The sequence below is a fragment of the Tachysurus vachellii genome, chromosome 10 (genome assembly GCF_030014155.1).
Source record: "Tachysurus vachellii isolate PV-2020 chromosome 10, HZAU_Pvac_v1, whole genome shotgun sequence".
Classification (NCBI taxonomy): Eukaryota; Metazoa; Chordata; class Actinopteri; order Siluriformes; family Bagridae; genus Tachysurus; species Tachysurus vachellii.
The window spans coordinates 18,605,752-18,672,650 of record NC_083469.1 but is presented as its reverse complement, the minus strand read 5'-3'; the positions used below and the strand labels follow the sequence as shown (position 1 = coordinate 18,672,650).

The following is a 66,899-nucleotide window of genomic DNA, read 5'->3' as shown; positions in this document are numbered from 1 at the left end:
AACAGTGGGTGTCTGAATAAAAGGTACATGTGTAAGTGGGCATTGACAAGTATAGACATTTATTTAGAATTGCTAAGTTCCTAGAATGCACAGACATAAAAATGAAAACAGAACCAAACAATCACATGTTAATAAAAAACTGTATGTCATGAGCTTCACAAAGATAAACTTTGTATCTTAAGTCAGTGTGCAAAGATACATAACTTTGTGTAATCACATCAGTCAGATGTGTCTATTTTTTTTAGCATACTTCATTACATCTGAAATTGGATTTATGTTGGAGGAAACCAAACAATGCTTCAACTCACGTCTGCTGCCAATGTGGGAGATCTATAATGGTATGGGCAGCCATCTCTTGGAAGTCATTAGGTCCAGTGAATGCTTTTCAGAGTTGTATAGGAGCCAACAAATACGAGGCCATTTTCCAGGACCATATGCACCCTATGGTGCAAACACTCTTCCCTGATGATGTACTGCAGTAAATATTTAAAGCTTGATTAGCAGCAGGATGAAGTCAGCCTTCTTCTATGGGCCCCAGTTATAAATTAATACTTGTTTCAACATAATTTTTGATGAGATGTTCTGGAGCACAGACTGCAAAGCAGATATCCACCACCTTCATCACTCACAGTACTGGAATACTTTCGTCTAAAACTACAGTCTAACATCCCAATACAAACTATTTAGGTTTATGTGACAGCATTCCAAGAAGGATTAAAGCTATTCTGGAAGCAAAGGCTGACCCTGATTAAGGATAAGGTTCTTACTATTAATATACAGATGTGGGGTCTCATTTATAAAACTGTGCATAGGATCCCTACTAAAAGTTTACGTACGCCCAAAAGCCAAAAATGGCGTACACCAAAAAATATTTCGATTTATAAAACCGTGTGTACACACTCCTCTAAGCAATATTCCCTTTATAAATCACAGATCACCCGCAGATGTGCGTACGTGAACCAGCCTCATATCCCGCCCTGTACACGCCCATTTTTAACCATAAATAGTCAATGCAAATCACTGCGTGGGCACGAGAGTGGACCTCGTTATAATGAGTTTGCTCTGCGGGTTTAAAAATGGGGTGAGGAGCCAGCGTCTCAGGGGTAGCCACTGTCGCCTGCAGGTTATAATTATATTAAAAGCAACATTGTTATAATTATATTAAAAAAAAAATTGTTACAGTTTCTACTTTTTATGTTTCAAGATAAAGGAATCATGTGTTGAACCAGGCCAGCGTGCCACAATGTTTGTGAGGGTCATGTTGGAGTCACATATGATTTGCACATTAATAGAATGCACATGCTTTCTATTAACATAAGCAAATTCATTTTCAGATGGTGCCCTTATAGCAGCATGAGCGCAGTCAATTGTGCCGATTACATTTGGGAAACCAGACATTGCAGCAAATTGCATTTTAATTTCGGCCTGTTCTCGCACAGTGTAGGGGAACCTGAAGTATCGACTACCCATATTAAGTATACCATTCTTAGCGACAGATATTATGGCACTCAGGGATGGCTGTGATATACCAGACCTACAGGGTGAGATGATAGATTCCAATAGAATTATTTCATATACAAAAAGGTCTTAGAGACAAAGTGGAGGATTACTTATAGTTTTTTTATATAAATAATTTACCGGTGGGGGCATGGTGGCTTAGTGGTTAGCACATTCGCCTCACACCTCCAGGGTCGGGGTTCGATTCCAGCCTCCGCCTTGTGTGTGTGGAGTTTGCATGTTCTCCCCGTGCCTCGGGGGTTTCCTCCGGGTACTCCGATTTCCTCCCCCGGTCCAAAGACATGCATGGTAGGTTGACTGGCATCTCTGGAAAATTGTCCACTTCCGTCCAGGGTGTATCCTGCCTTGATGCCCAATGACGCCTGAGAAAGGCACAGGCTCCCCGTGACCCAAGGTAGTTCAGATAAGCGGTAGAAAATGAATGAATGAATGAATGAATGAAATAATTTACCTGTCTGGAAACTTTCCCGCTGGAAACATCCGGTTGCCAAGAACCCCAGAGTGGTGAGGACTTGTATTTGGACTGGGATAGCATGGTTCTGGCGTGTTGCCCTCTCTAATACTGGACCCAATTCAGCACATAGATCCAAGAGCACAGCTCTAGGGAATCTAATTCGGCTAATTAGCCAGTCATCATCATGGCCAGGAAATCATCATGGTCCCTGAAAACTCGTTCTCTCCTTATTCTCTCCTCGTTCTCCCATTGGCGTAATCCTCAACAGTGCCATCATGAAGCATTACATACCCAGGTCACTGGAGGATTTATATGTTTCTAGCAATTAGACTGATCGTTAACACCTAAAAATCACAGAATTAATTTGTGGGCGAAAATTTAAGACGAAAATGTTATAGTGAACACATGCTTCTTCATGACGGTTTTGTAATGAACACCGTAATAGTTAGAACTGATGATGAGTAGCGATTGTGCTTCATGACTGTATTTGCAGACTTTGAAATTTTATGATATATGTACATTAAGGAAAATATTTCGTTTTTACACTGTGTTCTGCAGTTCTCTAATAAAAGGGTATTTCATGCTATTCTGTATCACATGTAGTCGCGCCATCTCCTCCTGCACTCCCGTTGTGGACAATGTGACTGTAAGGCAGCGCTGATTATTAGTATTATTATTTTTTTAAATACATTTTGAATTACGTTTGGATTTTACTAGATGTATGTAGCCTAAAACAATCGGCACAAACAACACTGTTGGATTTAATCTCATTAATCACAATTTCATGATAATGTGAATATAACGTATGAAATGGAGTGAAAATTAAATGTCATTACTTCTTATAATCGTTCTTCTCACATTTATTTTCTACAATCTAACTTCAGTTCACGACCTCACCATCTGTGTCGCCAATTCCCATTGTCTCCAGAATTTGCGTACGCACAGCTCAAAGTTTGCTTAAAGGTGCGCACATTCTCCCGTCAAGTTTGTTTCTTATAGATCACAACCTTTGCGTGGGAACTGGCGTACATACGTTTCCAGCCCCGTTTTGTGCGTACGCACGCTTTATAAATGAGAAACGTGGACATGCGCGTCTCGGAGAGAAGAGTGCAGCGAGGACTTCCAGCATTCTGGGGCAGTCTATCGAAAGGGGGTCAAATGTTCGGCGCAGGAAATACAAAACCTGTAGAGGGCAGTCGTGTTTCATGTAGGCTGAAGAGTCGACAATGTGTTATTTTCTTTTGCCGGTTACATAAACAGTCACATATTATTCATCCAAATCCGACTCAAACGCGCATCATGTGTCATTTTTTTCTGTGCACTTAGAAGAGATGTGATGTATAACTGAGTCGTGCGACTATCTCCGCTGTCACGGCTGGCTTTTTGGTACCGCTCGATGCATCTTTGGATTTCCTCATGCAACGTGCGGTGTGTTACGGAAAAACTGCTTCTGTTGGTTTGTTGATGGTAAAAACAAATGAGATCTTGGTGCCAACTTTGGGGTTATTAGCGATAGTTTATCAGTATTGCAGCAAAAGGTTTGTTTTGTATTTCCAAATCGCTTTTAAATCTGAATAAAGAGTGTTATTTGGTGTAATTAGTGGTTTGTTTTTTATATATTATGGTGTAGAGAGGATATGGCAAACAGCTCATCCTGAATGAAATCCCTCATCAGGGCCGTGCACAGACATTTTGAGGGGCAGTGGCCTAAACCAAAAAAAGGGGCACTAAGGGGGTGGTTGCTTGTTAACGCAAATTATCCAGTTATTACAAAATGTACAATTAAAAGAGAAGATAGCACACGCTCAAATACATTTTAGACTTTATTGTAGATGTTTTGATAGAACATAATTACACAGCATTGCTAATGCTTTTAATCCATGTTTGCAGTGTTGAACTGCCTTTAGCAGCCTCCCTTCGCTCTTTCTCTCTCTGTCTCTGTCTTCTTTTTTGAGAATGCATTGTTTTTTTTTTTTGCGGGGGGTGGGGTGTCTACAAAGTGTGCTAACAACAGAAAATGTAGTTGTTTGTATTAGATCTGATCGAGAGTACAATAATTTGATTAGACAAACAGCTAATTCTAAGAACGTGAATATGTTGTACAAGTTGTTAGCACTAGTAGAAGACCAAGAGCAAAACATTCAACCACTGTCTTGCATAGCCTACCTGTTAATGCGACAGCTTTCGTGAACCCATGAACTTTCGTGTCGTGTTCAGTCCTAGTTTCAAGAGAGCGCCGCAGACACATACTGTGAGTGATGCTGCGCTTGCGTCGTGCAAATCGAGCTGAAAAACCTGGAGCGGATTGCCGGAATCAGCGGAATGCTTTGAGCGGAGGGGAACAGGGGCACCTCAGTCGATGAGGGCAGAGGGGCAGTGGCTCTGGCCACCCGGCCACCCCCCTGTGCACGGCCCTGTCCCTCATTCCATATCTAAAGCATTTTGAGCGCAATATAAATGTATCTTATCGTTATTCTTATTATATATGAATAATAAGCTCACTAATTGTCCGTAGTGTGTGATTGCGTGAGTGAATGAGAGTGTGTGTGTGTGTGTGTGCCCTGCGATGGGTTGGCACTCCGTCCAGGGTGTATCCTGCCTTGATGCCCGATGACGCCTGAGATAGGCACAGGCTCCCCGTGACCCGAGGTACTTCGGATAAGCGGTAGAAGATGAATGAATGAATGAATGAATAATAAGCTCACTCACTCACTCACTCACTCATTTTCTACCGCTTATCCGATGAATAATAAGCTAATTTATTTAATCTATTTAAGCTACATTTAAACAAAAAAATTGTTTAAAAAATGTTTTTATAATTTTTTTGTTTAAATGTAGCTTAAATAAATTGATTGCGACCACTTACCTGAAAAAAATTGAGTAAATTGAATGAATCATTTTTTCAGTGTGTGTTGTAAGATCTGTAAAGTGTTATCAGTCAATAAATATCTGTTATAGTTTTCTATATCGTGTTTAAGTCATTATTTATATATTTTATAAAATACAATGTTAAACACATGATTTTTAGTCTGATTATTTTCATTGAGCATATCGCAATATAGAGGTTGTTCTTATGTAGTTATGTACTAATTTAGCATTTTTTGTCTGATTATTTGCCATTGAGGCTCGTGTCCATGTGTGCACGTGTAAAATAAAATATGAATTATTAAAAAATAAAATATGCATTATTGATGTCTCCCCACAGTCTTTATTTTAGCTGCTTCATAACATTTAGCCTTGATAGACCACTGACACAACCCCCAATACTAATCGATCTCCTCTCAGGGATTCAAAAGAAAACTGTTTTTTCCTGTTTTCACCATGTTGTGGGGTGACTGCAGTTACTTTGTTTAAATGCTATTTACCTGCTAACTTAAAGGGTATTTCAGATGAATGTTTACAACTTATAAAAGATGGGTTGATATTGCATAACTTAATTTGACATATGTTGATATAACCAACTTAAATTTACAGCAATAAATGGAAAGTTTTACGTAATCAACAAATGGTTAATACAAAGCACAAGCTTTTTCCTGGCATGTAATCTAATCTAATAGGCTACCAAAATACAACAATAACACAATTAAAAAGCTTTTATTTGTTGAAAATGGTCATACAAGTAGACAGACTATTAAAGCATTAAAAATACTGTACAGCTACATTCCAGTATGTCCACCATGACTCTTCACTACAACTGGAAGAACTTTAAACAATCTGTTGATGTACTTGTTGCATGCCTTTTCTGTAAGTACCTCAAACCAGAATTTGTCTATGGCAGCAATTAACTCAGATTTTGAGTTTGGTTTTGCTTCTTTCCGAATATAATCTTTCAAAGCATGCCACACCATCTCAATGGGATTCATATCCGGGGATTCTGGTGAAGTCCTTACCCAGTTAATACCCTCTGCGGCAATGACTCTGCTTGCAGCAGTGTGCTTCAGATCATTGTCTTGGAAAAAACGGTGGTGGACTCCGAAGGTTTCCCGAATATATGGGGAAGCAGTTTCTTTAATAATAGCTTCTTCGAAGAAAGTACGATCCATAATCCCATCAAAGATTGCGATAGGTCCTGGTCCAAATCTGGATATTGCTCCCCAAACATGAACTTTTAGAGGATTCTTTGGCTTTGGTTTAAACACACGTCTTCCTGTATTACGAAATGACATGGAGGCAAAGCGATCCAAGGCCACAGTTGTTTCATCCGTAAATAATTACATCGTTAAATGTCTCATTCTCTGCAATCCATTTTTGCGCTTGCTCAAGTCGCTTCTCTTTATTTTTATCTCTGATCATGTGACAGTGATAAATTTTACCATACCTCCACCCAAGTCTTTGCCTGACCCTGCGGATTGAGCGCTCACTGATGTCCACTGCTTTGTCACGCCATAGGTGTTTTTTCACAGATCTTGCCGCCATTTCATCGTTTTCGCTAGTTATGGTCTTTATGGCTGCGACAATGTCCCTAAAAACATGAAAGCAAAACATGAAATACATATTCGACAACGGACACAACAAGCATGTGTCATAGTAGAGTTAGTGATAGCACGGAGAGGTAACTTACTGAGTAATTTTGCGAGGTTTGCGTTTGTTGGTTGTTCGTTCTTTGTAATGTCTTCTGATGGTGCCCAGTGTTGTGTATACACCGACAGAATTCAGATGGCGGTGTATTTCCCGAGTTGATTTTCCAGCAGATCTCATCACCCTGATGTCTTTGGAATGAAGCTTGCTTATCTTGGTCATTTTGTGGTCACAGTGTTAGTAGGGGCGTGGAATAAGTGAGAATGGAAAATGATTTGGCATTTAAGAGCCTTCTACCGCGGCATTCGGCAATTCGTGCCGCAGCGTACCGCAGCTTTCTGCACTTCTGATCGGGGGGACTATCTTAGCAATCACCTTAATGTGTTTCGCTTCACAGAATATCCACCAGGTGGCGCATAAGAACACTGTTTCTCTTAAACACTCAAAGGTTTTTTAAGATTGTATAATATGTTTATATTATTAATTTACAGTTAAAAATTTTAGATTTTTTTATTTTACTTCACATTACATCAGAATTGTGAGAAAACATCCACAATAAAATATAATTATAAAGACGTATGAAACACCGTTGGCTATGGGATTTTTTAAATGAACCTTTGTTCTTCTTCTTATTATTATTATATGTTGCCTACATTTACTCAAATAATAGCAATGTAAAATATAAAGGAAATCACAGTTCAAGTTAGGCATAACATAACATAAGTGACATTAAGAGATTTTATTAAGTTACTTTAATCATTTATTTTAGAGATATTTATAGAAATATCTCTAAAAGCATTTATTTTAGAGATATTTATCTTATATCATTTTTACAGTGGTACATTACGATCTTACTTTTTTTTAATTACGGCTGCAAATCAACATTATCCGCGTGAAACATTATAAACGTGATGATCATCTGCCGACTCAACTGTTTCATAACGTCCTCTACAGAGAGTCTGCTTTATTTACGGCTAAACGTTTTTGTTCTGTACTTTTTTACCCGCATATATTTCTACATATTTTCGACCAAAAAAACACGCACGATATAATGTAAGTTGTTATGGGTAGCAGATAAGCTTTTTCTGAAATGATGAAAAAAAAATCTAAATGACTAAAAAATGATCTCTCCAGCTTAATTTAGACTAGATCATGATTCATTTGTTTTCATACTTACACGTTAATTTATCTACTTATATATTATTGAAAATGCCCTATATTAATATGTATTTATTATTATTCAAAAAATATATATTTAGCTGTAATATAATGTAGTTTGTGTTCATTTTTTCTCATAAGGGAAAAGACACGTATCTGTTTTCTACCTGCGACCCAAATTTTAAAACCACTGTATGACAGCTGTTTATGATAATCAAAAAACAAACAGTATATCTGTTGTATTAATTTGTCATATTTTCATTTTTGTTTCTTTGTTCTGATTATATCACTGACTGTTTAAAATATTTACCAAAAGGGCATTTGTTTTGAAAAAGAGAAAAAAGGTACAAAGATGATTTATTTGCATGTGTCTATTTAACTCGATCAATTACATTTTTTGTAATTTTTAAATATAAGTATTTTCATAAAATTAGTTTTTACATTTTTTTCTGAATGATTCACAAATTACAATGTCATAAAACATTTATTTTATTAACCCTTTCCAACCGTTTACCATTCACCATTTGTTTCAACGTTGTATCATACAAGTTAAAAAAGATTACAGCATTTTAAAAAAGAGGAAGTGTTAGCCAGTGTTAAAGGAGGAAAGGATCATTTTTAATAACATATTTGCTTTTTGGTAGTATATGTTTGATTTAGTACACAAGTTAATTTTGAGGAGGAAACTAGCAAAATTAGTTCAGCTTTTTGAATGTGAGGAATTGTGACAGAAATACTTCTATTAGAACCAAAAACAGCTAGAAACAAGTGTTGTGATTAGATAATAACATCATCACCCATAATAACTCATATAAAGCAGTAAAAGACTTTAGTATGGTTATTGATATCTCTAATTTGTTGCTCAGGTAGATAATGTGTCTTTCTTTCAGAAATTCTGCCAAGATAATTCATATAACGTCACTACAAGATGCAGAAAAACTAGTTCACACTGTTGTCACCTCTAGGTTGGGCTATTTTAATACCTTGTTGTCTGGATGTTCCAGTAGGTACACAAATGAGCTCTAGTTAGGCCACAATGCAACAGTTCTTATTAGAATCATAGTCAGATTTGACTTCTAACTTATCCAGACTATTTGTTTTTATCTATAATAAACAAGATGATAGCAAAGCTTTTTCTTATAAAGTCTTACAATTATGGAACATCCTTTCAATTATTTTGAATTAAACAGTCTCAGTGTTTAAGTTTAGGCTGTTTAGTCAAGCCTTTTGTTAATAGTTTTCTTTTTGGCTTGCTTAATAGGGACCAACCTAAATGTACATGTGAATATCTGTAAATCTGCTTTGTGATAATATCCACAAAATACAAAAAATTGTTCAAATGATGATATTCAGAGGGAGGCATGGTGGCTTAATGGTTAGCACGTTCGCCTCACACCTCCAGGGTCGGGGTTCGATTCCCACCTCCGCCTTGTGTGTGTGGAGTTTGCATGTTCTCCCCGTGCCTCGGGGGTTTCCTCCGGGTACTCCGGTTTCCTCCCCTGGTCCAAAGACATGCATGGTAGGTTGATTGGCATCTCTAAAAAAATTGTCCGTAGTGTGTGATTGCGTGAGTGAATGAGAGTGTATGTGTGCCCTGCGATGGGTTGGCACTTCCGTCCAGGGTGTATCCTGCCTTGATGCCAAATGACGCTTGAGATAGGCACAGGCTCCCCGTGACCCGAGAATAGTTCGGATAAGCAGTAGAAAATGAATGAATGAATGAATGAATGAATGATAATGAGTTGCACGCGAGTCCTGGATAGCTAGTAAACAATCATACTTTCATGTAGTTGTAAGCATAGTAAGCTTAAAGGGGATGTAGCCTAGTGGTTAAGGCATTGGACTACTGTTTGGAAGGTCATGAGTTCAAATCCCAGGTCCACCAAGCTGCCACTGCTGGGTCCCCGAGAAATGCCCTTAACCCTCAATTGCTCAGTTGTATAAATTGAAATAAAAATGTAAGTCACTCTGGATAAGGGTGCCTGCTAAACATCAGAAATGTAAAGTACAGACAAATTGTATGAATTCTGTGCTTGTTTGCTTTTCTTTCTTTATTTTCACCCGCTATGCTGGTCTTAGCTATTTGTTTTCAGCAGGGTAAACTAAGCTTGTTACTGGATTTAACACACAGGTCACATAGGGCCATGGTGTATTCCTGCTCTAGAAATCACATGATGCAGTTCTGTTTCTATCTATGCATATGTCTTTATAAAATATTACAGTTGATTTAGCCAAAAGATTTAAAAATAAATCATGATAGATTTGAATGAATTTAATATGAGTGATTGAAGGTGATAATGTTTAGAATGATGCCAGATTTTTACATTTTATTAAACATTCTGTAATCATTGTTACCTGTTCATACAAGCCAGATACACGCCTAATACCATCCTGGCTACTGATTCGTTCATTTGTAATGTTCAATTCCATCCCTCAATGTTAAAAAACAAAATCTGAAATCACAATTTGCCATTGTGCTACAGACCAATCAGTTGGCAAATCAAAATCTGAATGAAAAATGCTTAAAGAATACAGCCAACCAACTATGTGCATGCTAAATTTATTTTTAATATACAAACTACAGTCATTAAAAACCCTGATGAGTTTCTCATTCTCTTTCAGTGCAAAAGAAATGAAGCATGTTTATAGTTATTAAGCAGTGGAGAGAGTTCATCATAGAGTATTTAAAAAGAATTACATTGCATTGATAGATTTGTTGGTTTTAATAAAAAGTAATGTTAGTACTGTTTAATCTAGTCAACATGGTAACACTTTTCTCGCAGAGACAAGAGAAATGAATCGAATATCATGTATTGCATAAGAATTGAACCCCTCCCAGAACTTTACCACATTTTGTAGTGTTATACTGTACCCTGGGAAATAATAAAATTATATCCCATAAATACTTAAGGAATGCAGTTTCATTAACTTGCAGTTAATTAAGACACTTCATTAAGTCTTATTAAAGCACACTTATTAAAAAATGAGGAGACTAGCACCCTAACTATGACCTATTAGCTGTAGTGTTGTCTAAAAGGGATTTCATGCATTATTTTGGTATAAATGTGGGGTTATTTCGATCACAGTGCCATTGCTGTGTTTGGTAAATTCATGCTGTTTCTTTAATATACACAATGTCTCTTCAAAAGAAGAGTGAAAGCTGAGATCAGTTCAGGAAGTTCTGAGACAATCATTCTGTACATTCGCACTAAAATTCAATCACAGAGGAGTGGCTGCAATACTTATTGAGGCCAGAAGGTGGGGTCATATACCATGTCTGCTGTAACAGTTTCAACGTAAATTTGTCAGCTTTGGCATCACAAAATGCATTACATGGAAAAAAGTTATTCATGCTCATCACTTCAAGGTAATTTTGTGGGTTGAGTTTGCAGAATGTCCTCCTCATGGCTGATGAGACAGTAAGCATATTTTGTGTTTTAGCACATAGCAAACAATAGCTTAACATGCCCGCCTCACCTAATTATACATGGTATGCCTTCAAATGACTGCCACTCCTTCATTTCAATCTGGAATTTTCCCAATCCATTTCCACATACATAGTCAGTAGTTGTTTATATGACACGCCACTGCATTACACTCATGTCCTTTCCTCCAGTGGACACCAAGTGGCTGTCATCAAACAGGAAGTTAACATTGGTGACATGACTGCTGTGACCGCCATAGACATGACTAGGAGCCTGAGGAGAGAGAGTAAAAAAAAACAAGTAAGGTATATATTATTTTCTTTAACATGTATACAATTTACAAAAATGTTATAAAACACATTCTAATTGCTTACTCTGGATTGAGAGCAGGGGAAAGAGAAAAGGTGCACTTTTCCAAAATCATCCCCCGTGGCGAGAAGTCTCTTCTCATTGGAACTGCACACTGCATTAATATCTGTCCCATCAGAGCCATCTGGCCACAAACCTGAGGAACAGCACAAAACAAATCACCTATCCAAGAACTAATAATCAGCAAAGTAATCCATATTAATCCATAAAGTCATCCATATCAATCCATATTCAATTATGCAAAACAACATGAAACGGTACTGGCATTTTAATGATTTTAAAACTCATTTTAAAAACACATTAAGCACTTTTACTATTGTCTTCAATGAAACCTATTTCACGGATATTTGACCAACCGTATTATTACACATTACTGCCTGAATCTCACCAAACACATGAAAGCCCAGTGTGCAGGTAAAGGTGGCCCATGGGATATCTCGGGTAGTTTCCACACTCACTACTTGTTTACACACAGAGGGGATCCCTGGACAAACAACCACATTACACATTACAGTGACTGACATTTTATCCATTTCAATAATTTCTACAAATTGTCATAATGAGGTTTTGTACAAAAGACAGAGCTCATACAGTTTCAGCAGATGTGTACCTCACTGCTATTAACTGATTAATGCTAAATTTAGCAGTACTCACAGTAAAGGATCTCATAATCTCCAGAGTTGGACACCAGGTACTGAGAGTCTATAGACCAGTCTAGATGAGTAATGAAACTGGAATGACCCTACAAGAGACAAACAGCAATAAAATCTTCACTAACCTGCTTTCTAAATGATTATTTACCATAATAAAAAATCCACCCTGAACAATTTGCAAAGCAATATTAAAATTTATGTGTGATTTTCAAACATATTGAAAATGTATTTCTGTAATGAAATTACAAATTGACTTTTATTTAAAGGTTTTTACTTTTGTGGTCAATTTTAAGTCCACCAATCGACTAACGATAATGGTGCAAGCTAATTTATCTGTACCTAAAGAGAGCAGTGAAGGAGAGCTTTAGTCCTCTGTCCATCTCTCACCTCCTCATCTATACACTGTACTCAAAGAGAAGTTTTCCAAAACTTTATCTTTCAAGCTACTACTACTCAGCAGCAACAAACAAATGAGCACCACTGCTAAATACAACATAATAATTTTAACATACACATTTATTTAATGTATTTCAGGATTATTATTGTTACATGGGGTTTGTTCTGTAAAGAATTTGTGGAAATACTGTATATTGCTGTTTTGTGAGATTAGAAGAACAAATGAATGCGAATTCTGATCTAAATTTATAATAAAATTTATTTAACATAACTTATCTCTAAATATCTTAAGATGCTTTTACAAAAAAAGAACATACTTTACAAAAACTTACAGAGCATTTTCCCACTCGACTGTACTTCCTGCCATTCTCAGCTACAGCATAAATGTAGATGTAATTGTCATGTGACCCAATGGCAAGGAAATTGCCATCTGAAAGACAAAATATTCAATCCAGCATCATGTAAGTGTCATGTGCACTGATGCTCTGTAAATGTCTCTGTATTAATTACTTAAAAAAGGGGGAATTGGAAAATAATTATAGTGGCTATCAGAAGAACACTGACCTGGAGCAAAACGCATAACTGAGAGCTGTTCATTCCCATCTGTATGGACTGTGACTAGATCCTTAGTTTCTGTATCCAGTACAAGCCACCTGTCCATACAATTACAACAGAAGAACAGACCATATAAAGCTCTGCATGCTGAAGAGCTTGGGGCATTTTCAAAGACAATTGCTATTAGGCTCGCTTTTTGATATGTTGATTACTGTTTCATGAATATTAATAGTTTTAAAATATATCTGTACAAGGAATCCAGAGTAGTCTATTTTCTACATATTAAATTTGCATAATAATGATGTGTTTGCGGTCTTCCAGATATTAGACAATTAGAAATATGCCAGAACAGTAATGACGTGTCAGAGACCACATTGCTGTGAAGGGACAGCCTCTCTCACCTGCCTGTCTGTGTTCCTATGGCAACAATTGCCCCAGAGGGATGGAAGCCGGCAGACTGAGCAGCATCCTATCCACATAAACACAAACACAAGGCCTTAATCATACACACAGAGATAAACTTAGACGTACGTATTTATGTGTGATGCTTACTGACATTTTGGTTACTTTGTACAGTTACTATATTTTAAACTACTAAATTAGTTAATTCTATGGATTCATCTCACCTCCAGGGTCTTGGTCCAGAGTGGCTGATGGGATGCTGAGTGCCACAGACAGACCTGTTTATCATGGCCACAGGTTAGGAACTGCAGCTTTAGCGGGTGCACAGCTAAGCCCCATAACTCATCAGTATGACCCTAAAAAACAATCATAGACACACGTTTTAACTAGTATTTAAGGTTTTGAGATATATCAATGTTTCACACTTTTGACAATTAATAATCACAGCTGGATTCTGTAGAACTGCTGCTGTAATCATTAAGTACTGCTCATACTCATCTTTTCAACACACTTAGTGCAGTTTGACTTTATATTATACAGTTGTGTTAGAGAAATGTTTTACAATCCCACTCATTTGATGTGACCTACAAGAGGACAGGTTCCTATTTTGAGTGCAGTTCCTCTTCAGGCTCATTCCTTATTTTGGTTGAGGGGGGGGGTTTCCTCACCACATTCACCTCTGCCATGCATTTTATAATTTATATTTAATTAGGAGAGCCAGTGTTCATTAAACATAATATAATGAAAAATGTAAAAAAAGGAGGCATTTTCACCTAGTTAACAAGAATACTGCCTTTGTACTTAGCAGTGAATCACAAAGTAACATGAACGAAGTAATTAAATAAAATAGCTTACTAAATAGACCTTTATCTCTAAAGTCAAAGTTGTCTATATCTGTATCTTTCAGTATTCTTTCAGTATCTATATCTATATCTTTCAGTATTCACCTGTATAATGGAGGTGAATTCACCATTCAGATTGCCAAGCAAGATGTAGTTTTTGGTTGTTCCAATGAGAATAGTTTCTCCTTTCCCCTCAGCAATGGTGCGAATAGGCCCATACACTTCAGGAACCTAAGAAGAATAACATACAGTGACAGAAAACTAATATTACTAGTTATTAGTCTAGTGGGTGATTTTATGTAATTCACTTTATATAGGAACACTAAATATAAACATAGCACATTACATTATATTTAAATGTTAAGTATTTGATAATCTTTTATTGATGGGACATAACAGTGTCTCACCTCCACCCTATGAATCTTCTGGTAGTTTCCATCCCATGATGTGAGCTTACGGTCTTTCCCACCCGAAACCAATGTGCCATCTCTCAACATGCACAGAGCAAACACGCTGCTTTCATGTGCACCCTGAATGGCCAAACTAATGCGATTAGAGCCTTCAAGACAGACACAGAGCAGTGAACCACATTAGCAAGCATTAACCCCACTCTCTGGAAGGTCACAAACAATAAGCATATGAGGGATCTGCTCAGCAAAGCAGCACTGATTGAAAATCCTTACCAGCTGTAATCAAATTGTGTGGATGCAGCTGTTACTCTCTGTTACAGTTTGCAAAGCTCAAAGCAGAATGCTAAGAATATTTTACTACCACAGACATATTTATGAAATATTCATAATGTGTGTATGGAATGGTTACAGTATGCATTATGTTTGATCTAATATCCTTTGAATCAGTCATACTTTCATCATGTCCACAATTTTACCACTGAATTATTTACCTTTGCCCCACACGAGTATATTTCCACTGGAGTCACCAGTGATAGCTTCACCATTTTCTGAAAAAGTCACACACAAGACAAACTTGGGCTTCTCTTGTTTCTGCAAGAAAACATAAATATGGCTTTGTATTACTTACAAAAGTAATAAAACAGACTTACAAGAGTCTGTTTAAACAGTCTACCCATAAAAATATACAGTAATCTGTAATTTTACCTCAAACAAACCCTGTTTTTTTAGAAGGGAGCCTTTTTCTAGTGACCAAAAGCAAAGGTGGGACTTCCCACATGTTAAAATTATGTTTGCATCTGTTGGATGGAAATCAGCAGCGAAAATGGACTCATTGGAGCACTGCAATAAGAAGTGCAGAAAAATTGTGAGTAGCAGTGGACCTGAAAACTAAAATTAGATAATTTAAATAAACAAAAATAAACTGTTAACAATATGCTTTCACAAGACTTTCACATGTCACAGTGGCTATTTAAAATTGTTGTTGATGTGTCCTAAAATGACATACTTTAACTTCAGCAAGTCTCTCATCTCGTTGCCAGTCCCATACTGAAAGGACATGATCGTTGGAGTCATCTACTACACACAGCCAGCTGCCACCGTTCTAAATCGTTAAAATATAAACACAAAGTTATAAGTATAATGCTTTATCATGAATGGATGTATATAAACATGTAAAATATGTCTTTTACCGATTTAGAGAAGGAGAGGCACACAAGACCCCTGTCAAAAAAGCCAGCTCCAAGAACATGAAGTGTGTTTAGGCTCACAGAGTCCCAAACACGGACATGAGGCGCTAACTGCTGCAAAAAAAAATTACGGATTATTATCACTGAACTGCAAACACACAGAAAAGATTTTGAAATCCATACATTCCACAATCCGCAATCATTCAGTTGCTATGTCAGTGAGTTTTCAGAAGCATCCTGACTTCTTTGTTATGTTACACTTGGCCCTTAGATTGTGTATGGTATTTGAGGAAAGACTCACTAATTCTCCAGGAAAGCTTACCACATGCTTACATGGAAATAATGACTAAATCTCAATGACCGTGATGGCAGTATAAAACAAAATTCTTTAACCTGGAATGTATTCAGAAGTGCAGTTATTTGTGAGATTTCACACTTTGGGTAAATTATCCAATACCACAAATACATTTTCATGTCCCTTTCAATGGTGCTTGGAGTTGGCATTAATGTGTGGCAAGCTTACCACGTGGCAGTGAATGTGGGTACTTGGCGCATGGGCCTACCTCATTCTTCATCATTGAGGGAGAGCAGCAGCTCCTAGACTGTTTTGTTTGTTAAACCAGTGCTAAATGTCAACTGACAGAACTCATTGTTTGCCTTAAGGTCATGCTGCCATGACACAAAAGATGTTGCTCTTGAGTTTGACCAACCCAGCACTAGTCACACACGCACACACCCAAGCATAGAGATATCGTTTTGGTGGAAGCGACATTTCTAATCTTACAAAGCTCACATTTCTAAGCTTGGTTGTATTGCAAACATCTCAAAACCATATGTTTAGTGCGGTATTCCAGATTATTTGGATGGATGAAAATGTCATCTGTAAATGAACAATATAAGGTTTATTAGCTAGCCTTAAAGGCATTACCCAGAATTATTAGTCTCGGGAATTAACGTTTTCATTAATTCCCTCTTGGATAGTTTTAGGGTTCCACGCACCACAAAGGTTTAAAATGGTAAAATATTTTAGCACTAAGCTGTGGGTGCAATTGGCTAAAGATGGCTAATTGTGTGATTATGACATCCACAAAACCAGTTTTTTTTTCGACAGATGCAAAACAAACAGACCAATCAGTAAAAAAATAAAATAAATAAATAAATAAATAAGAGACTCCTGGAAGAATAGAGTGAAACTCAAGTTCAAAATACACTATAAAAAAGTGCTTGCATTTAAACAAACATGCATGTGAAAACATTTTAAAGGCTCTGAAAGCTGTTGGTGTCTGAGGTATGTAAATGGGCAGCCAAATATACAGGCAGAGGTCTCATGTAAACCATGAATCTATTTGATTTATGTACACAGATGTACAGATATTTCCAGCTGTACCCACTGTATGTTGTATAATTTTAGTTCAATGCTACACTGTCTGCATTAGACAACATTTGAACCTTTAGCATTCTGATGTTCTCATGTTCTTTGTAGCATATTATTTACAATTTTCTATTTAAAATGACATTTAGTGTTTTTCATGTCTTTTGTCTCTACAAGAAAGGCACTTAAAGCAAAGATAAATCATTCCAGTGACAGAATTAATTGTGGACATCCTTCAAGGGAGTTGTGTCAGACTCTGTGATGGTATGTACTTTCTTACTTTGCCATCCGTGGTGGTTCCAGCCACTTGTCCTGTTGCTATGGTGATTTTATCAGGATGGACAGCTAGGCTTCAGGGAACACGAGGGAGACCAAAAGGACAGTAGTTAACATTGTTGAACAAGAAAGAAATGCACATAACAAGGACTGCTACAACAGGGATAATATGATAAGATTTGATATCTTCATTGGGCATTTATTTTGGCCTACATACAAATCAAGGTTATCTTATAGAACACAAAGTATTAGTTGCAACATAATCTTTGGAACCGTCTTACTGTAATAAACATCTGTAATAAACAAGATACAAATCAATTTACACAGGTCTATGCAGTATATAATTAACAGTCCACAGTGTTATTGAGTTAAGATCCTAAAGGTTCCCTGTTAGGGAGAGCTGAGCAAAGATATAATCAGTAAATATGCCACACAAAAAATGAACAGAACCCATATAAATGTTAACTACCAATGTTAGCATACAATTTAAACAAATCACAATGAATCATGGTGTTGCATAGTGTTACTATATTCATTTAGACAATTTTGACAGCAGATTTAAAAGCTGTTCCTTAATATAGAAATTATAGTGTGGTCAACACTGCCACATTTTTGTTAAAGGTTTGGATTCAACAGTATTTTTTTTTTTTTTATCATAAATTTCCATAAAATTCCCGGTTAAACCAGGTTTTTAGGTTTTGCCAAAGTTTGAAGTTTTTCTCTTACCATTTGATGTCATCAGTATGCCCAGTGTAGTGTCTTTGCAGCTGTTCGTCTACGTTGTACAACACCACCACAGAGGCAATAAAATAAACTGTCTCTCCAGTGGGGAGCAGGTAGAGATTGGACCGACAGTCACGGCCCCTGTAGCCATAACTGACTTTTGGTTAAGAACAAAAGCAAAACTCCAATGTGATGTGGAGCTAAATCCACAAGAGATGTCTCTTTAAAAGTGTGTAATCCATTATGTTGTGAACTGCCTGATGAATCATGAGCAAGAAGAGAACAGACCTACAGCAACACTGACAGGCTGCAGCAGTGAAGATTAAATGCCAGTGGTAGCCGACACACTGAAAACTAGATTACTTGGTCTTTCATGTAGACACTACAAGGAAGAAAATAACTAAATAATAAATCATGTTAAAAGATCATAGCTTCACATACAAGTAATCCTAGAACACAAGTTGATTTCCCCTTGAGGCGTATCATGACCTCTATGCTAAAACAGAGCTGCATAATACATTACATATAATGTACCTCATAACTATATCACTGATTTGGAAATCAGAGCAACTGCAGGCAGTGAAACTTTGTTATATCCCTCATGAAAACAGATTTCCACATGTAAAAGATTACAAAAACACCCTCCTGTTAAAGGTGATGTATATTGGTAATTAAAAATCTTTCATTTCACTGACATGCTATATAGGTTAGGGTGCAACATTCTTCACGATTCATAAAAGCAGCCGAGTTATGCATAAATACATCCTTGAAGAATTATTTTCTGTTTCCTGGTTTTTGATCAGAAGAGCAATTTCCATTTGATCAAGATACCATTTCACTTGGTGCACTAAAAAAAATATAAATACTTCAGTAAATGTCTAAAGGAAAAACTTACATTATGTCAAATGATGTTTATATAAATATATATATAATATATATTCAAATGTAATTAAATGGAGTTATTAACTAACCATAGATTGGGAGAAAGGCCTCCATCTTCTTCATATAAATTTCTCGCTCTCCCATTCTCTGCTCATGTTTCATTTACTGTAGGTCTTTCTGACTCATTCGTTCTTTCATTTATTCATTCATTTATTTTCTCTATCCTGGTCAGGGTTGCAGTGTATCAAGAGCTTGTGTGAATATAACCTTAAGATTAACCTTAACCCAGTTTCTTACATGGAATTACAGTATGTATATGCACAACCATAACCAGTCCATGTCCTGTTCAGAGGTAGTTCATTCACTTGGAACCATCATGTAATATTATTCTAGTGAGTCAAATTGAGTCTATTCATCTTTACAGATGAACAGTTATAAACTGGATACAGGTTAGAACCAAGTGACTAATAACATTTCGCTGTATTTGTTCACATTAAAGGTGGGCAGAAATGCAAAAGGATACACCCAGTCTAACTTCAGTTTTTTGGGAGGCAGATCAGCTTTTTCTTCTAGGCAGTATGTGTCCAACAGCTCTTTTGGCATGTACATAGTGATAGGTCTTCCTTTCAAATACATTTTGACATACCCTTCATCTAAAAAAAAAAAAAGCAAAGAATTTTCAGAACAACAAATTATATAACATGACCTTGGTATTATATGGTGTATATTCTAACTCCTATACACTCCTCATATGTAGAGAGAACCTTATAATGCTAAAAATACATCTACACTGGAAGTCTGAATTTATGTAAAGATATGGATTAATATTTCTATAAAATTTTAACGACATAAATAATCATAAAGCCATTAAAATGTATTTGCTTTATAAACCAATGTAAATGTTAAGCAAGGATAAAACGAATGAATGAAAAGGAATAGTTTAAAGAAAATGAAAAAAGAAAGCTATTTTCATTTCATTTTAGTTTTTAGCTATTATTCATTTTTATTGCGTGAAACAGGTGCAGTTTCTTCACGTTCAACATCTTAATAGATACAAATTTAAAGAAAACAGATCTGCAAGCAAAGCAAATGAGAGAAAACATACGTCAAAAGCAGACATAAACAAAACTGTTCAACATATAAGAGACAAAAGATAAGTGTCAAAAATGACAAGTGACATGCAGAAAAACAGACAAAACAACTCAACAGAAAATCACCAAAAATAAACTATAAAAGAGTATGAGAGAAGATGAAAAACAACAACCAAAAAAATCTAAGCTGTTGTAAAAAAAAGTGAACACTAATTCTGTAATCAGTGCTATATCTGATATTAGTGGCAAGTTTGAAAATATTGGCTGGGGGATTTGTTGGGGCTTCTGTAACTTCTTGTGTCTGATGGAGAGTCACTAGAAGGAGAATGACATTTCTTGAGTGGGGAAGTAAATGGTACAACCATTCTGCCCCTGGAATGAGTTGGCTTGCTGGATGAGATCTTGACCTCTGGGGAAGAGTGTGTTGAGCATAAGGACACATCTGAATTGCAGAGCTCAGCGGACGTTGTCCTTATATCTGGATGATGCAGGAAGATCTGCACGGTCACTAGGTGAAGTGAATGGATTGGGGAAATGGCAGAGAAGTTTGATGGAGTATAAAAAAAACTATTATTTTCTGTATCCTCCGACTTGACCACATCCAACACAACAGGACTGTTACAGAATAAACTACTGGATCACAGACCAGTGTGGAAAAGAGGTATTTAGCAACTAAGAATTTAAATTGAGCATCATTTGTCTTGTTAAGGGTAATGTAGGGCAAGCAAACGCACCAGTGACATGGTGACTCATTCACAGATGTGGACAAAACTCTCACTGCATATAAATCTGCTTCTCACATGATAAGAAGATTCAAAGACATTTCATAAGGTAATAAAATTGTAATGTCTCTAAAGGATTGATAGAACAATTAGAGGTGCGTGGAGTGAAAGCTCTACTCATATTGCCAGAAAGCCTTTGAGTGTGCTGCTGGGTAACTGCAGGAGAATGTGCGCTCCTGTGGTGCATGTGAATAATACGCATTGAGGGCTGTGAGCAAACACACAGTGTGCCTCAAGCAGGTTAACAGGCAATCAACCACAGGCTGAACAACACTCTCGGTGCATGTTAGGGAGAGTGCTCATTAGTCGATTGGGAAGGATTGCACTTTGGGGGTCTGTTACACACACATCCATCAGATCAACCCGTGACTTTACATCAAACATGGATCTGTTGCATTCTGTGCCATTCTAAGCTAGGCCAGGCTGTTCTTAGACAGTCTACTGAAGTGCATGTCCTGTAGAATAAAAAAGGACTTGATTAAACTCCAGCCAGTGTTCTCTTTTCCTAGAGTAATGCTTCTTAATCCTTGATGTTATGTAGCCGAGCACTGCACTGTTTCATGGTTTTCTGGTTTCAAAACACCTTATCACAATAGAAAACCTTTCAAAGATTTAATATAATATGGTAAAGCTAGAAAAACACTTAACAGTGTAGAGTAATGCTACCGTTAAATTAATATCTTTTCTGTCTTTAGTATATATCTTTTACTAAGAATGGTGTACATAACACCATTAAAAGGTACAGAAAGCTACAATTTAGTACTCTTTTCTCAGAGAGTGTACTGAAAGTTCATAATGGATGTCTTACAGCTTAAGGATGACACAGTGCCCACAGAGCCATTTGGGTAAGCAAGGGTTGATAATCAGGGCCTACCTTTGCAGTGTGTCACGCGTCGCATCCCTTAGTGAGTGTACACAGACAGAGACAGAGACTGTGTGAGAAGGATCTTTACAAAGGGAGGGAGATAGAGAGATCCTGGCTCATCGGCTCCTAGACCGTTCTTAATTACTCTACAAGGCCCTTTGGGAAAACATCTCTTTGGACCTGTGCTCTAGATAACAAATCACTTATGTTAATCTGCTGCTGTGTTAATTCACTTAACATCTGGAGTGCTTGGTGTGATGATTGCAATTAATCAGAAATTAATGCATGGCATTTGCTGTCCCATGTCTCAGGTAGTGTAGTTGTATATATTAAATCAAATGATTATGATGTTCTCACTTATACCATAGGGACATTATGTGGTTTTGTGGGCTGTCTTTAAATCTAAAGTAAGCATTTATAATGTGAATGACCTACTGTATGTGTATTAGTTGCATAGTTATTAGTTACTGCGTATAAAAAGCAAATAATCACTGACTTCCTGTTTAAGCTTAATAAATAAAATAAAAAATACAAAACAAATACAAAGTATGTTGTACATGATGTTAACTGATGGGTTAAATGGGTTATTGATGATAGATGTGTTTGTGATTAGATGATTGGATAAAATGCGTCATTCCCCAACACACAGAAAATCCTAGCCGTTTAAACCAGAATAGGGGTCTCATAAATCATACAAGTGGAAGGGTTCATATTTCATAAAAACAAACAAACAAACAAACAAACAAACAAAATTATTTTGGCTTTAAATCCGAACACAGATTTGTACAGTACTGTACAGATGTGTTTACTTGGCTTATTAAACAGATGCAGATTAAGATTGTGGCATTGCATTAAACCCCTAGAAAAGACGATTTACTGCAGGTACACACCCTTTAATAATCACTACTTTTATATTTAATTTAAGCTCTCATTTACCTGGAATTTCTTGCCACAGCCAGATTTTCATGCAACTATTACTCTCCAGTCATGGCTCATAATTTTAAAACTTAGAATGACAGTGAAAAACACTGCAGCATGTGTCACTTACCAGCACAGAACACAGGCTCCTTCTGTTTACTGCAGGGTGTGAGAGAGAAGACTTGTAATCCAAATAAAGTGCATGAGCAGCATTAACCAGAGAGTGACATTTATATCAGGACTGTAAAACTAAAAATCAGTTTATTATATACAGAACCTAGGACTTTATCTTAGGACTTTAGGACTATATTTTCAGTAGTTATGCTATACTTTGTTCCACTGGAATGAAGAGATCCAAACTTTTTCCAACATGACAATGATCTTGTGCGAAAGGTGAGGATGACATCATTTGCCAAAGTTGATGAAGAAGGTACCTTAACAGAGCACTAAACTCACTCACTATTTCCTTGACCATTTGGAAAATTGACTGCACACTAGGTTTAATCTTAGAAAAGAGTGCTGCACTGCACTATAATTTATTCTGTTTAGTCACTCTTGCCACATCCCTAGATATTTATTATATAAAATAGTGTCTAGCATCTTCTACAGTAGATTGATATGAGTATATACCACAGTTCCTTCTAACAGCCAGACCACATACTTTGTGCATGTAGGAAATGCAGAAGGTACCAGGAGGCAGAAAAAAGTAGTCCAGGCCACGGGATTAATGTACTTGTGACACCACTGTGTAAGGATTACATTGTGTAATATTTAAATATGTAATATTTAAACAAACATAAAAAAGCCTATAGTCTTTAACTGTGAATATAATAGCCTGAGTACCTAAACGAAGCGCAAGAACTAGCAATTTGTCCATCCCTGTGTTAACTGGCTTTTAATCCCTGTTTCATTTAAGCAAAGACTGAGGAACTAATAAAAGGAAACCAAGATGATAAATTACAATTTACATTTAACAATTACACAAGCTTAGATTCTGTTAATGAACTTAAGAAAAAATGTAATGGTATATAAATTACCAATTTAAAGAATTATCAAAATGAAAAATGAAAAGTAGGTCTTAAAATCTCAGTACTGTTCTGTGAGAACATCTGCAAATCTGCCTTTACTCAGGAACTGGCTCTGTACATCATCATAAACATTCGCTCTGTGAAGAGGAAATGGTGCTGGGGAGATAACGCAGGACACATCCCCCCTCTGATAGTCTATTATATCAAATATCCAGTCTTTCACAATTACTGAAAACAAAACACAAGACACATATCTGGATATCTGGACAGACCAGAATATGTTTATTTGCTTTCCCATGACACACTTGTCACCAGGTTTGTAATGGGTGGCTAGAGAAAGCTTCACAGACAAAAACTGCCCTTTCAGAATACCCAAACAAAGAAAAAGCCTCGCTCAGCAGTTTAACGGTTGCTATGCCTAATCCAGGCTGCATGGACAAAGCTCTTTCAGGTCAGCCAGTGACTGGTGATGTTATAAGGGATTTGCTGGATGTTTAAACCTGAAGAGGTGCTTTTGTTAAGAATGAAACTTCAGGAACTGAATTGGAGCACACACAGTTAATCAAGAAACTGCATAGCTTTTCGTGATGAAAGAAAATGTGGGTTGAAGTGTGAGCTTTAAGAGAGACTGAGGACGATGGAAACTAGGGAGCTTTGTGATGAGTCCAAGGAATGTTTAATTCCTGAAGCAGGACTCATTACTTCCTAGGTGATTTTAGAGCATCAGTGGTCTGTGTGAGAAAGATGTTTGTAGAAGTAAATTGGTTTTGTACATATGAAAAGTCTTGCAAAATAACCAAATCATATACAAAGCTGTGTATAGCATTCATAGAAAAGAAATGTCAGCGAACACTCTCAGTACTCTCACCTGTAGGGTGTTCTGAGTGGAAACTGAGATGAGCTGGACAGACTGGAAACACGCATTCCATGAAACAAACATTCAAAAAGCATGCAACATAGGAAGAGAGAAGAATCTATGAGTAAGATGGTTTTAAAGGTTTAAGATAAATAAAAAATAAAAAAATACAGTTTTCCTCATGTATTTCCTCTTTCCAGAGTATGCCAAATGTCTCAACAAGGCCAAACCAAAACTGTCGGAAATTCTTATCCCTGTGGGTGCATTTCGTCCCAGCCAAGACATAAAAACAAGCGTGTGTGTGTTTTGCATTTTTTAGTTTACTGAGCAGAATGAATAGCTATCATCTGTTAGATTAACCACGTCATATAAATGTATGATGATGAGGTGTGAAGAGTGATGCCATGCTAAAGGGATAAAATATCAAATAAAACCATAAAAAAGCCACTTAGTTATATGTATTAGCATCCGTTTAGGGTCAGAAACTAGTGTTCCTATGAACACTCATATGATATTACAATATATATATATATATTTATATATTACAATATATATTTACACTCATTCATTTATTCATTCATATACTCAGCTACTCTATTGACCTTGACCTTTGCACATTTGGACCTCTATTTCGTCTGTCATCCATCCATCCTTAAATTATAATTGAGCTCCAATCCACACAACATCTGAGGAAGGGCATATTTATTTTGTGTGTGTGTGTGTGTGTGTGTGTGTGTGTGTGTGTGTGTGTGTGTGTGTGTGACAAGAGGAAGATGGATCACATCTCTTCATTCTTCTTTTTCACAGTTATTCTTTCCCACAGAGCATCACTGTGCACTGAGACTGACATCACCACAATAGCTGTAACCCTGCTACTCTTAAGAAATGTCAAGCATAGTCACTGTGGACATGTGTGTCACTGAGAGATTATATTGTCAGGCTTGTGTGACATGTTGGCATTTGGAAAATAACTCTGATTGGTACGGGAGACGAAGACAACGAAATATTCAAATCCAAATGACGCTAGTAGGATCATTTTATTGTTTATGGTGACAACTATTCCCTTGATGATCTGACTGTGAAGAAAACCCAATCTCTGATAACACGGGCTTGAAATGGGATTTTCATTGATTTTTCAAAGCTTCTACATAATTCATCAATTATACTATTATACAATTATATCAATACTATTTCTGTGTACTATGTGATATGAATCAGGTCTGTAAGACAAAGATAGCAGTTCTGCTTGTTAACACATGACCTGTAAAGCTACACAAGTTTATTTGGGTAATAAGTGCATGAGTTTCATATGTAGGCTAAATCTAAACTGTAACCTTAAACATTTACAGTTAATCACTAAAAGTACTGTACAGTACTTATGTAAAAAAGTAACTTGCTGTATTTTTTTTACAGAATGGCTCTACATATAAAACAGTTTACTGGATGAGACAAGGGCGGGGCAGACACATGAACACAGAACATCAACAAAAGCACGTGGACAAAGTCTGGGCTGAGTCCTGACACCATTACACATCATTCCCTCCAGGATCTTGTGATTTTGCTCTGTATTTCCAAGATTGATGACCTAACCCAAAGAATGTTACTAGCTAAAAAGTGTGTTTCAATATTACAGTGTTATAATCCTTTTACTATGTTACAATATTATATATACTCAAAACTTAAATAATGTCTCGGATGTCAGACATACAGCATTTTTGTTTACCTGGTTCTTTTTATTAATTATAGTTTGGCAAGGTTTATGAGTCATGAGCAAAAGAGAGGTAGCTATAGTATTTTTATTAAATCTGTAATCCTCCATTCTCATGATGAAGGCCGTAGTCTCTCACCTTTTGGTCGCTGGTGTGTTGTCTTTCTTGGAGCCTGAGGGTGAGAGCAGAATGGCACTTTTCTTTGGTAGGATGTTACCATTGTGGACTGTGGGCTTCAATGGCAGTGTTGCAATCATTGGCCTAGCTGTGAGACAAAGGGACAGAAAAGCATGGAAGACATTAGATTTTCCCACACACACAAAGAATGACCAAAAGATGTCCAGAAATCAATATTAAAATGAATAATAAATGAAAGTATGACCTGCACATTGTAACACAGTGGAATTACAGTTTAATCTATGCAGACTGAATACAAATGGTATTATAATAAGGGCAAGTTATTCTTCAAACAATGGGTCCTGTTAATTATTATCAGGATTATTTATTTATCATTTATTATAAACCATGTGTGCAGTTCTGAGCCTCTGGATTGAATATTCTTTGTTCCTGTTTAATACTGTAAAGGTTATGCCAGAATCGATACTCAACTTAATTACCCATCAGCCTCAGCATGTCACATGTCACAGTTATCACTTACACCTGTCCTGGATTTTGTATGTTTCATTTCAAGCTTTTGCCTTAGTCGTCTGTATGTGTCATCATGTGTTTCACATCCTTTCTTGTATACTGTCTGTTTCTGCTTTATATCTGCTGTTTATGTTTATGGTTCTTGCTTCACGGTTTTTGATTGTGTTTCACAGTTTCAATAAAATCTGCCCTTGCATCCTCTGCCTCTACATAATTGTGACAAGCACACCTACAGTGTAACTGCTGACAGCAGAGATCAAGATGGAAGCAGTTTTATTTATATTACCCTATGAACCGGCTCTATTAATAATTCATCTCTGTAGATTTGCTGCAGCTTTTCATGTTTCTCTCTGGTCTGTTGAGCGTATAAGCAGCACATTTGGGAGAAACACTGCAGAAAGAGATGAAAGAGATACCAAGAGAAAGAGACCGACAGGAAAATAGAATGACAATCAGAAAAAAAAACCCAACCCCAAAAAAAATAAATACTCATGAACACTTCGCACAGGCAGAAAGAGAATACAAGAAATGTGGGTGCTTCATTCAGCCTTGACTAAAACTGCAAAGTGTCTGTCAGTACATGATAGGGGAAGTGCCAGCTTTTAGGGTTTTAGAATCTATAATTTTATTTGTGTTTTTTCAATCAGAAGATGCCCTAATTATCTTCTATTATAGTATTAGAATTACAAGGTCAGCGCATTATTAACAAGCCAAGCTGCTCAATGATGGCAAATTGCTTTTAATATTTAATATCTGGGATCGTTATTACATGCACATTATATGCTCAGGATTATTGTACATGGCAAATATACAGTGCATCAATAATAATAATAATAATAATAATAATAATAATAATAATGTTCTAAAATTACCTCCAGCAATCAAACCACCTATTTTTGGTGGACATGCACACCACTGCTTTGAGCAGTGTTTAGTTCCAGTTCCAGTGATGTGAAATCCATGTGTTCTGTATAATAAATAACACAACTACCTACATGCTTGATTTAGCATCGCTGCTCCCTGCAGTGGGAGATTTGATCATCCCTGATTCACTTTAATATAAATGATGAGTTTAAAACCTAAAGATATCAGTATGGAACTTGACAGATTTTAAAAGCTACTGTTTAGGAGACTGAAGACTGAAGAGCTTAAATCCCAGCTCTGCCACTGTTGGGTCTATGAGCAAGACTCTTACCCCTCTACTGCTCATTTATATCATAAATGACAATGGATAAAATGTCAGCTTTTTTTGATAAATACATAATAAATAATATAATGCATAAATACATGAAACTAAAATCTCTGCATCTATCATCATGACAGCTTTACTAACAGAAAATTAGATTGCTCTGAATTATTTATTTATTTATTTTTTATCTTGTCTAAACTCATTTCCTGCAAAGACTGTAATGGATTTATCAGCTGTGTGTTTGTGTGTGTGTGTGTGTGTGTGTGTATGTGTGTGTGTGTGTGTGTGTGTGTGTGCGTGTGTGTATGTGTGTGTGTATGTGTATGTGTAGATGACAGTACGTGTGTGTGTGTGTTACCTTTGGTTGGTCCCTTCCTGCTCAGCATGGCCTGTTGCTCCTCTGAGATGTTGAGTCTCCTCACCACATCGGCTAGCGCTGACTTCAGCAGCTGAATCTCATCCTCCTGCATCTGAACACGCTGCTCCAGAGATGCAAGTCGGTCTGTCACCTCCATGCTGCTTGTCGCAGAGGCACTGTCATCTACACATACACATACACACATACACACATACGCACACGCACACACACACATACATATACATACACACACACGTGTCATAAACCACGTATAAGCATGTAATACTTCAATTGATTAATCAATTAAAGATTAATAACCAAAACATGATCGTGATTGTAGTTATTAATGTTTGATAGATAGTATTTATTTATCATATATATCATATTTACATTAATGTATTCCTAATAAAACTTGCATTTTAAATATGTTTACTTATTTAATGATGGTCTTATTTTTAATCTATCATTTTTAACAAACCTCAACACTCCTCCTTGAGCCCCTTACACATGTGCATGATAGAGTTTTAAGCTTTTTCTTTTCCCAAAACTTCTCATTATGTTGACAATAAGGATAATAATAAACAAGGAACCCTTGAAATTATTAGTGTTTAAATGTCTTTATAAATGTCTTTACAAACACTTTTTAATTAGCAAACTATAGTAGTACGTGCTTATGCATAGTTTATTACATAAAAGTATTTAATACATCTGGGAGATGTATAAATATCTGTGTGTACATCTTGACAACAGATGTCTTGATGAAGCTTAGGTATTTGAATATAAGAAGCACAGTGCTACACATGTTCTATCAGACTGTTGTGCCCAGCACCATCTATTACACAAGAGGTACACTGACTGAGTGGCATTATGACAATAAACAATTAACCAGGAAAACTGAGCTGATCCTCGGGACCAAGCTGGACTCCCTGAAACTGATTGTTCAGAAGAGGATGCTGGGTAAGCTGCTGGACAATGCTTCCACCACACCAATGACCAGTCATAAGAGCACCTTCAGCTCCAGACTGATAAAGCCATGCTGCAGCAAAGAGCGATCCTTCCCAGGAGGGCCATCAGGCTCTAAAATGCATCCACCAGCTGCTGTCCATGATTGTTGGCAGCATCCTCCATATAATTATCTGCCTCCATCAACACATTAACTACCTACCTCAGCTGTCACATTTATACTTCATGTTCTGTTTGTATTATTATTATTATTATTATTATTATTATTATTATTATTATTATTGATTGACTGTTCATTAAAGAGAAGTCACGCACACTACCCCTTTGGCATCACATGTAATGGACAGCGCACTTAGCTTCTCAATTTTCCCATGTAATTTTTCTATATTATTTACACGTTACTTTTTCACATATAGGACATATGATTATATTTGCTCGTTATATGTGACATCTCCTGTGATTTATTTTTAGATGTTAATTTTTCCAAGTGCTTTAATTTTTCAGATGTCGCTTAGTTCATGTCACATGATTTGTTTACTCGAGTTCACATGTGCATTTTCAGGGCATGGTGTTGAAATGTACTTTCTCATGGTTTGACATTTGATCATATATTACTTACAGTACATAATCAAAATTAACTAGCAATAAATATCAAATGCCATTTCTTCATAAGTGAAATGCTTTCTTTGTTTAAAAGATAATACTGATGGAACCAGAAAGCCCAAGCTGGAGGTCTTGATGTGTCTCTCCTTCATTCCAAGGAAATACTTGGCTGTGGCAAATTATTATATACTTTCTCTCTCGCAAACACACACACAAGCAGAAGAGCATCATGACACTGATTAATAAACACCAGCTCCCTGTGAGACAATAATGTCTTCATTAATTATGCAGAAGGAGGAAGCAGCTGCTTAGGTAATAAGGTAATAAAAATAATAGTTTTATCATTGCCGTGTTATAAACATTGATTAATGGTGATGGCAAGAGAACTGAGTTAGTAATATTGGATGAAGATAAATGAACAATAACAATTATCATAATAAAACTTAATATTTAATCAATAATTTGCACAGTTGCAAATTATATACCCAGTATTTGTTTAATGTGGGTCTGGTTGTAGAAACTACAACATTTAATATGTTCATAATGGAAATAGTTAAATTATCAATTCATGTATGGTAAAAAAAAAAGAAAAAAGAATCTGTAATCTGTAGCAGTCCCATTTCATTAACTAAATTAAATATATTTCACAAATAAAAACAGTGGATAGTGATTAAGTTTCCTATCCCAATTAATCTGCATATTTATAAGGCTACCCCCCCCCCCACACACACACACATATCCAATTTAATGGCCTCCAGCCACTTCACTTAAAAATTCAGCTGCTGTCTCTACATTAACAATTACAGTGATTACTGTGCACTAATGATTAATTCCTCACAAGAGCCATGTTTCACCCTGTTAGACACGATATAACAATATTTACAACAATGCTGTCTATAATATTAGACAATATTAGATATGTCTAAACATCTACTATACATTGTTTTGCATATTTGTTGCATTGTCTTAAAAAAACTGACAGAAAACTCCAAGGTTAATTTGTAGAGACTGGAGCAGTTTGCCTTCATGCCTTCCAATTTGCCTTCATGCCTTCTTTAAATGCTTCATTATCATGATTGTAGCAAATGTGTGGTCAATTCTCAGTAGGAAAACACAGACTGGTATTATAATGATAAACGGGAAGAATAAAAATAATTTAACATCAACACATAATGATTTAGAAACAGTAAATCTCCAGCATTACGACACTGTCTCTGACATGAACGTAAACATTTACGTTGTCTACAAGACAAATACAGAAAATGCAAGGGACCTTTCTAAAGTGTTCATATCTGTTTTGAATTAGTTAACTCTAAGACAAGCAGCTCAGGTATGCTTCAAATGCTAAAGTAAAGCAATGACCAGAGAATACAATTTTACAAATTCTTAACAGAAAAGATTAAATACAATATAAAAGGTCTCCATCATTCCTGATATACGTGTTTGATAATGTGCTTTTTCGTCTTCATAGAAAAGGCTGAACGTTTAACTTGTGAGTACTCCACTTTGTCTAAAAGCACGCCACAGATACATTCCAATTCATTTTTGCTAATAGAAACGAATGCACAATTAAACACATACTTAATTATATCCTACATAAAACACAAATGCCTGCCACAAAACGATCTCAACCACTAATGATGGGCAGAATTAATTAGGAAACCTATTTGACCACATAAAAAAGCAGTTAGGAGTAAAAATTAAGGGAAACCTGGCATGATTGCTTGATTTAAAAAAAAAGAAAGAAAAAAGCAATTTCCATAATTTTACAGAAGAGACCCCACTTGGCAAACATCCATATCCTGGGGAACCACACCGTATTTGCTCTATTTCTCTTTCTATTGATTTCATTTTAGAGCCTCCTGATTCATAGTAGGATACACTCATGGCAGAACAGAACAGCCGATGTGACCTCCAATCTCCTCTAATTTTACTTCAGTCTAGTCAGGATAAGATCTAAAACATTAACTTCTCATGCACTGATACACAATGTATGAATATTTTGCTTTCATTTTAAATCAACCAAGGAAATGAGTTCACTGAATGAACCAACTGACTGCTCTTCATCTCTGTCTTGAATTTCCATAAGGCACTGTGCATCTGATTACTACTGATTGCTATTATATCCAGCATCAGTGTGAATACGGGTGAAAGGATGGAGTGCCCAAAAATGCTGGTGGATTATCAAAGGAAAATGAATCCCTTTTTAAAAGTATCTCCCTTAGTGCAGTGAACTCATTAATAAAACATTTTAGTCTCTGTTAGAAAGCACTCAATGCTGACACTCAGCAGCCTGATGAGGAGATTTGAAAGGATTAGAACAGCAAGTGTCATTAGAATTCTATTCCTTAAATCTTTTGGGGTAAAATCCAGACTGTTCAATGTTACAGGGACAGTAGGACTATAAATGTAGTGTAGGGCTCTCCTGTCCTTGGAGACAGGACAAGGAGATGGACAGAAAATAGAGGTGTAACAATAAGCAAAATTCAAATCTGATATGCTCCGGTGGTGACTATACACTTGATTTTCGATACGGCGAAAATAATCACTGCTTAAATATGTGCCTTAGGTTTCCATTTTTGACTGATTTATTCAATGCAATTTTATTTCTAAAATTTTCATTACCACAAAGCAGCTTTTCAGAAAGAAATAAATACAGTATATACGCTTTAGAGTTCTTAATGAGCAAGCCAGAGGTGATGGTAGTAAGGAAAACTAAGAAGATGGGAAGAAAAAATCTTGAGAGGAACCAGACTCAAAAGGAAACCCATCCTCATCTGGGTGGCACTATAGTGAGATTATAAATAATTCTCTTTTATAACTGTGTGCTATATGGATAAAAAGTGCAGGAAATCCATTCCAGCTTTAACATGGAGTCTACTGAAGCCACTGACTGAGACTTGGGTGAAAAACAGTTTTTGCACTGGTAATTGCAGACCTGAATATTTAAAAGCAATTTGTTGTCTTAAACCACAGTAGCAAAACTACAGTGATAAAACAGACAGTATTATAAAATTGAATGTGTTTTTTTTATGTTTTTAGAGACATTTACAATTTTTTTTTATGTTTTTAGAGACACCATTTACAAGGAATGGTTATTTCAGTGGTACTATACTCATAATTATCAGATTTTAGCACCTTGTAGTGTTTCGGTCCACAACTCACTGACCACGAACATCATAAATTGAACAGAACCCTGTAATGCTACAATACACCAAACCTTAAATATTTGTTGTTGACCATACCCATTGTTGTATGTTTTGTACATTTACACTATTATTCTAACATGTTGGTTCATAAAAAAAACTCTGTAGCTTTTACAGACTCAAGATTATTAGGACACTATCTTGTCAGATGTCAGATCGCAGGCTTGATTAAGTTTATATGTTTATCACACGTCATGTAAAATAAGCAGTCTTTAACGAAAAATAGCCCACTTTATTACATTGTCTGTTAAATGTATTGTTTGACACTCAGAAATATGGTTTATGTGCACTTATAAAGATTGTAATAAATATGTGAAATACAATAAACTGTGAATAATTCATTTGGAGCTAAATTGATATGCAGTATAATAAATATGTAAAAACTATAAATAGTTTAAAGAAATCTAGTAAATGCTTAAACAAACAAACAAACAAACAAATTAATATTTATACAATCCTGTTTTTGTTCAACATTCTTATGAATTTAACATGCGTGAATCTGTGCTTTCTTTGATAAATAAACCAGCACTTACACATGAACCCTCCATGCACAGAGAGGGAGTTGAAGAGAGAGCAGAGGTCTATGTTCTATAAATGGATTACAACAGCTTGTTTGTCCCCCCACACCTTGTTCTTTTTCACAACCCAGGGTCACAGATACAAGGTCAGTGCTTGTCTTGAAGCTGTAGAATCAGACGGATATGAACCTACTGTCTTGTGGTGTCAATGAAGGAGTGCATTATAAAAACAATTCATCTAACTAATATGAACGCTGCACAAAAGAAGAACAAGCAAATCAGCTTGAGATCCAAAAACAACACATACATGAAATTAGCACATACATTATCTTGTTATTGAGCCAAACGCAACTGAGGAATCATTAGAGAGACTTCACCTGTGACCTCAGGAAGAAGTGGAAGAAGGGAGGAGGAGGAGGGGTGAAGGAAAAGAAAAAGTTGATGGAGTGGGACAAACGGCTCCCAAAGGACAGGAACATGTCCTCGAACAACCTGAGGTCAGCTACGTGACTCAACAGTCAGCTTATTAAAGCGGCACTGTCTACTTTGCCTGCTTTATCCTACATTAATATTTAATATTTTTAGTGTTAAACACTAAAAAAGGTTTAAGTGCTAAAAGGTACCAGCTCATCGCCATCCCCAAGTATTGTGTAAAGTATCTTTGTCCCCATACAGGATATGGAGGAGCTGCGAGACAATTAGAGAGACACTGAGCCAATCCCTCTCTCTGTTTATGCCCAAGATCCAAGTGTTGGTTTTGATCCCTCTGATGTGTAGCCATGTAAGGGCTGTTGTCAGGGGCTTAGTGGGTTGTTTAGCATCTACACCGCATGATGTCTACAGACGCTATAAAGCAATTCACTTATGAATTCAATGAAGTAACGGCAAGAAAGAACTTGAGGAAAATGGCTATAGGCAAGCATATCATATAAAGCTTATGAGATAAAAATCTGCAAATTCTTGCTGTTTCATTGTCTTTTAGCTGAGTGCATCTTTTATCATCTACTGAAGAAAAGACTTGAAAATAATCAACAGTTAGATGAAAAGATGAAAATAATCAACAGTTAGGTATTGTGATGTGGCCCATATTACTCATAAATCCAGATCACTTCGCCAAGTATTAAACATTATATTCACTATATCAACAACTATGTATTTATTTGTTTTCTATTTTTAAACACTTAATGCTTAAATGAAAGAAGCTTTTCAGTTTTTAAGAATTTTTAGGTTTTTTGTGTTTTTGAACTAGCCTAACAGGGGACATATATTCATAGAAAACTTCTAAAAAAACAAAACTGTTTAGAGTTTTGAACACAAATGTTTCTATCCTCAGTTTAAATGGTGATATCAAACCCATTTCTGCGCTCTAAGATGCCCCAAGTGTTTGTTCATTAGCATCTAAAATTTGAAGGTGGCCACAACTAAAATTCTATCTTAGGTATAAGAGGTGAAAATGTCTAACAGTGAAAGCCAAATGTGTCCAGGCCATTTTTATATCTTAACTTGTGGCAATAAAATAATTCCGTTGTTTATAATTCCGTTGTTCAATGAAATTTTCCATTTCACCCAGTAAAAAAAAAAAGTTTAAATAACTAAACAAAACATTTGCTTCCATCATTATACTCAACAAAGGGCAGGAAAATCTTATTTACTGTACCACAGCTGACCATCACAGCATAACAGCCACAGCTCTTTTTCCATAAACAGCTTCTTACCTACACTATATGTCAGCATCTCTCTTAAAAGTTCACACTAAACAGTTTGACCTGACCTGAGCTCTGCCTGTAGAAATAACAGGGAGAAACAGACCTGGCAGTGACACACTGGGATAGAGAAGCAAGGCTAGCTCACACTCTTTAGGACAACCCCAGTAATGGACAAAATGCCGAACACATGAGATGAGGATATGAGGTCAGTTTGCTGGAGCAAGATGCAGAGTACTCGGAAAAGGAAACATAGATCATAGCATTAACTAATGGCTTGTTCTGCTTCCTTGCCTTAGACACTGAGCGTCCAGATTCACTTATACACACACACACACACACACACACACACACACACACACAAACACACACACACACACAAACACACACACACACACACACACACACACACACACACACACACACAGACAAAAGGTCATTGAGTACAAACAACTGGCCACACTGCACTGTACAATGGGTGGGTGCATGGTGTATAACAAATAATCATGTTGTTCTAAGAGTGACATGAACAAGGTTGAAGAATGTACAAAGAGTAAGAAGTGTTAGGAATGCTCGATGTTACAGCGGGCTTGTAATATGTCACTATCCACTGTGCACTGTTATGAACACCTCAGTCACCTAATGGTACATTATACCATATTATTTCAGAGGATTACACATAGTGCTGCTGAATTCCCAGGTCTAATTGGATAGAAGGTTTTGATTAGCTTTTACAATTAGCTTTCTGAAAATAGTAAAGCAAGTAAGTTTCTATTGATGCTTTTGTTCGAATTGTTTCATAGAAATTTGTATGGTAAATTCATGCTCCATGTAATCTAATACTAATAATGAATAGATAAAATATTGCTCTGTTAAAAAAGAAAAATGTTGATATGGTGGTTCTTTTTGTAATTAATGTTTATGGAACGTCCAACATCTTGTGTGGGACGGAAATTTCCCTCCTTTTTACAGCAAAAAAGCTAGATTTTCACTTTACAATTGTCACATAAATATTATTTTAAAACTGGACATTTTAAAAGAAAGGTTTAGTCAAATTGTAAATATTTATCATGTGTTTATATCATCAACCAAGCCAAACTGATTCTGCATCATTTCTCTCTCATGAAACACAAAAGGAGGGAAAAACAGAAACCAGATACAATTCGTGACAATCTAATCTGTATGACACAAGTGCTTTTGTTGAACCTCATGGTCAAAATACAGTCGAAACAATTCGGATTATCCCGTCTGCCTGATGATCTCGAGAATCCTTTGTTCAGGCAAACAGTACAGTCTGGAGACCCAAAATACAACAGAACTGCAAAAAACTACCTCTTTATTGATAGCCTGACAGGATTTTGTGTGTGTGTGTGTGTGTGTGTGTGTGTGTGTGTGTGTGTGTGTGTGTGTGTGTGTGTGTGTGTGTAATTTTTTTTTTTAATAAGCCATTTTATATATCTTCATAAATGTCAGAGAATTTAATTAACTAAACTACTAAAGTACAACTGGATGAAGGACAGCAAAAGCGAGTGGACAGTGCAGCAGACAAAGAGAGACACAGAGAGAGAGAGAGAGAGAGAGAGAGAGAGAGAGAGAGAGAGAGAGAGAGAGAGAGAGAGAGAAAACATCACATGATGGAGGACGCCATTAGTGTGTGTGGTGTTCTCAAATAGAAGGTGTGTTCAAAACTGTTATCAGTACACTACAAAGTGATAGGAGCATAAGTAAAAAGCAAGAGTAAAAAAGCAATATTTTATCAATTTTATTTACTGGTGCACTGCAGTATAAAGCACTTGAAATTAATCAGCAGAATGTGAGTTATTATTTTTCTAATGACATTTATTGGAAATCTTCTTTCCTGCTCCTGTTATGCATAATAAAAAAAGATCTGTGTTCTGCAAGTGCATTTGCTTGCTTACAGTGAATCTGTAAAGAAAAATATAGCTCACAGCTTTTAGAAATCATAGTATGTGGTTAAACTGAGCAAATTTTAGTGTTCTTTAGTGCCACCTCCAGCATGTTGGTCTGTTTAGGTGAGTGACTTTAATCCTGCTCTAGCTGCATGTTAGCTGTGGTTAGTAATGTGTAAAGCGTTCATCTATTTTTTCAAATCAAAATATGTATTTTTAGAGATACAATCAACTGAGAACTAAAAGAGAGTTTTCTGTAAGGCTTGGATGACATCATATCTAAATTATTTTCATATGGACACTCACCATCTTGGAAAACCTTTGCAGACATGAACACAATTACATAAGGCAGATTATTATCCAAAATATGGTCAAAGCTCTAGATAACATTGATTAGGTGGCTATATTTTATGATATAAATTTTATATTTATATTTTATATATTATATTTTTTTAAAAGACAGTGTTTGCTAACAGTGTATCCATAAATATTAAGAAACTAGGAAATGTTAATTGAAATTTGATTGGGAAACTGGGTTGAACAGGTAAATATGCAAGGGTATATGCAGGGGTATAAGGGGTATTTGTGTCTGTTTGCCCATGTCTCATTTTTATTCATGTTCTAAGGAGCTTTATTTCCTCCCAGTAAATGTCCCACATTTCTGTTTTGAGTTAAAAATGAATGTTTTTGGTTAGTACGTCATATGTTTCCAAGGCACAGTACATCCAGTGGTTCTGCTTAAACCTAAGAGACACACAAATTTTGATCACAAAAACAATCTTGCATATCAATCTTTCATTTTATCTCGTAAGGATATGCTAAGCATAAGTATTACAAACCTACATTCACTGATAATGACAGCAAAAGACCTTTGAACAAGCAAGATCTTTGAACAAGCTGGTAACTAAGACTACATTATCATGTACATGTAAAAAATCTCAAGTAAAGAAATCTCAAAGCAACACAACTAATTGAATTAAAAGAATAACTCAAACAAAGTGTGTAGGAAACCCACACGGACTTCGGAAGAATATATACGAAACCCCTGATAGACCATATCCCAAGCTCAAGATTGAGTGACCTAAGAGCTTTCAGGTAACAAAATTACTTATAAGTTACTAGCTCCTTATAATTAGTTCCCTGCTAATAGTGTTTTTTCTTGTGCTTAGTTTCTGATTCATGACAACTGTAATAAATGCAACATATCCAATACTCACATTGGGCAACTGGATTTTAAATGGAAATAAATTTCCAGACTGTTCAGATAAGGTTGTACTATCTATTGTAATGCAGAATGCAATCAGATACAGTGTTCAATAAGGCGTTCATATTTTAATGATGATGCTTATAGTTATTATTGCTCTACATTTTCCATTTAGCTTGCAAGTGATTCATAAAGCATTTAAGAAGTAATTTCACCAGTCTAATGCATAGGGACCACATTGTGACCCCCACATACATACAAGCAATTTGCCGTGAAGTTTCTTCATGGCAAATTGATTATATGGCATTTCTCTGACCTCTGTCCAAGCATCTGGTACGTCTACTGGAGTAAAGTCATTAAAGAAAGATCAAATTGTCTTTTTATCTTTCAGCACCTAAAATTTGACAGTCTGGAAATATATGATGAAGTGCGGTCAGAGTATTTTAATGGCACACGTGCAGCTTCCGCCTAATCCTTTTGAGTCCAGGGACCTTGCATGGATATCATGCAAAAGACTGGATTATATGCGAATATGGGCATTCTTACTGTCTTGTCTGTCTCAAGACTTTAGTCATGTACTGTAGTTAACAGTTAAAACCTCAATTCTAGTCATTTATTTTCTACCCCTATTACAGATAAGAAACTACACATATTTAACTATGCACATTTGCTAAGAATAGGACTAAATATCTTTGATCTACATATCTTGGGTTTTGGGTGTGTTTTAATGTGTCTAGCGAATCCTGAATTTACTTTACTGCCACCATGTATTTTATAAAATTATTTGCACACAGCACTTAAGTTATGTCTAACACACAGTTAGTACCAAATCTAAAATTAACACTATTTAAAGCAGTGCATTTTTTAAGAAAACATCACAAATCATTTTAACATTAAACCATGCAACTTTGTCTTTATTAAACATATTTGCTTGGGATAACCAAACAAGACCACACGGACCTATTTGATATGTCAGTGTCCCTCTCTGTGCCTTCAACCAAATCCAGACCCAAGACAACTTCCCCTGTGACAGTAAGGCTGAATGTTTCCATCAAACAAATCTACTATGTCTATCCAACCATCTATCCATCCTATACAGGGTCACAGGGGACCAATGCTGGAGCCTATCCAGTGGGACTCAGGGAACAAGACAAGGGACACCCTCGATGTTTCACACACATTCACACACCCATTCACACAATACAAAACAATTTAGAGACTCCAGTCAAGGTGTGGTCCAATTCAGTCAAGATATGTCACATGTCACAACAAAGTCAAAACTCTCATATATACCGAGTATAATAAGCTAAGCTATAAACACGCACACACACACACACATGCACACACACATAAAACACTACACTTTGGATCGATACTTAAATTGAACCTAAATCAGTGCTAGTAGGGAGGGAAAAGAGAAAATAAACTAAATATATTACAACAGTACATACACATGTGATATCAATCAAAGAAAAGAGAGTAGAGAATAAGGAATCAGAGAAAGAAAGTATCTGGATGTGAAACAGGATGCTAGAAATGTAGGTCAACCTACATCCATGAAGGAAAATGCATTCTTTATAAGTTATGGCAGCTTACATTTAAGCAACAGCACCAGTTTTACAGGTAATGCAAGTTTCTAAGTAAAGGTGTCCTTCACAGTACTTAATACAAGTGACTAATCAAAACCTCTCAACAATAAAATGTCAAGACAATCTTGTTAATACAAAACTGTTTTCTAGCAAGGAGGAAGGATTTAACAGAATGTTATCTTTGAACCTAAGGAGTCACATAAGGTCCCTTGATAAGAAAGATTAATGATGCAGAACTAACCGGGCAACATGCACCTTTACTCATCTGGTAATGAGGAGAGCCCTTATTTCTCATCTTCTCTCAATGCTTTCCTCTAATCTTCTCCCTTCCCCCAAGCTACTACAAGCACCAACACCAACACATACAAGCATAGACTGCAACTGACAGCACAGTCTCTTGTAACAAAAGTGAAAGGACATAGTCCTGAACGAGATAAGCCAAGATTATAATATATTCCTCAATAAAAATGTATGGGTTGTGTTTCAGTCATTCTTTTGGTTAAAAAGATCTGGAAATGATACTTCCAAAACAATCATATTTTTTCATGGCCTATGTATGAAATCAATCATCTGTCTCAATCATGCTTTATATATGAGTCTTACTGTTAACTGAGTCATCTACCCTGAAACATTTCCACTATGAGACAGAAACACAACCTAAAACAATTCTTGAATCAAAGTCTGGTAAAACTCCCTTTTAAGAGCTTACAAGAGGAGAGAAACTTTCTATCTTTCTACTGTAAGGGATTTGTAAACATTCCTATATTTTAAAGCTTAGCTGAAACTCTTTTACAAGGGAGAGGCACAAAGGCAGGATGCCAAGCTATGAGAGTGAGTGTGCAGGCTCAAGTTTACCATTACAGAACTGCAGCAATGAGGATGTGTCATAGAGAGAGCTGTAGCTGGAAAAGCTGTCTTCCATCCTCTCCCTGTGCTCTCCTTCTTCACCGTCACTTTCAGTGGCTTGATAGGGTCACTCTAGTTCCTTTCACCATCCAGCATGCTAGGGTCAGCCCACCGTGGTCAGTTACCATGACAACCTGTCCCCTCAAGGGTGGCTGTCAAACCAACTCAGTCCCAATTTCACTTACTCTCCAAACAGCCTTGCAAATCCCCCACCAAAAAAAAAAGGAGCGGAAATATGTTTTAAAATGTCCTGTTCTTCTGTCTCTCTCTGTTACTTATCCTTTATGACCTTCTCCAGAGCAGCTGTGGGCTGTGTAAACATCCACAAGAAAAACAGTTTTAGACAGCTTGAGATCTAAGAGGAAATAACTGCTGTGTGTATGTGTGTGTGTTAGAGTGTGTGCAGTAAGAGTGTTTGTGTAATGTCGTGGACACACCACTGAGCTGCCTGGGATTTCTCCCTTAGCCTGGTTTGGAATGTCCTATCAGAGCTGAGGTGGGTGGGGTTTCTTTTGAGTTACCCCACCCTGTAGATGAGAGAGAGAGAGAGAGAGAGAGAGAGAGAGAGAGAGAGAGAGAGAGAAAGAGAGAGCAAAAGGAAAAATGAAACAGCAAAAGGAACTAAAAGGAATGACTTAGCTGTTATGGCAAGACTGAACAGAACTTTGCTTAAAGTGAAACAATATGTGTACATCAGCCTTAAGCGAACATCTGCTCTAGGATAAACAGCTCTTGCACTGTATTTTTGTCCACACCTAACACCAACCCAACCAATTTAAATATCCCATTCTACTAAAATTACACAACAAACTACAAACTAAAGAGTACTATAATAATGAGGAATGTACATTCTTAGTTATGTAAGAAAAAAAAACAGGCCGCAGAAAATAAAGGGAACGTGAACAGAAAGAAAAATTATGAAATGCATTTGTATTTTTTTTTGGCCATAAAAACAAGCACAAGACAACAACTCCTGAAGCTAAATACTGACATTCAAAGCTTTATCTTTTTATATTCTAAACAAATTATGACTTGGATTGAAATATCATCAGAGGGAAATGCATTAAGGGCAGTGGGGCTTTGGCAGTGGACTACAGCAGACATCATGCCAACAAAAAATTAAACCAAACACAGATGCATAAGCATTAAGAGATAATTGCATGGCTTCATTTTGCAACACTTTAAACAAAACCCATACCCGGCAGCAACGAAAAGTCCTTTTGAAGCTTATCACATGCCTCACAGAAGCAGTGCGGAGCATTTTGAAGGGGATATTCATGACTATGTGCTTGTGATTTTGTCCTGGCTGTCATCTCAAATCTTAAAGCACTAATTCCTTTGGAAAGCAAGAGACGTCCTCTTTCTCTTTGTCTATATCTCTCTCCCTCACCTCCTTCACTGTTGTGTTCTTCTGTCATTACAAAACAGATTCTCTTGACCATGAACATGAATCAAGTTCTGCCTGTGGTATAGAATCTTAGACCAGATTTAAGTCTTGACATAGACCGTACTGTCTTTTTCACTCAAGATCAAATGCTTATGAATTTCCAAAAGCCAAGAGAAATATCACAGTGGTTCATAACACTTTATAAATCTAGACACTTACTGTGATTTTAAGATTTGAAAATATATTTACTAATCTTAAGTGCATCAAGAAATCAGAAAGTATATATATTATATGGCCAAAAGTATGTGGACACCTGACTATCACAGCCATATTTGGTTCTTCCCAACACTGTTTCCATGATATTGGAGGCACACAATTGTCTGCAGCCAGGATCTCCAATCTCATCAAGAAAGGTCTGCTGTGAATACATGTTTTCCAACCAAACAGAAGCCACACCTTATAGTAGTTTGAAATACAAGATCAACTAATTAAACAGGTGGAATCGGGTGTGTCTCATGCTTGATTGGAATGAAAGCCTGAAAACCTGCGCTCACACTGGCCCTTTGCAGATAATGTTGGACACACCTGGTCTAGAATGTTTTCGTATTCTGTAGATTCAAGATTAAATTTTTTATTTGTCAGCATTTATATACAAAATTATATATAGTATACAAATTGCAGTGAAATAAAAAGTATGCATTAACATCAAAAATTCCCTCTAATGGAACTAAGGTGACTAGCATGATAGTCTGCATGTGCACAAAGTGTGGGTCATGAAGACAGATGGTACAGTCTCAAAAATTGGACAGTTGACAGAGGTGACAGTTTTCCAATCTTCTACTGCGCAAAATATAATTTGCTACACACACAGTGTATATATATATATATATATATATATATATATATATATATATATATATATATATATATATATACACAGTATATATAATAAGTATGGTAGCTTGGTTGTGCACATCTCTGGAGCTGGGGGTTTGATTCCCAGTTTCCAACCTGTATGCAAGTATTTCATATGTTCTCCTCATCCTTTGGGGGTTTCTTACAGGTACTCTGGTTTCCTCCACCAATCCAAAGATATGCATAGTAGGCATAAGACTGACCTGTCTAAACTGTCATATTGTGTGTGTGTGTGTGTGTGTGTGTGTGTGTGTGTGTGTGTGTGTGTGTGTGTGTGTGTGTGTGTGTGTGTGTGTGTGTGTGTGAGTGTGTGTGTGTGCCCTGCGGCAGGATTGGCACCTTGTTCAGGGAGCCCACAAAGGCCCCTGGGATAGAGCCCAGTGTAGTTAAAGCATTATAGAAGATGGACAGATGGATCAGTTCTTGTGTATATAATAAGGCTATACTCAAATAATATCTAGTATTACATTTATAATTTTGTACTGAATATGTTTATATTTATTTTTATTATACTGAAAACTCTGCAGGTTTTTTGCATCACTGCTATTTGTAAACCTTACATTACAGTACTACCCATATCGTTAACATTTTTTTGTCTTTTTTTTATTCAGGATTCTGTCTCGCTGATTTTGCACCATTGTTTGACTAAGAATCATGTGTCAGTTCTTGTAATTTTTAGTGCCTCAGTTGTCTGCATGATAATTGTGTCACAGAGTGCACAGAGGGGAAGCAGAGCTTATTGGTGCTAGAGATTAGAGAGCAGTGTGTGTACTCCTGCTCTGGGACAGAAACAGAGAGGAAGAAATGAAAAGAGAAGAGAGAGAGAGTGTGTGTGAGAGAGAGAGAGAGAGAGAGAGAGAGAGAGAGAGAGAGGGGGAGACTGGGATGATAGAACAAGCCGGCAAGCTGGCAGCCGGACGGCTCAACGCTCTGCTATTGTTCTCCTGTTCTTTGGGATGCACTCTTTCTTTCTCCCACATAAACGAATGCACACATTTGGTAAAAATATACACAAATATATATAGAGCTGGAAGGCACTAAAAGCTGTAACATAAAGAACAGGCACTATAGGGTGATAACTTATTAATATTTACAGCTCTCATAATAAATACCATAACACTGAGAATTAATACTGAACCTATTAAACCATCTGCTGGTTGTGACGCTATAGTTGACCTATGAACCTACATTCATAAGACATTCATAAGCATTCAACAGTGGATTTCCTGGTGCGTTGTAATAAATGTCAAAAGGTTATGCGGATAATCAATAGGCAGCAGACCTTGACACTGCCTGTGGTTCAGACTGGGACTCCAGCTGCAGAGTTCTCTGCTCCACTGCTTTGTACTGAGGAAAACTAATGAGAATTATATAGAGTCATTGCTTCACATAATAACATTCAGGTGTTGATAAGATGCAAACGTTTTTGTGTGTGTTTTCTGAGTGTGAGACGGAGGAGGAGTTGAGATGGAGTGGATTGTTACACATACCAGAGCGTGTTATTGCCTCATTCAAAGCAGATTAAAAAAATTTCAATATAAGTTCACATAAACTGTTAAAGAAATAAACTGGTTGTCTAGGTTAGGTTTTTAGAAATCACCACTGTAGCATTAAATGAGTCTTGGTCAGCCATGTTTATTGTGAACGCTTCTTCACCCAAAAATAGCGTCTCTGTGTGAAGAAGTTCTTATATTGCTCTTATATAGACAAGACTGCAAGGAGAATGTAAAAGACAAGAAAACAGTGTTTGGGTGAAACACAAGGCGTCTACTCCCAGATTTACATATGAAGAGATGTGGCAGCTAACCTAAAAATGAGGGCAGTAAAGATTTGTGTGGGGCGTATATAAATTCTAATGAAAGACATGAGATATTTGAAGCATTTTATTCATTGCCTTGATTTTTAATCATATTACTTACTGTATTGTACTAATATCAGATTCTTCTACTGTACATAGATTACCCTCCATTATCTTCAAGTATTTGCTTTGTAATATGCAATATGTAATATGTGCTTAAATTTGGATTGGATTGATGCTTAACTTTAAGTTTTCTAATTTAATTTTCATTCCTGGGACAAAAGGAACAGTTGACTAGATTGCTCATGACATAACATGATCTTTATGTTAAACAATTTGTTATTATGATTATGTAGACATTCATCAATCTCCATTTTCAACTAGTGTTGTAATCTGGAAATTAGAAACATAATCATCTAAAAAACAAAATCTATGTATGCAAATTGTATTGTTTATGTCCTATTGTTTAATAGTATACACTTTATTATATAATATTATATAGCCCTTGATTTACTTCTCTCTGTCTGAAATATCAACTATTACTGATTCAAAAAAGGGGCTGTCCAATTTTTTTAAATAATAGATAAAGATTTTTTTTTGTCATAAAGTATCATGATATATGAGGGAATCATATAGGAATTAAAGGTGAATAAAACATGCATGCATGTATTATAAATATTTTACCAATCAGTACAGCATTAGAGGTTTATATATTCCATTGCAGCTATCTATTTTCCACTGGAAACTGGAAAGTGAATAACAGACAGTTGTTAGCAGCTCTCAGGCCATCTGGAAAACCGTAAACCTCCTCATGACCCCTGACAATCACTGGTGCTGAACAATAAGCCTGTTTATGATTAGGTTTGGCAAAAACTAAACAAAAAACAAATATCTCTCTCTCTCTCTCTCTCTCTCTCTCTCACACACACACACACACACACACACTCACTCACTCATTCACTTTGACTCATTTTAGTACTTACACACTTCTCCAGGGCGTTTTTTCCTCCTCAGCCTGTGCAATATCACCACAGTGTCTGTTGTTCAGAGAAGCTGTGTTCAGCATGCCAAAGGAAGATGAAGAATGGTACTTCTCATCATAATGCCCTCTCTGTCCCTTCTCCTGCTTTTATTCACCCATACTTACATGATGATGTCATTTAAGCCTGGATTAGCTTTGGTAAATCCATGGCAAGTTCAAACTAAACCAGTTATGACACCATTTTCATGCTCTGTCATAACAATAATCAAAAGCTCAATGATATCAGCTGTCCATGTCATTTCACTCACATAATTCACTTTGTGGAGGTTTTGTAAGAGTTCGACACTCAAGTTGTGCAAGGGATAGTCTGTATACAGGGTCTAACTCAAAACGAACTACTCAAATGTAGAACTACTTACAGTATTACTGCAATGCCAGCTGGATCGTGCACATCATCACAAACTATGACACCTGTGAAGCAAGCCAGAAATCTAAAAAGATTTTCTGTGTCTAGGCTTTCTGTGTTTCTTTCAACTGAAGTGCATTTTAGTAGACAGTGCACACTATCATTCTCTAAATCGCTACTTTCCAAATCAGTATTTCAGTATGTCTGCTGTGTGTAGGCTTCAGTGGAGTGACATTTGACATAACCTCTATATACAGTAAATGTTAAGTCCCTTCTTTCATTTCCTGAATACAACCATACACACAGTACATCATGTCCACATAGAGAGTATAAAGAAATTATGAAATAGTTTCAAGTTTGGGAAAAATACCATGCCTGATGCCGCACCCTCTTTTCACATAACTTTCTGTCAATTCCCATCTCTCTTTTTCTCTCACAAAACTGCATCCTCGTCTCCTGACAACTACTGAAATATTCTACCCTGAAACACTTCATTGACCAGGTTGTCTCACTAATGTGAAGCTGAAGCTGCACCCCAAAAAAATTCTTCATAATCTCTTACAGTTCACACCCTGAAATATACAAAATCAAATATTCAGGAGTGCCAAAAGCTCTAAACATCCAGACTTTTATTTAATCAAATAATGATAGCATTGTTTAAATATTAGAGACCTTTTTTTTTTTTTTAACAGTTCTTCTCTGTTCTATATAAAGTCTTGGGCACATGCTCTAGATCCTTTTGTTAAATTAATCTCTCAGTGAGAAATATAAATAGCCTGCTCCTCTTCAAGAGCAGTAGACATCTCACTTTAAATCTAGCCCTAACATCTCAGACAGTAATTATCTCTTTGTTTGTCTGTCAGTTTGTTTGTCTGGTGATTGGTATGTGACACGAAGGTTATAGCAGCAGATCTGTAAATTGCAAGGTAATAAAGTTGGGTAAACATTCACAAAAATTGGCAATTGCTTCCAACACATCCAGGAACTGACTCGCTGCCTAATAAATCATACAATATATGTTGTTCAGATTTTTCATGTTTTACATTGTTCTGGCTGATACAATTCAGGTTGGGTCTGAATTATGATCTTTTGTGGCTGAAGCTGGTGGCTGCTTGCAAACATGTCAATTCTTATCATGGGGAAAATTTTTCTCCTTTATATTTCCTATGAGGACAGAAATACGATGTTGAACTGTAGAAATAGGTTTGTTGTTCATCCTTTCTTAATCATAATACATTTAATATTATTATTATTAAATAATATTACCAATTATAATCACTAATAGATTTAGATAGGTAATAATATTATACTAGATAACCATGTATTTATAAAAATGCATTTCGGTCATAAGTTTAAATCGATACACTGATCTCCTGATTGTTCTCACATTATCTTCATCTTTATCTTTATTTTGTGCTTCTATCTTAACAGAGTGATTCTTATTACACAGGTTTATTGGAGGTTTTCCATATACAGAATCTGTCACACTCGTTCCTCCTACTATAATATAGCGACATCTAGTGGTTCAGGAAAGATAATGCTTTCCAACATACTCCAAAATGTTAAATGCATAAAATGCATTTAGGAATAATCCTAAATTACTGGCCTAGGTTAAACAGAACGTGTATTATAATAACAATTCTAGTAGAATGATATATATAATCCTGACAGAAAGTTTCTTTTTCTTTACACATGTTTAAGTTTAATTTAAAAAGTTTATGTTTAATTTGTCTGCTTTGAACACATGCTTTAGTTTAGTAAGGTGGTGCAAAACAGTGAATTCTGCTTGTATTTTTCTTAAGAAATATGACATGATATGAAGCATAAACCGGCAGTTATTGTTATTTTTCATATGTATTCTACTAAAATTCTACTTATTGTTTATGAACAGCACCCTTAATGCAATGCCACACTTTTCCACAGTTTCATTCTTGTCTCATTCATTACTATTTCCGTTGATGCAAAGGTGAGTTAAGCTGGATTCTCAGTTTATAAACATAAATTCTTCAATAATGAAATCATCTTTCACTGTGTATAAGACTCAAACAGATTGGATCCACTGAAGAAGACAATAAGACTTTTCGTTGATAATTCAAAAGAATGACACCTTAGCAAGTGATAATATCTTGAAAATACTCACATTTTGTAGTATTTCCTGTTATAGGATTACAAAAAAACAAATCTAAGATTATTAAAATCTAGTTCTAAACATTAATTTCAAGCTTAAAATAGTTTTGTTCTATTGGCAGATTGTCATTTTTAAGAACTTATTTCAAGAAAGAAGCAAAATTATCTACCAATAAAGCAAGATCATTTTAAATAAGTTAATAAATAAGTTTAAAATGAGTAACGAATGTCTAAAAATAGCTTTATCAATCTTATAGTAGATACTTCTTGTACTTTTGGCTTTTCCCTTTTGGGGTCACCACAGTGAATCATCTTTTTCAGCCTAACTCTGTCTATGGCATCCTTTACTCTCACACCAATTAATTTCATGTCCTCTTTCACATCCATATATCTCCTCTTTGGCCTTCCTCTTGGCCTTTTACCTGGCAGCTCCATCTCCAACATCCTTCTATCAATATAACCATCTCCCTCCTTTGTACATGTCCAAACCATCTCAATCTAGGCTCTCTGACCTCTCTGTCCCCAAAACAGCCAACCTGAGCTGTCCTTCCGATGTGCTCCTTCCTAATCCTGTCCATCCTTGTCATTCCTAAAGAGAACCTCAACAGCCTCATATCTGCTACCTCCATCTCTGCCTCATGTCTTTTCCTCACTGCTACAGTCTCTAACCCATACAACATAGCTGGTCTCACTACTGTCTTCTTTGATTCTTGCTGACACTCTTCTGTCACACAACACTCCTGAGTAGATAAATCTGTTCAAGATATTTTTACTTGACATTAAGATTAGACATCAAGTTATTGGGTGAACATACAGTTAATATACATGACAAATACTCTTCTGTAACATTAGTACACATTGAGTGCTGATTGTGTTGTGGAATTATTCTTGATTTTCTTTACATCATTTGCAGTACATTCGTTCTGATCTGCTGTATACTGTCATATAGTATTAACCGAGTCAAATATAAGATTTCTACCCAAGGTCCTCAAAGTTGTTTGGATCACAGCACGACTGCAGCACATTAGCAGATAAAATATTTATTAGCAAAGGATCTGCACTGACCTACAGAGCAAGAGGAAAAGTATCAGAGCAAGCTATTTATATCTGATTGTTTCTGTTGTGCTGTCAATAAAGCAACATCAGCTCTTTCCAGTCAGCGTTATCTGTTTATCTAGTGGATGAGTGCTTATTGAACCTATAAGCACACAGTCCATAGAACATGACACCAGAGTGTTTAGCTGATGCAACAAATGTAGCCTATAGGGACTAAAAGAGCATTTAAATGTGCACACAATAACACATTCTTAATCATAATATCACTTTCACAGAGCTCACAAAAAAGTGTCCCGGTTCTATGATGACATTGACCTTTGAGTAAAAAAAGCCGTATAAGGCAGAAATCTCTGTGCACACTGAGCAGAATTTTTCCAGAATGAGCTGTCCCTATGGAAAAGGTCCAAAACACTAACAAGTAAAAAACAAAGCCTAAAGTTACTCTGACACACCACACTCACCCATTGCAAGTCCCTCGCTGTCTGACATCATGCACAGTAATGGAAATTTCTCACAGGCAGAGTGTTAATAAGTGTCCTATGATGATACCTGCAGCAAAGAATACAGAGAGTACAGAAACCGTGGACACCATCAACACAACTCCTGCCCTCTACAGCCGGTCGATGACCATGGGATGCTAAGAATGCCCAGCCAGCTTTGGTGGACCGTCTGCTATTGGATGATAAATATGTTTACAGCCCTCCCCTGCTTCTTCTCAGTCTATTTAATCTGACTGGGAATTTACACCAGGACGGCACTGTGCCAGAGTATGAGTGCAATCACTCCTATTTTAATACCCATTAGAGCACTCCGGGTTCTGCAAAAGCTATAACAGTGTGACTGGTGTTTAGAGATTATTTTCTACCTGACAAATTTAATGAAGATTTAGAGAGCATGTTTGTTTGTGAAATACATGTTTATGAAGGATTGCCCTTGAGAAATCAACCCTATTTTCCGTTTAAAATAGAGAGAAGAGTGGGTTTGTAGAGCAAAAACTCATATCAATTATAAATTATGTATAGAATCATTTGTAGTACAAATTAAAAAAATACTTTCTACTTTCTACTCAAATTTTGATAAAGACTGAATACCCGTATGTGTTTAGCTGCTTTACTGAATGTCCACCAGATGGCGCTGTTGCAACATTTCACCTCTAAAAGAACCGTGTCGACCCTTAAACAAACATTTTCACACGTTAATATTTAAAGCTGCTTTAGCAGATAAAATATTTCTAATTATATATAGTAAACCTTATTGTATTTTTTAAACATTTATATGTTTATACTGGAGCCTCTATAAAACTTAAATATTGGTTATGTAAATAAGGTTTATTGTTCATTGTAAGCATTATTGTTCAACTGAATATGTATGTGTGTGTGAGGTGTGTGTGTGTATATATACATGTACACTTACAATACACTTATATAATGTTAAACATAAAAATGTATGAATATGCCAATGTTCATTAGAAGGTCTAACATAAAGCAAAAAAAAAAAAAAAATCAACATTCTGGGAAATGTCTCTGTAATATTTTTCCGAAAGAATGGATAGGCATGAAAAGCATAACATTTACTGAATACATGCAAACTAGAAACTTTTTTATTTTTCATATAAATAAATAAATAAATAAATAAATAAATAAACAAACAAACATAACCCCAACCCTCTGTGGTTTAACTTGTTTCCAAGAAAAAAATTTAAATACATATATTATAATTGGCTGATGTCATGAAATAAGGTTTTCAGTGATATATGACTAAGTTTGTGGAGCTTACGCTTTTTTTGGAGTCGTTATTTTTAAAATAATGTTTTGAACATTAGTGTACAGAAACAGTGAAATTATCACTCCCCTGCTGAGGTAGGGCAGATGCACATATGCAATTTATACAAAAGATATAACAATTAATGGCATGAACAAATTTATTATTTCTACCTTTAGTGTCTTGTAAAAGTTAACTTATTAATGATGCCACCAAAAGACACAACTTATGATTTTACTTACTATACAAATATTACAGTAAGCCATTATAAGTCTTTAACCTCTTTATAAGTTGTAACCCTCTTGAGCACTACATTATAATTGGCCTGCACTCACAAGTTTGTCTGATAAATAAAATAATTTATTTTCAGGAGGTTGAGTGGAGTGGTTAGCACGTTCGCCCCACACCTCCAGGGTCGGGGTTCGATTCCTGGCGGAGGCCTCCGCCTTATGTGTGTGGAGTTTGCATGTTCTCCCCGTGCCTCGGGGGTTTCCTCAAGGTACTCCGGTTTCCTCCCCCGGTCCAAAGACATGCATGGTAGGTTGATTGGCATCTCTGGAAAATTGACCCTAGTGTGATAGTGTGTGTGTGTGTGTGTGTGTGCCCTGCGATGGGTTGGCACTCCGTCCAGGGTGTATCCTGCCTTGATGTCCGATGACGCACAGGCTCCCCGTGACCTGAGGTAGTTTGGATAAGCGGTAGAAAATGAATGAATGAATGAAGGTTGAGTGGATTAGTTAATATCGTATAAACACCATGTAAATATTCATTTGGTGAAATAAGAAAAAATCACAGAAATGGTGAACCAGTGGTGTTGCTGTTAGTATTCTTAGTCTTGCTTACTGCAGTCTGGTTATATTACGTAGCTTTATCCTTTAGGCCTCAAGCACATCTGGTAACAATTCTTTTGATACAACATGCAGCCCTCCACCTGCATTTAATTTTCTGCTTTTTTTACACTGTTTTATCGATTTTTCGATATACGTTAGAGTTTTGTATTTGCACCTCAGACCCTCTGGGACCCTGACCTCAATGGCTTACTTTGATCCTGTTTGCAGCAAGCTTTACAGAGAGACATGTTTTCTTTTGTAGTAACCCCGGTCCCAAGGATGAACTGTTTTCATTTTGAGATTGCTTACCATAAAACATAAGTACTCACAAAACACAAATATTGCACCTATTTTTATTATTTAATTCAGATCTTACAACGTCTCCTACTGAAGGCTAATATAAAGTTTCACTTCAGCTGGAACTAAGCTACTGGGCATAATATAGATGAGCTTAGAGATCTATCCAACATCCATTTGGACTTCTCACAATGAATCATTAATACATGCAGTAGTAACAGCATAATAAATCCATGATTGACATTTAATTGGTATTCTGAAGAGCAATTGCCAGCCCTCTTCTAGTGATCAAGGGTAATGAAGTCTTAATGGTGCTAAATTTAACAGCCTCCTCAATGATTCCTTAACTGTTTTATGGCCATTGAGGCAATTTGCTAATTACATCATAGACTTTAAACATAGCGCCTGTCAAATTTCTGTGTTAATTGTGGCAATAAGATCACAGCACATGTTTACGATGCCAGATTTCAGTGTATCCACAAAGTGAGCAAAGATTGTCTGGTTTCACACTTTCAGAAACAAAAAACACAAAAAAAAATCTAGTGAACTGCTGTGTATTTTTAACATGGTTTAAGATATATATTTTTAACATGGTTTAAGATATATAAAGAATTTTATTTATATAGCAAGAATTTAAGTAATTTAATGTAGTCTAAATCTCTGCTTCTCATCTGGACTCTGGAAATTACTGTGGTAATTGCACTATATGTTGTAAAAGCATCAAATTTTAAACTTTTATATTTACTTTTAAGCCGAATAAAACATTTTTGTAGTGCATCTGATGCTGAACTGCTCCATGTCAAAACTCCTTACATTAATATATCTAACATCATGCTGATCCTCGGTGAGTACAAGTATAGGTGTATGTTCTTGGTCATGCCAATACACAGGATTTTCTTTTGTAGAAAATGTAAATGCATTTTTGTCGACTATCTGTATATACAGTATATTGGTCATTTATTTCTGGATAAGAAAATCTGCCAAAAAAAAAACATAAATGTAAATTTCTGTAAATAAATTCATATATATATGAATTTCATGAAAACCAAACCAATGAAACTAGCTAGTGGTTTGAATAAAAAAAAAATAGTAACAATAAAAACCTCGACATAAAAACTAGCTTTAAACCAGTCATGAGGTTAACAGATCTTCAGAAACAAAAGGCTTAGGGGCTTTTTGGCAAGAATGTAGTTCTTTCTGCCCTTCCCCCTTGCCTTAGTCTCTGAACCCAAACCCTGTCTGTCCGGCCCTCGGGCAGCAGAACGGCCAGCTAGACGAAGATGATTTACAGAAACTGTTTGTCAGGCCATGGCGATGGAATGAAGTCCTGGTGAACACACTGTGATGAAGGAGCCTGGGTTGTTTGAAGAGGAGGAGGGGAGAGGAGAAGCAGGAGTTACCTTCAAATGCAAAAAGCTGATCTGAGTAAACTCTGATGTGTGTTTAGGGGGGTAAGGCTCTTAAAACACATTAATCCTTAGGTTTAAACATGAAGAAGGCTACCAGTAGAAAGTTCAGACCTCCTGGAGGCATATATCTTGAATGCAGCTGTCAGCACATGCTATGATTGGGCTCTAAAATTTAAGAGTATGTGCATGAGCAAAAAAGCTTTAGCAGTGAAACTCATCTTACAGCATAGACTGTAATTATCTAAAATGCTCAAGCCAGTATTGAGACAGAGAAGTCCACTGTTTGCTCTTTAGGAACTATACGTTCTTTACATTTGGGGCCCCAAGTGCAGCTTAAAACAACAGTGTCCATAGGCGGTAATGCCCCTTGACGGGTCCTCAAGCTGACAGCACTGGCTTGTTTTTGCCTACATATCATTTCCAGATGCGGTCAGACATAAAAACGATGGAAAAGTTTCGAGTGAAATTGGAAACTAAAGAAACAGAATGGAGGGTACTGAGCGAGGTGCAATAACAATTCCATTTACCATCACCCTAGTACCCGAATGATAGTTTAACCAAGAGGAACAGAAGCCCGCTGAGACCCATCAGGAGGAAGAGTAGCAGGATATCTTCTCTACTCATTTTCTGCATTTTCTTACTCTTCTAATAAACTGCAAAAATCTCTATTTAAGAACTAATTTTCAAAGTAAACAATGGAAAGAATTAATAGATAATAGAAAAAATAAATTAGAAGCAAAACAAGCTACATGAGTATATTGTAATACACTCTTGAAAGCACACAAAACCATGAACCATGGTTGTTTAAGCAGGAGGAAGGGCCATGGGGAGTGAAGGGGGTTAGTTAAGAAAGAAAACACTGAAATTAGACTACGTTCTCATGTGGTAGAGAACATTTGAGCTAAGATTGTGGAGATTCTGCAAGCATTTCAAAGCACATGAACCCATTTAAAATCAAGCATGGGGGCCTATATAAAAGAGTAGTTGTGTGTATGACATTTTCTGATGTTTAGATGCATAAGCTGGCGTTTAGCATTAATAAATGGTTTGCAATAGCACTGCAATACAAATTTAAATCTTAGAACTAGAACTCATAGAACTTTGGAACCCGAGTACAGCTTGAACCAGCAATATCTAAAGCCACTAATGCCCCTTGACACAATCCCAAGCCAACAGAACTTTTTTTCCCTACATATCATTTCCAGATGGAGATTGTGAATAAAAATCATGGAAACTGCTCAAGTGAAACATGAAACTAAAGACATAGTATAGAGAGCAGAGTGAGGTGCAATAACAATCCTATTCACCATCAGCCTTGTACTAAGCTGAAGTTTTAACCTAGAGGAACAGAAGCCCACTGTGACCCTCGAAGAGACAAAAAAGAAAAGAACGTCTTTCTGCATTTCCTTGCTCTTAAAAACAAACTCTAAATTTTATTTTATGAATTTGTTTTATTCACCACACAGCTAACAAACATACTTGTTTAGTAGTTTTTGTGTAAATACCATTATTATATGTTATGTTTGTAGACCATTGCAGGAATGTTATTGGAAATGTATAGCTTAATATTTGTTTTGTAATGTTTTATGGAATTGTCTTAGTCTAAAATAAGTGTTATATTCAATCAAATTTTTGTTCAAATCTTTATTCACGTTCTACTATTTGGTGTATGACTTAGAGCATACTGTAATCTACAGCTTTGTTTGTTTTCTTTTCAAAAATTAAAGTAAAACAAAAACACTGCGGTGAAAAGTTTAATGTACATGTAGGACAGGACTATTTTTTTTTAGCTTCATAGGATGTTAACCACAATAATTGTGTTTCTTTTGTTGTTTTTTTGTGCTACCAGGAGACTTTTATTTGAATAATATTCTGGAGCAACGGATGGACAACCCTTTCCCTAAGGTGAGTTCCACTGCTGATTATTCAAGTCCTTATTTTCAATGTGTCGGATAATGCAGGATAATTTCAAGAAAGCTTATCAGAGCTCATGAAACCACAGGACAGGGAATGCAGGGGGGAGAAATGAGCTCCAGCATGGAGTAACCCTGTTATCTGTGCATATCTAAAATAGCACTCCTGAATGGAGAGCCAGATGGCTCGACCATTCTTGTGCAAACGGCAGATTTACTTTAATTGTTCTTAATGTGCTTTTGTATTTCAGGCTTCTCCATGAGAAAGGGCCTCCAAACAAGAAGCATTTACATGTAATAATTAAACCATAATGACCCCGCAAGTGATTAATTAGTATGCACTGGAAAGGTTTTGTGTAAACTTTGCGGGGCACAGTATGCTGCTAGGCTCTGCATTGACAGGCTGAAGGTAAAGGAGAAAAAAAACAATGCAGTGACTGCTTTTAAAAGTGAAGAATATTAACACCACACAAAGCTCTTTCTTATTAAGGAAAATGAGCTACAAAACAAAACAGTTTTATTAATTTCTTTGAGCACAAAAACATACCGCATAACAAAAATGTCAAATAACAATAGCTCTTTCTCAGAAAGAACACCTCAATCAATCTCATCCACTGGATGGAAACAAAGATTATAAGAAAAAAAAACTGCATTGATCTGTAAAGTGATCCTAAGCAGCTATTCAGTTCATATAGCAAAACTATAACTCAGCTCCTACACACAGCTGTAATTTCACTACTTTTTTCCATGCCTGTGCAACACTGTGTTTAAGGCATACCAGCATGCCGTGCTACACCGCAGAATTGCTGGCTCTATTAACATCAAAGAAAAATCTGTATAAGAGCTTGTATTGAATAGGCTCAATATCCTTTCATTGGATTGTGCCATACAAACATAACGGCTAAGGGGAAAAAACAGAGGGCTGGGTGTTTCTTTTTGTGTAAGGAGAGGTAATTATACCTGAAGGGAAATCCTTTTAGACGCCTCTTGGCAGCATGTTCAGCATTGGCAGACACATCAAACAGTCTTTTGAGTGTGATGCCTATAAATACATCTCGTTCATTCACTTCATAGTCCCCCCCAACAACCCCCCAGCATCTCGCTTTCTCTCTTGCTCTCTTTTTTCCGCCCCCCCTTTAAAGAGTTGTTGCAGAGGCTTTGGCCGTCCTCACGTAGACTGTTGAGCTCACATCTGGAACCAGATGACTGAAGCTGCTTCTGAACGAGGCAAGAAGTCGACCTGCAAACAAGTAAAGGCAAAGTTTGCACATATGCTTAGGAACACACACTTAATAAAAATGTGCTGAAACAATTTGTTTTTATCGTAATGAACAATGGGAGCTGAAAGGCATTCAAACACATTAAAAAAAAACTGAGCATATATCATACAGAATGTATTCATAACATACTGAATTTGTAAAGCTTAACCTTACTCAGTATTACTATCATTTGTAACTTTGTGAGTCCAGGTGTATTTTAAATGCCTCTTTCATAGCAGCAGTATATTTGGTTTGGGTTTTGCAGCAATGACTCACTGTTATTCATTACTCATATGAGTAAAACACTAACCTGTCCATGTCTTTTGGTCACTGAGAGAGAAGCTGGTGCATTGTGGGTGAGAGTTGCAAATGTGGGCAGCCTCTGCAGCACCGTGCACAGACAGCATGCATCCATGATGGTTGTAAGAAGGCCAGCATTTGTATTCCTTATTTCCAGATGTAGCCATGCCTTTCAGCACAGCATAGTCTACACAGAAGAGAGGGAATCTATATCAGTTTTAAACTGGCACTAAAAACCAGATTAGTGTATATAAAATCAGCAGATACCTCACACTCTGACGTCAGAGAGGCGTCAGAGTGTTGTGTTACTTAAAGACATTCCTTTAACTTCATATGAGACGTGGGAAAATATGAGATATAGTTAACGGTATGTGTGTGTGTGTGTGTATGTGTGCATGTTTTTATAGCTTAAGGTTAGGGAGACCGTGACAAGTACCACAAGTTCCGTATGACTGACAAAGAGACAAAAAAATCTGCTTAACAAATTACACAATCGTTCAAAATGTGTCAAAATATGTTACGGGAGCTGTTGCAAACTTGTTCGGACATAACATCTTGAAGGCCTGGTTCTTTTTATGCCTTCACTGCTGCTGAAATCTGTGGATGATTTATGGATGTCAAAGCTCATGTTCAGCTGGGGGGGTAGGGTTGAAAGAGAAAGAGAGAATCCTAATGTCCTGCAGGGGACATCAATATTTCACCAGTGCTTGAGGACAGATTAAGTTTCATTGTTTCTTTTTACGACAGTTTGCACATCTGCTTGAAGGTGATGTCTGAGTTATGGTTTTGACATTAAAATGAGCACACCTCATATTCTGTGTTGCTTTAACCGTCTCCTGAAATGGATTCACATTCAGCACCTGTGTTTGTCTAAAATCAAGCTTGAGAAATATCTGTGTGTATTTTACTTTCACTACAAAATGTCTTGTACTAAAATCATACTTTTAACTAAGTTGTGTGAGGTACATGAGAAAAAACTTAATTCGAGCTGCAAGACACTTGGAGTAAAACAATGGAGTACAAAAAAACTTTTCATACTCTTAAATAGTCTTACCGTTAATTGCAGATGAAGGGATGTTCTGTAGATGTAGCCCAGATCTGTATACATCCAAGACTTCTTCAAAGGCTTCTAGTGTTTTGTTAACACTGTGTTTCAGTTCCCCTATGGCAAACACCAGCATTAGTGATACAATAGTCTCAGATGAGTTATCCAGCAATAAAGACATGTTCCTGTAATGACTGAAACCACACACTAAGAGAGACTGCTCACCTGTTGCATTCATTATCTGATCCATAAGCGGTTTCAGTATTGTTGGGGCCTGATGAGGCAGCAGATAGATGAAGAAATATCTGGGGAAAAAACAGCAAAGACAAGCCTTAATAATGAAGTCTTCCTTAGTACAGCATACTATAAAGCATAGTAAAATACACAATAAGCTACCAAAAATATGCTTTGCATGATGCCAAATTAAATCTCAACAAAAGAGATAGGGTTTATTTTTATTGCATTTAGCAGACACCCAACTTACATCTATCTCATTTTATACAAAGGAGGGTTAAGGCTTTTGAGGTTATATACTAATCAGTAGTCAAGTGTCTTAACCAATGAGCTTCCGTTTCCCTATGTTGTAGGGACTGTCAGCCATGAAGCGCCCAGACACACTAACCATGGCAGCTGCTTATAAAGCAAGCTCTATGATATTCAACAATAATGTGGGCCACACGCACCTGTAAGCATTATAGAGGTTCCTCATCTCATTGAGGCCTTGACATACGCCACTGCCTGAGCATGGGAAGGTGAAATTGCGCAGTGGAAACTGCAGCACGCAATCTGAAGTTGTCCTGCATTGTGTCTCAGTTACAATGGCATCATCCAGATCGGTCAGCTTGAGCTCACCAGACACCATGATAAACTGACGAGGCTGGAAATCCAGCAAGGCCACAGAGCCCAGAGGAGAAAGTGACAAATAGTGAAGAAGCCTGACCAAGCCGAGACACACCTGAAGTGTAGAGAGATCAAAGGTTATATAAGAACATTAACAAATCAGACAACATACCTAACATTAAAGGTAAGCATGGAGACATCTGTTTCCACTAAACAGATAATAATATGTCTGTAATGAGTGAGATATGGTAAGACGAAGCTGTAAAATATGCACAGCAAAATAATCACAGTGCTGGAATTGACAACTTGAGTCTGAACATAAATCTGCACTTCTGATATCATAACCATGTCCAGGAGCTAATGAGCAGCCATATGAGCTACATGAGTATTTGAAAAGCTTAAAGGGATCAACAGATTTATTTTGTCAGTCTATTGTATTTTATCACAATAGAGTAGCTGAACACTGTAATATCAGAGACAGACTTTGTATTACTATCAGTTCAGTATATTCACTGTACAGAGTCTCAATTCTCTCAATAACCCCTCCAGGTAGAACTATTACTCCTGAAAACCTATTAAAAAAATCAAAGCGTGCTGGCACTCTGCACCTGCCTCCAGTAAGCCATGTACTTCAATAAACCACTTCTCCTTTCCTGGAGCCCGTTATCAGATCCTCCCTCTGTACCACAAATGACCAGATACTTCTCAGTTTCACAGCTTGCCAAGAAATTTGAGACAGGCATCTGTGCCTCAGAGTATTTGATCAAGCTCAGATGGTTTGGAGATAGGGTTTTAGTTTAACCAGAGAATTTTCATCCACCCCCTGCCCCAGGTATGCCCTGTGGGGGGCTGTGGGTGGGAAACTCCTGATTAACACTCAACAGGAGGTATGGGGGAGGTGGTCAAGTCGAGGTTCTTACCCGAAAGCGCTCTTCCCAGGGGCTCTGCAGGAGCTGAATCATCTGCACTGGGGTTCCCTGCTCCAGCACTGCTGTGATGCCACCCACCAGAGCACTGTCCTGGCACTGACCTTTCAGCTATAACCACAAAACAAGACAATCATTTACTACAGGCCAGTATTTTAAATGTAAAACTTAAACTAAAAGCACATAGGCTTTAGAAATTTAGGAAAATTCTGAGAGAGGAAACTTTCTGAAACTAGAATTGTTCTCTTTTAATGAGCTTAAAATGGAAGGCAGTAGAAAACTGACAGGTGAAAAAAAAAAACTGGCACCAAGTGCTGATCAGTTTAAGGCTATTTTCATATGTCTGGCATTGGTTAAAGTCAAGTAACGAACTGTAGATATTAACAGTATACATCTGATTTCTATGTGTTCTGGCATATTGTTCTGAGGAAAATAATCTAGGACACGGGACACAGGATTATTTTATATATAAAAGAATCCTATGACAAATCGCCAAAAAATCAAGTGTCCCAAGTTTTCCAAATCACAGTGTTCACAGTCCAATCAAAGTGTTTCATTCCTATCCATGAAATGACACCGTTTATTTATCCATTTACAGTAACACTTAATGTTGTGGACATCCACGAGCCAGGGTAGTTATAACATCTACAAACAATCATTCAGTCATAAACCCCTATTTATTTTCTTTCTTTTGTTAAAAATAAAAACACATCAAATTGTCATATTACTGAAAAACTGCACAGCACTGTCACCATCTCGATAAATGTGACATAAACATCTCTATACAGGAAACGTCACCATGCCGTGTACTTATTTATTTTTGGTAAATAGCAACATTTGTTTTATCTGTTTATTATTAGATTTAAATTATGTGAATCTCCGTGAACGAGCTGTTAGAATAAACGTATCAGAGCACATAGCAGAAACATCATCAAAACCCAATGACCAATAAGAGGAGATAATTCAACAATGCTGTGCTGTATATATATATAATATATATATATATATATATATATATATATATATATATATATATATATATATATATATATATATATACATATATATATATATATATATATATATATATATATATATATATATATATATATATATAAAGTGAAAATTATATATATATGAATATATATATGAAATTATAGCCAAACTGGTTAGATTTTGTGCTGTAGAATGATACACTCCCTTTATCAGCAGATTTATCACTAATAAACATTTATTAACCAGCAGGTTATTACTGTTTATAACTGATTACCTTTACAATATTAGGGTGCTGTAATCTCTGCAGCAGGATGATCTCCTTTCTCAGTTTGTAAGACACGAGATCCTGGCATCCCTGTGGATCCCTGAAATCCTCCAAGCAAGATCTCATGTCTGTCCCCTGATCGTTCACGGTTTTCAAAGCCACTTCTGAACCCTGCGGTAAAACCACTTTTAGCACGGTTTTTGTGTAACCTGCGCCAAGAACATCCACAACTGTCCAGCTGCTCAAATCACTGCACCCCAAAGTCTCCAAAGTTCTATCCATAAATGCGTCCGCGTTGGGAAAAGTTGACTGTATGTCTAGTGATCGGTTATTCACGTTGTAAAACCGAGCGATCTCGTGCTGTCTCTGTTCTATGTGCTGTAATAACGCGCTGCGCAGAGACGAGACCTCCAGATCAGAATCCACAAAACTCCTCCTGAGACCAAGGTGCCATTTCTTCATAACAACCGTCAAGCAAACAATCATCAAAGCGAGACCGAAAAGTGTAAAATATTGTTTTCTTGTAGAAGACATGGCCAGTGGATAGTTATTCGCGCTATGTAGTCACGGGTAGGATTTGCCCTATTCAGAGCGCTCATGCTTCTCAGTCTAGTAGCTGTGTGTTTACTGTGTGCTGCTCATGTAGCTCCTCATTGTAGCAGTGGATTGGGGAAACGCCCAGTGGGCGTGGCCGACGTTATTCGCCCCTCCTATGGCTAGATAATGTACCTGCACAAAAACACCCCGTTTTGTTTATTTTGTTTTTATCAGTCGTCTCAATCATCAGTCATCTTATTTCATACTACATACACAGACTGTAAAATGTAAACAGTATTATTCCACCACAAAGTATAAACTCATTTCATTCATGCAATATTTAGATCTTTCATGAACTTTTAAGTTTAAAAAAAGATCTAAATATTGAATGAATGAAATGAGTTTACTCATGAAATGAGTAAAATTTATTTTTTGATATCCTATACTGACAGAATATCAAAAAGTAAATGGATTATCCATGTGTTTAAAAAAAGGCACAAATAGTATAGCTGAAATAATCATACAGAATTTATTTATTTATTATATTATATTATATTATATTATATTATATTATATTATATTATATTATATTATATTATATTAGAATGTCCAAAATTATTTTATTTAACCATAAATATGTAATGCTGAAGACAAAAAGGTTAGGAAATATAATTACTGAACATACAGAATGAACATCTTATATAACTCAGATTTTTCTAAAATAGATTTAAATTAGGTTAGTTTGGATACATTAGTAAATTCGAAAAATAATCTTTGCAGAGGAAATCATTGTATCTGTCAGGAGTTCATCTTGAGAGTTTTTCATCTGTAACGTTACAAAGTGAATCTGAAACACAGTCACATTAGTAATATAAGGTTCTCTGGGTGAAGAGCCCTTATGAGATATGAGACATCAAATTTTTGACATTCCAGCTATCAAAATTAAAGAAGAATAATTTCAGTGTACATTTTCAGTTAATCAGGGCCTATACTTACAGATTACTTTTAAACAGCAACTCAACACAAATAGAATGTTATTATTATTATTATTATTATTATTATTATTATTATTATTATTATTATTATTATTATTATTATTATGGACCAGTGCTGTTAGATTTTTATATGGTTTTACCTGCTTCTTTCCTATAATCTCTTAATAATAATGGAAGACATTCTGAGTCACCAAGTCACATTTTCACATTGTATGCTTTTCAGGAAGATTTATTTTAATGGATGTATTTTCTATGATCTAAGATAAATATATAAGTTAAATATATATTTAATAGGTATAAAATTTGAATTTGGGAGGCACGGTGGCTTAGTGGTTAGCACGCCTCACACCTCCAAGGATGGGGGTTAGATTCCCGCCTCCACCTTGTATACAACCACACAAACATGTCTTACGAGTCTGCCAGCTGACCTTTAATCACCAGTTACACTGGAAAGGTTAGTTAATTACACATAGAGAGATAATGTCTATACATACAGTATTTGTAATGCTAAAGTCATCTGATGTTAGCCACAGAATTAGCTTTGTACATTGTTTGTACAATGAGAACAGTAGATCATCTCCTGCTCACCACACTGAAGATTCAAGCTGTTTTTTTTGTAAAAGTGGAACTAGAACAGGGATATTGCTTTACCAATGCTGTCTATGTTGCATTTATTCCATGTTCATCCTTGATGATGATTGGCTAGCAGATTTAAACTTATGAATCAAGTTTTTTTTTTATGTGAGTTTGGTGATAAACCCTGTATTATTATTATTATTATTATTATTATTATTATTATTATTTATTTATTTATTTATTTATTTATTTATTTATTTATTTATTTATTTATTTATTTATTTTTAATATTACACCCAAAAATTTGCTATGTATTTACTCAGCTATTTTCTGGGATTAATCAATTGATTATTATAAGAGCATATGGTATTTATTCATTAGTTGAGTATATGTAGGCAGATTTACATCAGCATCTGTAATAAATTCACTGTCTTGTGTTTTTCTTACTGTAGGCATATGTGCTTCTCAGTAGTTGTACCTGTTGTAGATGTCAGGCAGAATTTCTACTGGTATGACACTTAAAATCTAAAATAGTAAAACTGTATTTTTTTTAATGATTGCAGTGCCGGGGGGCACGGTGGCTTAGTGGTTAGCACGTTTGCCTCACACCTCCAGGGTTGGGGGTTTGATTCCCTCCTCCGCCTTGTGTGTGTGGATTTTGCATGTTCTCCCCGTGCCTTGGGGGTTTCCTCCGGGTACTCCGGTTTCCTCCCCCAGTCCAAAGACATGCATGGTAGGTTGATTGGCATCTCTGGAAAATTGTCCATAGTGTGTGATTATGTGAGTGAATGAGAGTGTGTATGTGCCTGCGATGGGTTAGCACTCCATCCAGGGTGTATCCTGCCTTGATGCCCGATGATGCCTGAGATTGGCATTGGCATTGAGCACAGGTAGTTCTGTGGTAGTTCGGATAAGCGGTAGAAAATGAGTGAGAGTGAGAGAGATTGCAGTGCCATGGTTCATTCTCAATAGATACCGTGGACTGAAGGAATTGATGGTTAAGGTTACATATAGAAAAAAATGAGTAAATTGTTCATTCTGCATTTGTATTTGATTTTAATATTGTTTTTGTTTTTTGGATTACATATAAAAATACCACTGTTCCCATGTTGACCACCAGCACATCAGCACCCCCACTTCATGTGCAAGTGACACAACATATGATGATATTTTGTTTAAAATTGTGGATCATTACTCTTTTATATGTTGTTAATACAGAATACATAAGTATATGTATAGCTCTTAAGTCATGGTATAATAAGAACATTAGTAATACCTAGTAATGTCTTCTCTATGTAACAAACTGTATGTGTACTCCTGCTATCCAATAAGCCTGATTCTGATACACTTCTACTGCTGTCACCCTCATGGCCCTTTTGGTAACATATTATTAGCTACACAAAACATATTTAAAAAGTTGCACATATGCATGCATGAGCAGAAACACACACACACACACACACACACACACACAGACTTGCACACTTAGTATCACAAGACATACCCCTAAATAATTATGCTAGCTATGGACAATGTATTGTAAGAAACTGGATGCGAGGATCTAATTTAGAATGAAGGGCAAATATTTAGCACATCATTTTACTATAATTAGCATGCATGCCATTACTTGTCAGTAAGTTGTTTCAAATGAGAGTGAAGTACAAATATATACAGATTTATAGGGCCATTGTGATTGATGACAGTGAATGACATCTTCCTCTTCTTCTTCTTCTTCTTCTTGGTTTTACAAGAACAGAAATGGTTGTTGATGCCATTAATATCCATGACTTTGACAATGTCACATCCAGTGACATGTGTATCAAGTGGCTTAGTCACTTCTTTCCCACAGTTAACAGCAAGTGGTCAAGCTAAATTTACCTTTCCAGTTGCGCTGGATCTGGATCAGCTAACGTTACTGAGAGTCATTTGTTTGTGCTGTCACTGTCTTGTTTCTGGTATTGTACCTGGAGGTGAACTGAAGTAATCAGTATGTGTTGGAATTTGAGCTATAAGATTATCTTTTATTTTCTCCACTTCCTTGTTAGTAAGGAAATGACTTTTGGGCACGGACATTGTATCAGACGCAGCATATATATCTGTAGCCAGCACTGGCTACCAAAAACCACTGGCTAAATATACTGTATGCTAATCCCCCATACATGAGAAAGAATAAAAAAATGATTTATGACATATTCTTGTATCAAATAGGTGTAGAAAATGTTATTCTCTATGTTTTGTGTTGCAACATCTGTGACTAGATAATCTCAGAAGGATGTACTGTAAATATTTGCACTTCCCCAAAACAGTTTATGGCTAAGACTCAGCTTTCTGCTTCAATGAATAATCTCAAAAGGACTCTGAAGATTTAGCTCTTTAAGAACAGAAATAAATCATGTTCAGCCCAGGACTTCATTTTCATTGCAAATATCCTTTCAACACATATAAAAAATGCATAATGATTATAATCCCAGTTTATAGTGTCACCCATATGAGAATGTGATCCCTTTTGAGTCTGGTTCTTCTCAAAACTTCTTCCTTATTTCATCTCAAGAAATTTTCCTTCCTCTGTCACTTCTGGATTGGTTGAATCTACAACCGGATTTCTGTGAAGCTGCTTTGTAACAATGTCTGTAAAAGCTGTACACAAATTTAATTCAATGAATTGAATTGCAGCAATTTACTTTTTGATAAAAAAGCCATTTCTGCACTTGAAGCACACTCTCTAGAGCCAGTGGAAGCCATTAGAGTTTGATGATACCACTGCAAGCCATGCTATTATATACAAGCATTAAAGTACTTAAAGTACTAAAGTAAATGTATAAGTGCACTTTTACACAAATAAAGGTCAGCTTTTTATGTGCCTTGAAACAAAAACTTAACAAAAAAAACAGCATGAACAATCAAAGTAATATACACCTCAATTTTTGGCTTACGTTTAAGTTACAAAGTCTGATTGTAACTTAAACGTAGATGATTGAAGTGTGAGTGAATTCCATACTTTCTCACTATTTAGCTAGTTAAATACTGACATGACAGTAAGCCAAATTGCTGGGGAATGTTATTCTATCCCACATTTCATACATAGCACTGGAC

The 66,899-nt window shown here is 36.3% G+C and overlaps 2 protein-coding genes across 4 annotated transcripts; both read right to left on the bottom strand.

Moving 5' to 3' along the window:
• Window positions 1-9,905: 9,905 nt before the first annotated feature.
• eml1 (EMAP like 1) lies at window positions 9,906-50,477 on the bottom strand. 3 transcript variants are annotated; one of them, XM_060880096.1, is made up of 22 exons: window positions 50,319-50,477; window positions 28,585-28,767; window positions 26,528-26,654; window positions 22,927-22,955; window positions 21,888-21,914; window positions 19,664-19,793; window positions 18,262-18,411; window positions 17,540-17,609; window positions 15,891-16,001; window positions 15,707-15,802; window positions 15,406-15,540; window positions 15,192-15,291; window positions 14,698-14,849; window positions 14,396-14,521; window positions 13,673-13,804; window positions 13,448-13,515; window positions 13,056-13,144; window positions 12,824-12,921; window positions 12,097-12,184; window positions 11,831-11,926; window positions 11,448-11,578; window positions 9,906-11,346 (listed from the first exon to the last, which is right to left on the bottom strand). In XM_060880096.1, the coding sequence occupies exons 1-22, from the start codon at window positions 50,347-50,349 to the stop codon at window positions 11,221-11,223; spliced, it is 2,295 nt and encodes a 764-aa protein (XP_060736079.1). In that variant the 5' UTR covers window positions 50,350-50,477; the 3' UTR covers window positions 9,906-11,220. The 3 variants fall into 3 exon arrangements, with proteins under 3 accessions (XP_060736079.1, XP_060736078.1, XP_060736080.1); XM_060880095.1 differs by lacking the exon at window positions 50,319-50,477 and adding an exon at window positions 41,136-41,608; XM_060880097.1 differs by lacking the exons at window positions 21,888-21,914; window positions 50,319-50,477 and adding an exon at window positions 41,136-41,608.
• A 6,686-nt stretch (window positions 50,478-57,163) lies between these two features.
• On the bottom strand, window positions 57,164-62,322 carry pkdccb (protein kinase domain containing, cytoplasmic b). Its single transcript, XM_060879297.1, has 7 exons — window positions 61,708-62,322; window positions 60,432-60,548; window positions 59,355-59,626; window positions 58,897-58,976; window positions 58,681-58,788; window positions 57,637-57,813; window positions 57,164-57,307 (listed from the first exon to the last, which is right to left on the bottom strand). Exons 1-7 carry the CDS (start codon window positions 62,230-62,232, stop codon window positions 57,204-57,206), a joined length of 1,383 nt encoding a protein of 460 aa, XP_060735280.1. The 5' UTR covers window positions 62,233-62,322; the 3' UTR covers window positions 57,164-57,203.
• Window positions 62,323-66,899: the final 4,577 nt, after the last annotated feature.

Coding starts and splice junctions, on each gene's coding strand:
- pkdccb (XM_060879297.1), bottom strand. CDS start 62,232: ATGTCTTCTACAAGAAAACAATATTTTACACTTTTCGGTCTCGCTTTG. Junction 59,627..60,431: donor CCTGGGAAGAGCGCTTTCGG/GTAAGAACCTCG, acceptor TCTACACTTCAG/GTGTGTCTCGGCTTGGTCAG. Junction 58,789..58,896: donor TCAGATAATGAATGCAACAG/GTGAGCAGTCTC, acceptor TGTTTGCCATAG/GGGAACTGAAACACAGTGTT.
- eml1 (XM_060880095.1), bottom strand. CDS start 41,202: ATGGAAGACAGCTTTTCCAGCTACAGCTCTCTCTATGACACATCCTCA. Junction 13,805..14,395: donor AATTCACCTCCATTATACAG/GTGAATACTGAA, acceptor ATTGTTTTTTAG/GGTCATACTGATGAGTTATG. Junction 13,516..13,672: donor TCTGGACCAAGACCCTGGAG/GTGAGATGAATC, acceptor TTATGTGGATAG/GATGCTGCTCAGTCTGCCGG.